The sequence below is a fragment of the Brachyhypopomus gauderio genome, chromosome 13 (assembly GCF_052324685.1).
Source record: "Brachyhypopomus gauderio isolate BG-103 chromosome 13, BGAUD_0.2, whole genome shotgun sequence".
Lineage (NCBI taxonomy): Eukaryota > Metazoa > Chordata > Actinopteri > Gymnotiformes > Hypopomidae > Brachyhypopomus > Brachyhypopomus gauderio.
Window position 1 is genome coordinate 12,769,392 of NC_135223.1, and position 72,089 is coordinate 12,841,480.

Genomic DNA, 72,089 nt, shown 5'->3' on the forward strand with positions numbered 1-72,089 from the left:
TCATCTAGTACAGCCATACGAGCAGGTCATCTAGTACAGCCATAGGAGCAGGTCATCTAGTACTGCCATAGCAGCAAGTCATCTAGTACAGCCATACGAGCAGGTAATCTAGTACAGCCATAGGAGCAGATCATCTAGTACAGTCATAGGATCAGGTAATCTAGTACAGTCATAGGAGCAGGTCATCTAGTACAGCCATAGGAGCAGGTCATCTAGAACAGCCATAGGAGCAGGTCATCTAGTACAGCCATACGAGCAGGTAATCTAGTACAGCCATACGAGCAGGTAATCTAGTACAGCCATAGGAGCAGATCATCTAGTACAGCCATAGGAGCAGGTCATCTAGTACAGTCATAGGAGCAGGTCATCTAGTACAGCCATAGGAGCAGGTCATCTAGTACAGCCATAGGAGCAGGTTATCTAGTACAGCCATAGGAGCAGGTCATCTAGTACAGTCATAGGAGCAGGTCATCTAGTACAGTCATAGCAGCAGGTCATCTAGTACAGCCATAGGAGCAGGTCATCTAGTACAGCCATAGGAGCAGGTTATCTAGTACAGCCATAGGAGCAGGTCATCTAGTACAGTCATAGGAGCAGGTCATCTAGTACAGTCATAGCAGCAGGTCATCTAGTACAGCCATAGGAGCAAGTCATCTAGTACAGCCATAGGAGCAGGTCATCTAGTACAGTCAGTATGTTTAGGTGTTTAAATCCAAACTGAAAACAGTCCTGTGGTTTTTTTTCTGCTTTTAATGCTTTTTAAATCTTTTATCACAATATTTCAGAATATTGTTTGGACTGTGATTTTATGTAGATGTTTTAATTTGACATTTTAAACTTGGACACTGACACTTTAATTTGTTCTTCTTAAATTAATTTAACTGAATTTAATCATCTTGTCCATTTAAATCAAGTTTTTAAAATTTATTTATTTTTATTTATTGCAAAAACCTTCCCAAAGTGATACATCTCAAGAAAGGTTTGTTATTAAATTCTTTCATGTGAAACCCTTTGAATTCCCACAGTGTAAAAGCACTATACAAATAAACTTGCATTGCTTTGCCTTACAAAAAGCTGAACTGGTTATCTCTGCCTAAAGCCCTCAGCTGCAGACAGCCAGCCCAATGGAAGCAGCTTGCATGAGGTCTGGATATGGCAGGGTGGGTGTTATATATAGTGCTGAGGTACTGATGGTGGGTGGTTGGACAGGGTGGAATAAGGTAGTGTTTTTTATTTCTTTCTTTTTTTTATCTTCCAGAAATCAAAGCAGAACAACTCTGACAGCAAAGGGGCTTCACCTGAACGCTCAACAAAATACACAGCAAATCCTCAACCTGCATCTCCTCAGCCACTCAATTCCAGCACAGGCCATAAACGCAGACTGAGCAGCAGAATATTCAAATATATATATTTAGAGAGAGATTGAGAGAGAGAGATGGAGAGAGCGATGGGTGCAAGAAAATATAATGAACAGGGTGTTTAGAGTAGGGACATGAGGTGTTTAGAGTAGGGACATGGGGTGTTTAGAGTAGGGACATGGGGTGTTTAGAGTAGGGACATGAGGTGTTTAGAGTAGGGACATGGGGTGTTTAGAGTAGGGACATGGGGTGTTTAGAGTAGGGACATGAGGTGTTTAGAGTAGGGACATGGGGTGTTTAGAGTAGGGACATGGGGTGTTAAGTGTAGGAACATGGGGTGTTTAGAATAGGCACATGGGCTGTTTAGAGTAAGCACATGGGGTGTAAGGACACAGGTTGTTTAGAGTAGAGATATGGGGGGTTTAGAGTAAGCACATGGGGTGTTTAGAATAGGGACATGGAGTGTTTAGAATAGAGATATGGTGTTCAGAATAAGAATATGGGATGTTTAAAGTAAGCACATGGGGTGTTTACAGTAGGGACACAGGGTTTTTAGAGGAGGGACATGTGGTGCTCAGAGTAAGGACACGGGGTGTTGGGATGAGAAGTATTATTTTGCACTAGTAGAACCATATCCAATTGCCCTGAACTTTTAATATCCTCCATAATCTGTGGGCTTCCAAACTGCCTCATAGCAGCAGGTACAAAAATAACTATAGAGAAGTTGGACTGCGTGTATGTGTGTGTGTGTGTGTGTGTGTGTGTGTGAGAGAGAGAGAGAGAGAGAGAGAGAGAGAGAGACTGAAAACCTGAATTGATGTGTCTAGGTGTCTCATCTTGCCATTGTTGCCCCCCTTCCTCTCACTCCCTCTCTCTCTCTCTCTCTCCCTCTCTTCCTCTCTCTCTTCCTCTCTCTCCCTCTCTCTCCCCCTCCCTCTCTTCCTCTCTCCCTCTCTCTCCCCCTCCCTCTCTTCCTCTCTCTCTCTTCCTCTCTCTCTCTCACTCCTCTCTTGCTGTAGGATGTACTGGGCTCCTATATGTGAGGGATGAAATTTTCAAGCCCTGTAATGAATAATTGAGAAGGAGAATTTTAAACTCGGCTTGTTGGAGGCTGTGGCTGGAGGGTGTGAATCCCTGCTTCTACCCCCTATCTCCACCACCTCCACCCCTACCTCCACCCCCAGGCCCTGCGGGAGTTGCCAGACATCCTCTGTGATCCCTGACAAATGAGAGTTGGAGCTGTGGAGATACTGGACTTGATATCCCCTTTACACACACCCACACCCACACCCACACCCACATGAACCACGGGACACTGTGGTCTAAAATGTTTGATTGAAACTCCTGGGTTGGCTGTGTGCATAACAGAATGTATATCATGCATTTATTATGTTCCAGAAATGTAAGCATCAGTGTCTTACTTTTTTACCTTTTAAAAATCACATGTAGACACACACACACACACACACACACACACACACACACACACACACACACAAACGGACCCATCTGTTCAGTCTGGTTGAGCGGCAAGTGAAGCCTCCACTCTGATGGACATTGAGACACATGGTTGAAGGATGTGCCAGACTGAAGTGTACCTCTCATGCCACCCTCCTCCCACCCCCCCCCCCCCACACACACACACACACACACACACACACACACACACACACACACACACACACACACACACACACACACACACACTCACAGGACTGCCAGAGGAAAGCTAATTCACAAAGACTCGACACACAACAACAGATGTCCTGCTTGGGGCCTGCCAAGACTGGCCATTCAGTCAAACCCCCTGTCCTACCCCCTCAACTGCCCCCCGCCTACTCCCACCATGCACAGGCTTTGAAGGATATATGGAGCAAAGTCAGCACTTTAAGTCTAAGCTCACATAAATACCCAAAGGAACACACACACACGCACGCACACACACACACACACACACACACACACACACACACACACACACACACACACACACACACACACACACACACATATGCACACATACAGTATACCCATGCACACAATATAAATGCATTAAAAATAATGAAACCTATGTCACAATGACAGGATGATTATTTTTATTTTTTACTTTGTACTAGAGTTTACAGGGTTAATGTGGGGTTAATAAAAACAACCATTTGCACAGTATTCAGCAGTATTCAGCTGTACTGAGCAGTACTCAGCAGTATTCAGAGGTATTCAGGGGTATTTAGGGGTATTCTTGGCTACAGGAGAGCAGATATTGCACAGGGAAGAGTATGAGCACAGGACACTACCACCCCAGCCATGTGCACACACAGGATTAGCTACTGGTTCTTCAAGTTCTTCCTTAAGTGTGTTTCTGTTTTTTACGAATGTTTTTGTAATTTGTAATTTGTAATTTTGTAACTTGTAATTTTTATACCAGGAGGCATTTCCCCAAAATTTTCCTTCCTGAACATGGCTTCAGTATTAATTAATTAATTAATTAATTAATTAATTTGTTCAGGGCTTCGGTATTCATTCATCCATCCATTAATTCAGGGCAGCTGTGTAGTGCTAGTGTGTATGTGTGTTCATATATGTGTATGTGTACACGTGGTGCTGTGTGTGCCTCCTCTTCACTCCTCACTAAACTCCTCTCCTCTCCTCATATTAAACTCCTCTTCCTGAGGGCCTGTTCCTCTGCCCTGGGCCTCCACACACCTGGGCAGGGAGAGGAACGCAGGACTGAGGAAACATCAGGATCCCCACCAGACACACAGAGTAAGAGTGCAACTCACACTAGCTCAAGCACAACTGCACCAGAGATGATATACCCCATTGATCAATACACTCACCAGAGATTATATACCCCATTGATCAATACACTCACCAGAGATTATATACCCCATTGATCAATATACTCACCAGAGATTATACTGTATACCCCATTGATCAATACACTCACCAGAGATTATATACCCCATTGATCAATACACTCACCAGAGATTATATACCCCATTGATCAATACACTCACCAGAGATGATATACCCCATTGATGAATATACTCACCAGAGATGATATACCCCATTGATCGATACACTCACCAGAGATGATATACCCCATTGATCAATATACTCACCAGAGATTATATACCCCATTGATCAATATACTCACCAGAGATGATATACCCCATTGATCAATATACTCACCAGAGATGATATACCCCATTGATCCAGACATGGAATGTAAAAACATCTAAATAGCTAATATGTTATATGTTGAACTAAAAAGAGCAAAGAGCAAAATGCATTGTGGCTAATTTTATTGTGGATCTGGAACTGGACCTAAGACTGGACCTAGAATGGGTTCTAAAACTGAAAAAAACATTCAGTAACCATACCAAAACATATAGAAACCATAACACTTGTTCTATTGTATGCAGTGAATGTGCCATTAAAGAAGCACTTACGCAGGATCTGTGTCTCTGTATAAATTCTCCGCATACAGGTACTACAGTGCCAGCGAGATTTCAAGTCATAACACATTACTGCAAAGAAGATTAATGGTGAGAAGAAAGTAGCAAAGACATAGAAGACACTCACAAGTTTTTGTGAGTTTGAACAGTCTCTTAATGATGTACTCAGGGATCAGGTTGTTTGTGGCCCGGATTGTCACAATCAGATATCATCTGAAATAAGATTTAACAGTCCAAAAGGCCTGCGATGTTGAGCTCTTGAGGCGGCATACAGAGATTACAAGAGCTACGAGACACGTGCAGGTAGTCAAAGGGAGAGTGTTCACAAGGTCACAAGCACTTCAAGTGACAAAATGGCCTTACAAGAAGAGCGGTTGTTCAAAACTGCCATGGTGATTCAAGAACTACACAACAATGTTTCTTAAAAGGGTCAAAGTGGAAGTATTTATGTGGCAAAAGCTATCATCATTCACATTAGCTTCACTTCCACACTGAAACACACCACATGCTGAAACTTGGTGAAGGTCTGCATGAAAACCAAGCTCAAAGACCAAGAGCAAATGGCGAAAATCAGAATGCACTGCACCTGTTTGCAGTGTACATGAAACAAGGAAAGACTTTTTTTCATCAACACAGGTCTGCAAGTGTATATAGGTACATCGGTGTCTTTAGATACAGTTTATAGACAGGAGGAGAAAAGCTGCCCCAGTAGCCTGACCTTGTCATCTGTCTACACAGGTGACATTTTACTTGTGCATGGAAAAACCTTAATGCCTCTGAACTATGAAGGACATGAGTGGGGGCAGCTGCTTGTGGTAGTAAAGGGCAGCAAAGCCCCTTTATCAGACTGGACGTGGCTACAGAAGATAAAGCTGAACTGGACAAAGATCTTCAGTCTGCAGGCCTATGCAGAGGTCGTGCAGGCCACACTGGAAGCGTTTCTGGAGAAACACATTGATTTTACCAAGGACGGCAATGGAAAGATCAGAGACTTTAGGGCCAAGATGAGAGTGCAGAGCGGTTCCAAACCAAACATTTCAGAAGGCACTGTACCTTAGGATTTGAGACAAGCCGTTGTAAAAGAGCCAGAATGCCTACAGAAAAACTGAATCATCATCACACATGAACATGGGTGGCAAGGCTGATGCAGTTGTAAAGAAAGACAGTGTGATTGTATGGTGACTACAAAGCAAAAGTAACATTGACGCACAGTATCAGAAGAAGAAACTTTGGAATTGGGGAAGGTCTGTTTGCTGCTCTGGCTGAGGTAGGGGTTGATTGCAACACATCATATGGCATGGAAGGGAGAAATTTCTGTGTTTCATGTATTACATCCTGGTGTAAGCACCCAGAGAAGCAGTACATCTGGCAGTATTAGACTTATCCATGACGAGACTGGAGATGTATGGTGTGAGAATCAAACTTTCCAGGTGTGCATTCCTCCAAGATTCCACGGAGTACCTAGGGTAGAAAATACACACACAGGGCCTCCGTCCAACAGAAAGCAAAGCTGTCACCACCATGAGTGCACCAGTAGAGTTGAGATGCTTTTAGGGACTGTCTTCATTATATCATCCACTTCACCAGATACTATGACTTGATTCACAATGGAAGTGGTCTCCACAACATTGAGGCACATTTAAGAGATGCGAGCAATTTCTTCGTTCCAAAAGTATCGTGTGCCTTGTACACTATGATCGACTGAAGACCCTGAAACGTGCTTGTGACACAAGTCCATATGGGGCCAGAAAATTTATTTAGCGTTACCCTCAGGCACTGAATTGCCTTTGCAACAAGATCTCGCTCACTGAGTGAGCAAACATGTGCTAAAATGATGCTGAAATTATACTCAAATTATGCTCAAATTATACTCAAATTGAGAAGAAAGCCTTGAGCATAATATTTCATGCCATGAAATTTTATAAGTACCTACAGTACATTGTATGAAGTTTGTGTTGTTGACAGAACCCTCAAACCATTCCTGACAATCATAGTCCCCATGTCTGCAGATCCTATTCCTTCTACATATCTGGGACTGGGCCTTGGTGTTGTTAGCATATGGTTATGACATTCTAGTGATCATCTATCCCTGTGTTACTGGATCTCCAACTATGTTCTAGTGATCATCTATTCCTATGTTAATTGGATCTCCAACTACATTTTACCAACTATGTTCTAGTGATTAGTGATTAGTGACCCTTTCAAAGATCCTCAACCTGGCACTGTCAGGATGGCAAAAGCATACGCCAAACCTGAAGCTTTTACCATTCTGTGAAGAATGAGAACGAGAACGAGGAAAATAATTCATATTGATTTCTGCAAACTGAATTCTCAACACCACCTGCTGGTAATAGATGTCTATTCAAAGTGGCTGGACATGCTGTTTACCTAACATACTTTGGTGGAGAAACTGTACACCTCCTCAGAAACCTTTTTGTGTTTATTGGCCTAACAGACATATCTAGTGTCAGACAGTGGCCCTCTATCTACTGTACTTCAGTGGCATTTGATGAGTTTCTCAAGAACAACGGAGTGTCCCTGTCTCTGTGTCTTCCCCCTACACCAAATGTAACAGTGGTGAGAGTTTTGCAGACATTCAAGAAGGCCTGGATTCAGCTGGATGTTCAGTCTGTGACACCCCATCACTCTCTAGTTCAGTTCTTGGCATGTAGCAAAATTCATACTGTAACCCAGGTTAGAGAGAGAGACGTTAGATGTTAAAATTAGATAATCAGAAGTAACTGTAACCATATAGAAATATAGTTAAATTAATATTGTAGACTAAAGTAGACTAAAACGTGACTCATTTTAAATAATGACAAAACCACATTATTTATATATATTTATTTTATTATTTTATTAAGGATAGCGTATACTTTTGGCAGTGATTGGGTTGCAATAACCTGGACAATCAGCCAATGAACTTGCGTGATACACGCAGGTACGTTTAGACGATGTTCGCGGGAATTCTTTCTTTTCCCTCCCGCAGGCGGTGCGTACACACTCAGTTCGGAGTTGACCGAGTAGTGCTTGAAACGAGACAGAAGTAGAGTTGGTGAAAGTGCAGTAGAGCACAGCAAATACTACTTTCATTGTTTTTTCTTTGCCGCCGTGAGCTGGAATTTGAGTTTCTTCACCGCCTATACTTTGAAAATCCACCGTGAATCCCCTGCATCGGTAAGAAACGTGCGCAGGCTATAGCGGGTTGTAGTTAGCAAGAATGCTAACCGTTTAATGGGAAATTCATTCATGTACGCCTATACTGTTAACTATGTTGGCGAACTAAAATGTTTATATGTTGTATGTATTTTGTATTTCATTGTTAGTGAGTCTTTCGTATAGAATGTGAAGCGTACTAGGCGCAGCACATCCAGTTTAGATATAATGGTTAACTCTTTAAAAATCCTCATGGTTTACTTTCACTTTAAACGTTCTTATGTGGATGGAAGCTGTTAATTATTATTTGCAGACGCTAAGATTTTAAGATGTTAACATACGCATATGTTAAGCAAAGTTATGAGTTTGTACATTCTGATCCTATGTGCTGTAGGTCAGGTTTTTTGAGAGAGAGTGAAACGGAGCATTGAACATCGTGTTCAGGTTGGACACGTTGGATGGCGAGCCGAGCCCAGACCCTCGAACCGAGTTTTGTTCTGAATGCATGCACCATTGATATCAAGACCGTTCACCACTGGCACTGAGTCACTTCGCGGTGCGGTAGGCTAAACTTGCACCCCACAGTCGTAAGGCTGTATACTTGCTCAACCCGGTGAATCCATTGGACATTGAACTGAGAACTGTGATCACATTGAATTGTGGATGTATATTTGATTTCATTGTATACATATAATTTGGAATATTTGTTTTATTTTCAATTACCCGGGTAATAATTTTATATGTCTGATGCCAACAGTTTTCTCTTTGTTGTGTTTTATATTAAATGGAAGTGTAATTTTCCTCTTCCAAACACACTTCTCATAATTCAGCGTGGTCTCTTATGTATTTGGTTGCCCTGGCTCTGCAGTCGAGACTAGCATCTCTCTGATCGGCCCAATTGGGAAATTTCTCATTGCACAAATACTTAACCAGTAAGTAAGGTTTCTGGAACTGCACCCTTAATAGGGGTTACAGAAAAATTAGCGAGCCAGCCAGGAGCCAGTTTTGTACCAAAACTTATAGTTGAGACACACGCTGAATCTGGGGAACATTTTTTTTTTAAATAGTGTAGAATAATTTTCCTTTCCAAAATGGAGTTTATTGAGCATTCAGGTGTTAAAGTTCCAAACTCAGTCATAGTCAGTGAAATAACTGGGCCAATTAAAGAGGAAGAAATCCTTACATTTCTAAAGAGATATGGTTCGATAAACAGAATTCTTACGGTAGATGATCCCACCTCAGAGCTCCATTCAAACTTAATTGTAGAGTACAATTACGGTACAGCCTTGCAGACTCTAGGGCCCATGCTGCCACATACCCAGGCCCTGTCGGGTGATTCTGATGCTAGATATTGTGTGAGGGCTTTAGCTGATGTATTTTGCCGACAAGTAGGTAACAGTGCTACGCAGTCATACCTGGGTGAATTAAAAAGAGTAGCCAAGTTAGGTGGCAAGGATTTTGAAGAGATGTTAAAAGAAGCACTAGCTCAAATAGGTGAGTCTATGGAAACATCTGAGCCTGCTGAACAGCAGTCCAGCCTACCATTTACTAGTTCTGAACAGGAAAAAAGGTCCTATCAACCAGAGATTTCACCCCCATTGATTAACAATCCTCTTGAGCATCGGTCTGATAGCTGTGACACAACCCAGTTAAAAATTCCACCATTGCTCCCTGGACAAACAGTGATTCCCACTCTGAATGCTGGTGTAGTTAATCCTCCTGAAGTCCAGAAGCTAGTGGTAGAACATATAGTGAGGAGTGAGGATAAATCTTCACATGCATATTCATCCATAAGGCTGAGAACTTTCTCTGGGAAGGATCCTAGACCCTATAGTGAGGTAGACTATGATACATGGCGCTCCCATGTTGAACTGATGATGAATGACCCTTCAGTCTCAGACATTGAAAAAACACGGAAAATCATTGAAAGCCTTTTGGCTCCCGCTACTGATGTCATCAGACATCTTGGTCCTGAAGCTTCCCCTACATCCTATCTACAGCTTCTAGATTCAGCTTTTGGTTTAGTTGAAGATGGAGAGGAACTCTTTGCACAATTTATGAACACCCTACAGAATATGGGAGAAAAGCCTTCTACTTATTTGCAGCGCCTTCAATTAGCATTGAGCCTTGCTGTGAGAGCAGGTGGAGTTTCAACTCATGATGCTGATAAACACCTCCTTAAGCAGTTTTGTAGAGGCTGTTGGGAAAATAACTTGCTGGTTGATCTTCAGTTAGAGTGCAGAAAGGGTAATCCCCCACCATTTGCTGAACTGCTACTGCTATTGCGTACAGCTGAAGAAAAGCAAGAGGCCAAGACAGTGAGAATGAAACAGCATCTTGGAACTGTTAAGCACAAAGCTGCCCTACACACGCACAGTGTTTGCAATTGTGATGGAGAACATGCTGAATCTGCTGTAGGTGAGATGAGCGAGTTAAAGAAGCAAATTGCAGAATTGAAAAGCCAGTTGACAGTTATGATGACAAAGAAACGTGAGAGAAAAGCAGTATCAAGAACAGAACCTTCAAAAAGGGAACCACCAAAAAAAACTGAAACTCAAAAACCTGATCATGCAAAGAAAGAGTGTAAGCCACCTTCCGTTGGTTGTTCAGTCTCCAAGCCAAAACCATGGTATTGTTTTCACTGTGGGCAAGATGGACACATTGTCGCTGCTTGTGAGTTTGACGCTAATCCAGCCCTCGTAGCTGCTAAGAGGAAGGACTTGAAGGAAAGACAGCGATTATGGGAGATTCAGCATCAGTCCAAGTTTTCTTTAAACTGAGGTCAGTTCCTGTCGAGGGGCGGACGGGGACTGGAGCTGATCAAGTGAGTCCCAGTGAAATTAAACGGAATGGAAGTAATCACATGCATGCCATATTGAAACAAACACGCACGAAGCGGAACTATCGTACGTTACCAAAGGGGCTAGTAGGAGCAAAATGTACGGCACAGATAAACATAGGGGATGTTTGTACTAACTGCTTATTAGATACAGGGTCTCAGGTGACCACTGTGTCCCATTCGTTCTTCCAAAAACACTTGTCTGGCCATCAGGTTAGCTCACTTTCTGACTTACTTGAGGTTGAGGGAGCAAATGGCCAGCCTGTACCTTACTTGGGGTATATTGAGCTTTGTGTCGCTTTCCCAAAGGAATTTGTTGGAATAGAAGTACAAGTCCCAACACTTGCTCTAGTTGTCCCAGACACTAGTACTGGGTCACAACCTCACGTGCTCATTGGCACTAACACGCTTGATGTTCTGTACGAGACTGCTAACGAAGCTGCTGCTGAGAAACCAGAGTCAGCCTCTTATGGCTATAGAGCAGTACTTAACATTCTTGAGGTGAGGCATCAGCAACGCCAAGGCAGTGCATTTGGGTTGGTTAAACTCCAAGACCAAAGTCCACAGTTAATTCCAGCTGGACAGAGTGTAGTCCTGAATGGTTGTGCTGTAGTAAATGAGCACATCAATGAAACTTCAGCAATTTTAGAACATCCCGCTTGGTCCTCTCTGCCAAGGGGTTTGCTTGTAGAACCCAGTCTCATTGACATTCCTAGTCAGCCGCCCTACAAAGTGTCTGTAACGCTAAAAAAATGAATCGGAACGTGATGTAGTTGTTCCTCCCAAATGTATTCTAGCTGAGCTTAGTGCCATCCAGACAGTTCTGCCCCCACGGCAAAGTGTAAATGCAGCAGAGCCAAGTCAGAATGAAAAATCAGAGTTGAGTTTAAATTTCGGCGATTCTCCAATTTCGGCAGAATGGAAAGAGCGCATTACAGAGAGACTAAGTAGTATGCCTGAAGTTTTTGCTCATGGTGATGTGGATTTTGGCAGAACAGACAGAGTAAAACATCACATCAAGCTTTTTGACGAAACACCATTTAAACACAGAGCGCGTCCTATACATCCACAAGACTTGGAGGCAGTCCGTAAGCACCTGCAAGAATTACAGCAAGCTGGAATAATCTGTGAATCTGAATCACCATACTCATCTCCAATAGTAGTGGTGAGGAAAAAGAACGGAGAAGTTCGTCTCTGTGTGGATTATCGGAAGCTAAATCTCCAAACTGTGAAGGATGCGTATGCACTTCCAAACATGGAGGAGACATTTTCAGCTCTTACTGGTTCAAAGTGGTTTACTGTGCTTGATTTGAAATCTGGATATTATCAGATTGAAGTGGAGGAAGCAGACAAACCAAAGACCGCTTTTGTGTGTCCTCTCGGGTTCTGGCAGTTTAACCGCATGCCGCAAGGTGTTACAAATGCTCCCAGCACCTTCCAACGTCTAATGGAAAAGTGTATGGGCGATATGAATTTGCGAGAAGTACTTGTGTTTTTGGATGATTTAATTGTTTTCTCAAAGACGTTGGAAGAACATGAGACCAGGCTGATGAGAGTCCTTAGTCGTCTGAAGGAGTATGGATTAAAGCTTTCTCCAGCAAAGTGCAAGTTTTTCCAGACCTCTGTCAGATATTTGGGTCATATAGTGTCCCAGAACGGAGTGGAGACGGACCCTGACAAGGTGGAAACTTTAAAAACATGGCCCAGGCCACAAAACTTGAAGGAGTTGAGATCTTTCCTTGGGTTCTCGGGGTATTACCGGCGGTTCATTAAGGATTACTCCTGTATTATGAAGCCCCTCACTGATCTAACATCTGGGTACCCACCACTGCGAAAGAGTGCTAAACTCAAAACCAAAGCACAATCCAGTCAATATCATGACCCAAAGGAACCCTTCGGTGGCCGGTGGACATCTGAATGTGAGACTGCATTCAACACAATCATGACGAAACTCACTACGGCGCCTGTTCTTGGATTCGCAGACCCCAAACTTCCCTACGTCCTTCACACTGATGCCAGCACCACAGGGTTAGGGGCGGCTCTGTACCAGGAACAGGAAGGCAGAATGCGAGTAATAGCTTACGCCAGTAGGGGGCTCTCGCGCAGTGAATCAAAGTATCCTGCCCACAAACTAGAATTTCTAGCATTAAAGTGGGCAGTGACTGAAAAGTTTAATGACTACTTGTACGGGAATCAATTTACTGTTGTAACTGACAGTAACCCCCTAACATATATTCTCACCACTGCTAAGATGGACGCTACTGGTTATAGGTGGTTAGCTGCTTTGTCGTCTTTCACATTCAAGCTCAAGTACAGAGCGGGAAAACAGAACTCCGATGCAGATGGTCTATCCCGGAGGCCCCACGGCGGGTTGACTGATGATCTTCAGTCTCAAAAAGAACGAGAGCGAATTCGTCAGTTCACTCACACGCATCTAGGAGATTCTAGTATTAGTATTGGTCAGGATGTTGTGTATGCTCTCTGTGAGAAGCATCTAGTTACCAACACTATTAGTGAAGACATGGAAGGGATTAGCGGAGTTGCCTTAGTGCAGTCTTTAGCAGTTTCCCCCGACGCTCTTCCAGACAGCTTTGTGAGTGAAGACCAGCATGGTGGCCTACCAGTCATTCCTCATTTTTCTGAGGAGGAGATTAGGGACAAACAAAGAGCTGACCCCTGCATTAGGGAAATTATCAATATGATGGAGAGTGGTGAGAAGTTAGTTCCAGCACTTCGAACCGAGCTTCCCCAAATTACTTGCTTGCTACGACAGTTGAGTCGCCTCAGGTTACACAACCAGATTTTGTATCGTAGGCGTTTAGAAGGTAGTACTCCCACATATCAGCTTGTCTTGCCTGAAGAGTTTCGTCCTATAATTCTGCAAAGTCTCCATGATGATATGGGTCACATGGGTGTAGATCGCACCCTGGATCTAATAAGAGCCAGATTCTATTGGCCGAGGTTGGTGGATGATGTAGAAAAGAAGGTCAAGACGTGTGAAAGGTGTGTTCGGAGAAAGAGTTTGCCAGAGAAAGCCGCACCATTGAAAAACATTACCTCGACCAGACCCTTAGAACTCGTGTGCATGGATTTTCTATCCATAGAGCCTGACAATAAAAATACTAAGGATGTCTTGGTTATTACGGACCATTACACAAAATACGCCATTGCTATCCCAACCCCCAATCAGAAGGCGCAGACTGTCGCAAAATGTCTGTGGGATAATCTCATAGTCCACTATGGTATTCCCGAATGTTTGCATAGCGACCAAGGCCCAGACTTCGAGTCGCATGTCATCAAAGAGTTATGCCAGCTTATGGGGATCCGTAAGACTCATACCACACCTTATCATCCCAGAGGGAATCCCGTAGAGCGTTTCAATAGGACCCTGCTGAATATGCTTGGGACATTGAGGGATGAAGATAAATTGCGATGGCGGAGTTTCGTGAAACCACTGGTACACGCCTACAATTGCACACGGAATGAGGTGACCAAATTCAGTCCTTACGAGTTAATGTTTGGACGTCAGCCAAGGCTACCAGTGGATTTGGCATTTGGTCTACCCTTGAAAAATAGTCAGCGCAAGTCCCATTCACAGTATGTACAGGAGCTTAAGTCACGCCTTGAAGAGAGTTTCAAGATAGCCAAGCAGAATTCTGAAAAGAATGCGGAGGCAAATAAAGCAAGGTTTGACAAGCACGTATCCGCCTCTAAACTGGAGGCAGGTGACAGAGTTTTAGTTCGAGCCGTCCGTCTGCGAGGAAAGCATAAACTTGCTGATAGGTGGGAAGCTGATATCCATGTAGTGATAAAGCAGGTAGGAGACCTCCCAGTTTATACGGTCAGGCCTGAACACCAGGATGGTCCACTGCGAACTCTGCATAGAGACCTTCTACTTCCCTGCGGTTTCTTACCAATGAGTGTAGAAAAGCCTGCTATCAAGCCACCTCCACGCCGACCCCAGACGAGGCAGTTTGTTGACCACGACCAAGTAGATTCGATTTCTGACTTTGAAGAAGATTTTGAATGTGACAGAGTTAGAAGACTACCTGATATGACACCCACCAGTTTCACATCCATTTACGAGGTACCTAGGGGACAAAAGAGAGAAAACCTACCTGTTGATGCCCCTGTAGATGGCACTAGTATAACTCCTAGTACCCTTGTGAAGGATAAGACACAAATTGTTGAAGATCCTTGCATGGACGATCTGAGTGATCGGCTTGAAGGCTCATCATTTAATTTGACTGAAACAGAGATTGCTGGACCAGCTGAGACAAACCCTCAGATAGACACCCCAGAACCTGCAGACATCCCAGATCCTGCAGATGTGGCTGGAACTGAAAAGCACACTGAACCAAGTTCTTGTCAAGACAAAAAGCAAGAGGAAGTTGATACATCTCTGGTTGCCGAAAGCAGTGCAGAATCAAGTGAAGCTGTGACCACTGACACACATGATGTTACTAGACGGTCAGTGAGAGACAGGGGAAGACCTGAAAGGTTTCAGTATTCACGCCTAGGACACCCATTGGTATCAGTTGTTCAGTCATTATTCCAAGGGCTAAGCACAGCTTTTACAGATGTCTTACAAGAATCCCAAGAATCAGAATTCTATGTTAACACCTGCCCTAATCCTACAACTAAGCAGCCACTCCCATGCACAGGGACGTGCATAATTTCTGGCAGGGAGGGTGTAACCCAGGTTAGAGAGAGAGACGTTAGATGTTAAAATTAGATAATCAGAAGTAACTGTAACCATATAGAAATATAGTTAAATTAATATTGTAGACTAAAGTAGACTAAAACGTGACTCATTTTAAATAATGACAAAACCACATTATTTATATATATTTATTTTATTATTTTATTAAGGATAGCGTATACTTTTGGCAGTGATTGGGTTGCAATAACCTGGACAATCAGCCAATGAACTTGCGTGATACACGCAGGTACGTTTAGACGATGTTCGCGGGAATTCTTTCTTTTCCCTCCCGCAGGCGGTGCGTACACACTCAGTTCGGAGTTGACCGAGTAGTGCTTGAAACGAGACAGAAGTAGAGTTGGTGAAAGTGCAGTAGAGCACAGCAAATACTACTTTCATTGTTTTTTCTTTGCCGCCGTGAGCTGGAATTTGAGTTTCTTCACCGCCTATACTTTGAAAATCCACCGTGAATCCCCTGCATCGGTAAGAAACGTGCGCAGGCTATAGCGGGTTGTAGTTAGCAAGAATGCTAACCGTTTAATGGGAAATTCATTCATGTACGCCTATACTGTTAACTATGTTGGCGAACTAAAATGTTTATATGTTGTATGTATTTTGTATTTCATTGTTAGTGAGTCTTTCGTATAGAATGTGAAGCGTACTAGGCGCAGCACATCCAGTTTAGATATAATGGTTAACTCTTTAAAAATCCTCATGGTTTACTTTCACTTTAAACGTTCTTATGTGGATGGAAGCTGTTAATTATTATTTGCAGACGCTAAGATTTTAAGATGTTAACATACGCATATGTTAAGCAAAGTTATGAGTTTGTACATTCTGATCCTATGTGCTGTAGGTCAGGTTTTTTGAGAGAGAGTGAAACGGAGCATTGAACATCGTGTTCAGGTTGGACACGTTGGATGGCGAGCCGAGCCCAGACCCTCGAACCGAGTTTTGTTCTGAATGCATGCACCATTGATATCAAGACCGTTCACCACTGGCACTGAGTCACTTCGCGGTGCGGTAGGCTAAACTTGCACCCCACAGTCGTAAGGCTGTATACTTGCTCAACCCGGTGAATCCATTGGACATTGAACTGAGAACTGTGATCACATTGAATTGTGGATGTATATTTGATTTCATTGTATACATATAATTTGGAATATTTGTTTTATTTTCAATTACCCGGGTAATAATTTTATATGTCTGATGCCAACAGTTTTCTCTTTGTTGTGTTTTATATTAAATGGAAGTGTAATTTTCCTCTTCCAAACACACTTCTCATAATTCAGCGTGGTCTCTTATGTATTTGGTTGCCCTGGCTCTGCAGTCGAGACTAGCATCTCTCTGATCGGCCCAATTGGGAAATTTCTCATTGCACAAATACTTAACCAGTAAGTAAGGTTTCTGGAACTGCACCCTTAATAGGGGTTACAATACTGCAAATGCATATTGATGCTGAATCATCTCTAGCTGGACAGGACCTAACAAGACACCTTCACACTTACCTGTCTTAGTTGAAATCGGACATATCTGCAGTGGTTGTCAAAACATCAGCCACTGCAGAAGAAGGCTTGTAACAAATTAGCAAAGCCACTCTGAATGTGCAATCTGGATGAACACGGTTAGTTAGAGATGTCAGACATCCAAAGAAACGATGCAGAGGACCTTTGACCTGTGAGGCACAAGTTGACCACTTACAAGCCAAAGTGCATGTAGGTCATCTTTACCATCCAAAATGTTCAAACTAGGAGGATGGGATTGTAATGATTTCCAAGTCTACTCTTCTAACTGTGATGTACAAACAAGAAGCACAACTTTCATGACTGGCTCATCTCAGGAAATCTTAAGCACACATCGCTATCCTGCAAGGCAGCAAGCCATTCCATAAAGACATAATCTATACGTGTGTAATAGTTCAGTTATTATAATTTATACTGTAATGAGTATGGGTGTAATAGTTCATTTATTATCATAATACTTTAATGAGTTTGGGTGTGATAGTTCAGTTATGATAATACTGTAATAACTATGGGTGTGATAGTTCAGTTATGATTATAATACTGTAATGAGTGTGGGTGTGATAGTTCAGTTATTATGATAATATTGTAATGACTATGGGTGTAATAGTTCAGTTATTATGATAATACTGTAATGAGTATTGGTGTGATAGTTCAGTTATTATGATAATACTGTAATGAGTATGGGTGTGATAGTTCAGTTATTATGATACTACTGTAATGAGTATGGGTGTGATAGTTCAGTTATTATGATACTACTGTAATGAGTATGGGTGTGATAGTTCAGTTATTACGATAATACTGTAATGAGTATGGGTGTGATAGTTCAGTTATTATGATAATACTGTAATGAGTGTGGGTGTGATAGTTCAGTTATTATGATAATACTGTAATGAGTATAGGTGTGATAGTTCAGTTATTATGATAATACTGTAATGACTATAGGTGTGATAGTTCAGTTATTATGATAATACTGTAATGAGTATGGGTGTGAGAGTTCAGTTATTATTATAATACTGTAATGAGTGTGGGTGTGATAGTTCAGTTATTATGATAATACTGTAATGAGTGTGGGTGTGATAGTTCAGTTATTATGATAATACTGTAATGAGTATAGGTGTGATAGTTCAGTTATTATGATAATACTGTAATGACTATATGTGTGATAGTTCAGTTATTATGATAATACTGTAATGAGTATGGGTGTGAGAGTTCAGTTATTATTATAATACTGGAATGAGTATGGGTGTGATAGTTCAGTTATTATGATAATACTGTAATGACTATGGGTGTGATAGTTAGCTATTGTTATAGGTTGCATGTCATAGGAATGACACACAAGCTATGTGCCTCTATGTGAAATACTTCAGGTCACGATCCTACAGATTCTACAGATCCAAGACTTGATCTAAGCCACTGTGTTCAGGACCTTCACAGCACATGAAGAAGACATTCCCAACCAAACAATGTGTTTCTCAATTGTGTGTGTGTATATGCATGCTATATACACTTTCTCAACATGTGTGTGTGAGCATTTAAGTGTATGTATGTGTGAGCGTGTGTTGAGCATGCTCTTAAATATGAATGGTTCTAATATTTGGCTTCCTGTGTTGTGTGGGGTCACATATGTGTTTGCTACTGTGCCTCAGGAAGTGAAACTACGAGTTTTATGTGTGCAGGTTCCATGACTCGCCCACACGTTTTAGCGTTGCCTTGAACCGAGACCTGCCTTATATGGTCATAAATTTGGAAGTAGAGTTTTGTCCACGGTTATGTGTGGTCGGCAAGCTGTTCTAGCCCTGCTGCTGTCACAGTGATTCATACTGTTCTTGCGGATTAATCATGGTAAATACAGCTAATATGCATTTTTTAAATAATAGGAAGCAAGAGAGAGAGAGAGAGAGAAAGGAGAGGAGACAGGGTACTTTTTCTTTATTTCTGTGTATATTTATGTGTATATGTGTATATATAGACATAAAGAGAGAAAGTGAGAGTGAGAAAGAGAGACAGAGGTAGAGAGAGAGAAAGAGAAAGTGAGAGAGAGAACTAGAGAGAGAGTGAGGAAAGAGGTGTGTGTGTGAGAGAGAGAGAGACACAGAGAGAGAGAGAGAGAGATCTAAATCAAATAGAAAAAAGGTGAGACAGGCAGCCGGGGTGAGTGAAGCCACCGTGAGGGTCAGGTAGGGGACAGTGCTGGAGGGGACAGTGCTGGAGGGGACAGTGCTGGAGGGGACAGTGCTGGAGGGGACAGTGTTGGAGGGGACAGTGCTGGAGGGGACAGTGCTGGAGGGGACAGTGTTGGAGGGGACAGTGCTGGAGGGGACAGTGTTGGAGGGGACAGTGTTGGAGGGTACAGTGCTGGAGGGGACAGTGTTGGAGGGGACAGTGCTGGAGGGGACAGTGCTGGAGGGGACAGTGCTGGAGGGGACAGTGTTGGAGGGGACAGTGCTGGAGGGGACAGTGCTGGAGGGGACAGTGTTGGAGGGGACAGTGCTGGAGGGGACAGTGTTGGAGGGGACAGTGCTGGAGGGGACAGTGCTGGAGGGGACAGTGTTGGAGGGTACAGTGCTGGAGGGGACAGTGCTGGAGGGGACAGTGTTGGAGGGGACAGTGAGTGGACAAAGAGGTCTGAGGTCTGCAAAACTGAAGAGTGTTAAACGGACTGGGTAATATGTCACTCTCTCCGTATCTGTATCTGGTAACGGCTCACAGTCACTTTCACTAATTTTCAGCTTTTCTGAAACATTTTATTGCTGTCACACAATCAAAGTATTATTAGTATATGTATATATTATAATGTTATATATTAATGGCTAGGTTGGTTCAATTACCTTTACAGAGTCACAGCCTCAGGGGGCTGGTGGGGTTACAGTAACATAGCAACAGTCTACTCCAAGTGCTCAAGTGCAGTAAACCACGACATGATTGTATACAGTGAGCACAGCAGTGCTATTGGCAGAAAAGACTAAAAGTTCCCGGATAACAAACTGTCTGGGTTATCTTATCTGACAACTGATTGCATCAGACTTAGCATATTAAAGATTTATCTCGAATATCTTTGCAAGTGTCATGCATGAGCTAACTGTACTGCATCACTATCATTTAATTATGAAAGCCAAAAGCCATTAAAGTCATTTGCATAAGATGGTTTCTTTCCAGTTCATCAGTTCAAACACTCTGTCTCTGTCATCTGCCCGATACATGAGCGCTGTGCTACCTCAGGAGGAAGCCGCAGGGTGTCTGAGGAAGAGGATGCACAAGCCCCCTTCATCCATCTGCTGAACCAAACACATGGCTCAGACAACATCATGAACCTGTGAATCGTAGACACACTCAATTTATGTCACATTTAGGAAAGTGTAAAAATTAGTAACATAGAACACCTTTCATTTATGTGCAGACATGGTACAAACACGCAAACATGCAATCATGCAGGCAGGTAAAGTTCTGGAAGGCCTTGAGACTTGCAGTCCTGGTTAAATCTTCAGTGTAGTATAACTGAGTCTTTCTGTGCCTCATGACTAAGGTCTCGGTGAGTGTGTTCTGGCGTCTTTGGGGAAAACCCGTGTTTTTTTCTCTTCTCCTCTACTCCACAAGCTCTGAACTGAAACATTATGCAGTCTTAGAACAAGAGAGAAAAATAAAGCTTTCATGCAAAGCATCTGCTTCCATACTAGTGTATTAGGAGGAAAAATGCTTTGTGTATGTGTGTGTGTTTGTATGTGTGTATATATATTGGTGTAGAAGTGTGTGTGTGTGTATATGTATGTATGTGTGAGTGCGTATGTGTATGTGTATGTGTATGTATATGATTGTGTATATGTGTGTGCATATATATGTGTGTGTATGCTTGTATGTGTGTGTCTCTTCCCCTCCTCTTTGATGCTGCTCCTCTTCTCACACCTGTTTATTTCATGAACCTGATATTTTATGCACATGAGACAAGCAAAATGCCAGTCAATTGTTTAGTAGATGCAACAGAGCCCAGTGGCACACACACACACACCTACACTCACACACACTCTCTCTCTCACACACACACACACACACACACACACACACACACACTCAAGAATAGAAAACAATACAAACATGGCTGCCTCCCCTGCCTTCACCACTCCAGTAACGAACATCCAACACAGGTTTTATTTCTTCCCTCCAGTGTCATAAAAAGTTCAGACTCAACTATACAACCGATATAACAAACGACCCATCATAAACTAGCTGAAAAGAAAACAAAAAATGTTACTACCAAACTAATGAAACAAAATGAACTAATGAAACAAATGTTATTACCCTCCTGCCAGACTACCAAAGTAACAGGAGAAGGTACCCTACAAACCTGCAGCTCCATCCTGCCTGCAGTCTGCCAGGCTGCTCGGGCTGCTGCACTTTTTACACAAGCACTGAGACGAGACTTCAGGCAAAGATCTAAGGAAAGCCTAAAACTTCTCCACCCGAACCCGTAATAGCACTGCATCTTGTGATCTGGCTACAAACCCAACATACAGCAGGATTAGCAATTCCCAGTGCGATGGGGATACAACTGCACATGTTAGATCTGCAGCTGTGTTAGATGTGGAAATGATCCATATAGATAAGAAAGACACCAACAAGGGAAGAACCAGTCAACAGGATCTCAGAATTTACAGCTGTCTGCATCAGAGCTCCACCAATCAGCAGTCAGTCAGGTAGACTCAGCCTCTTCTGTTTACCTAAATGTGAGAGAAAAAAAGGACACACACACACACACACACACACACACACACACACACACACACACACACACACACACACACACACAAGCAGAATTGGAAGGTAGAAACCCAGTCTTCATATGCATTTCACACAGCGTTGAATATGCTTCAGAGGTGACATAGATTTAATGCTACAGCAACTTTCAAATTTACCCACGACATTAAAGTTGGGACAGAGGCTGAGGAAATGTCTTCAGACTGGTGAATTTGAACACTGGAAACAATGTGGTTAATGTATTTATTTTAGTGCTGTCAATTCCAGGTGCCGCGATTAAAAGTCCTCACCAGGATTTTGCTCAAGCTTGCTAGATTTTCTAATTAGCAATCCAGGTAAAATTAGTGGAATCAACACAATCCAGGAAGCCTGAGCAAAATCCTGGTGAGGACTTTTAATCGTGGCACCTGGAATTGACAGCACTAATTTATTTAATCAGTGCTGTGAGTGCCAGATATGCCTTCCAAGGCTGGTGAGAGGTGAGTGTGTGTATGTTTGTGTGTGTGTGTGTGTGTGTGTGTGTGTATGTTTGTGTGTGTGTGTGTGGTGGGATGGAGGACTTTGGAGAACTTTAATCTGGAGTTTGGGCTGGGCTCTATAGTTAGGCCAGCATCATAACCCCTCCCCCAATTCGTGGAGAAAACATGGAAGTTCGGAAGTTTAAATATGGAGTAATGAAGCTTCAGACATGGTCTTTCTCCAAATGTCAATTATTCCATAACTCCATTTCTGCTGGAAAGTAGGTCAGATGTAAAATAGGAATGACACTGGGTCAGTGGTCCCAAAGAGCCTTGCACATTTCTTGCAAATATTCCCTGGGGGCACAACGTTCATTGTTTTATTGTTCAGTGTTTTTTTTTTTTTTTTTGCATATAAACTTGAAGGCATTTTGGTTCTGATGCATGTCTCAACACTCTGGAAGTGCTAGTAGCTCCATCTACCATTTTCTTTACCATGATACTAATATACAGACTCCATCTGTGCTCATATGAATGTTATTCTTCGTAGAATTTTTCTAAGCTGCATACGCGGGGTACCTATAACGTGGTGAGGCGCAACCAGGATGCAGAGACAAAAGCATTTTTAAAGTAGACATTTAATTTAGACAAAATAACAATAGCACTTATTGCTAGCAGACACACAGGACTCGACAGGAACAAAGACAAGTAATAAACGTGACACAGACACACACTTAAATACACAAATGCTAACAAGACACAAGTGCAACACATGACTGCTGTGCAGGAGTTTACCCCATGCCACACAGTGGATCAGGCAGGTGTTTGGTCCACCCTGTGTGGGTCTTCTGAGTGGCTCAGGCAAGACCAGCTTTTGAGGAGCTTGGCTTCCCATACACCACTACGTATGGTGTGGCTGACTATGATGCAGTGGATGCCTTCCATAGTAAATAAATAGGAGATTTTGGAAGGTGTAGCTGTCATATTATAGGGGATGGGAACCAAATAAAATGCTATGATGGATGGAATGTCTATTTACATGTATTATACACCTCAAACCAAATTCCAATTGTTTTTATGTATAGGAGTATGTGAATTATTATTATTATTATTTTTTTTGAATTTGTGAATGTTCAAATGCACAGGATATGTTATAATTGAGATATTACATATTAGGTAGGCTTTACAAATGTAATTAAGATTTATACTTATATTATCTAAAAAGCCTGCATCTAAAAAAACTAAAAGAAACACTAGATACTAGATGCAATGTTAATGTGCCCATGTACATTAACCCTTGGTAGGTTCAGTAGATCAGTAGGATCAACTAGCTGAAAGTGGCATAGGTTGTGACAGCTTCATGTCTTCACAATGAAATGAATGCCAGTACAGAGATGCCACTGGAACACCTTCAGTTGGCAGTGTAAAGACAGCTATGGTCCTACTTATAATCTAACAATAGCATCTAGAAAATTCAACATAATGAAGGTGCAATACATTCTAGAACCACTGTTCTCTAATAAAGAACTTTTATTAGTTCTCTGGAAATTCCAAAAGACCATAAAACCCCCAACCCAAATCTCCTGCAAGCTTGTGTGCATGCCTGAAAAGGGTGAGAATAGCCCCCAGCAAAGACACGCTGGCTATTACTAGAGCTGTGTTAACGATGATAGCAACACGGGCCCTGTTGGGCCAGCACACTCTATTTACTATGCATGTCAGAAATAGGTCTGGGGGTTTGATGAGCTGGCCCAGATCTGCTTGTGTGGCTCTCCGCTGTGAGGAGAGAGAGGATGCTAAAGATAGAGCCCCACTGACATCATTCATCAGGGTGTGGGCCTGCAGGCCACAGCACTGCACCGTTTATTGATGCCTCCTGCTTCAGCACAGCTCGCCCAAGACCAATTATCGGATGCCTCGTCAGGTGCACCAGGTGTGTCTGATAACCCTGGACGGCGCAATGCTCTGGACAGCCAGGTCTGGAGATGGGACATCGGGCTCCGAATGGAAGCATGGCTTCTGGGACTGTGTGTGGCTTGGGTCTGCCTTTAGAGGAATTCACTGCTCTCACCAGCAGGACGCAGGAATGCAGTACTGCCTCAGACCATCAAAGGATAGACGTCTTCCTGTGTGATGGAGGGGAGGAGAAAGATGGATGAATATACTATATATATATGAATGAGGGCTTTTGCCTCTCCTCTGTCGACTGTGGTCTGACTAAGCGGATGCTTCCTTTCTTGCCTTCTTTCTCTTCTTCTTCTTCTCTCTCTCTATGGCTCACACATGCTCCCTTAGATGTATATTTCATGCACCCAACCACCCTTGACGATTGCCTTCTCAGGCAAAAATGAATAAAGTTTGAGGAATGTGTATTAGAAAAGCAATTTACACCGGGGCTGCCTTTGAACTGCAGTGAGGCTGCATGAGAGTTCACAGGCCCGGCCATGATATGAAATTCCTCTTAATGAGATTTCCAGGCCCATTTTGTTCAACAGTATCTCATAACGGCCCTGATTATAATACTTCTGAAATGAACCGTCCCTTGTATTTATATCTACCAGAGAGAAAAGCCTTGACAAAAAAAGCTCTTATCTGTGGAAACAGATTTGGTCCGGTGAGGTATATCAAACAGATTCAACACGGCTCTGTGGGGACAGAGAGGAAGAGAGAGAGCCTCTCACTGATCTCATTTAATGGTCCAGAGGTGCGCTGTTGTTGTAATTTCTATTCTTTAACCTTCTTCTCTCTCTCTTTCTCTCTGTCTCTCTTCTGCAGTAGTCTACTGCAGCACTGCCGCGTGTATGTGTGATAGGAAGGTTTGGCAGGGTCCTGGTAGTGAATGAAGACGGTGCTGTCATGTCTCCATGTCCCTCCCCTCCGCCAGGGTTGCTGATACAATGCTGCTGCTGACCGGTTTCTCTCAGCCTCGCCCTGACTTGCATTGTCTCATCCCGTCTTGCTACGTCTCCCCTTGTCTCAGCCTGCCCTGTTCCTATCTTTAGGTTCAGAGTGCTCAGCAGAGTAAGCAGAATTCCTTGTCACCCTCTTGAGATCCAGAGAGTTCAGAGATGACACACAACATTAGGTTCGGCACACCAGTGCCTTGACTGTGTACTCTACACACACACACACACACACACACACACACACACACACACACACACACACACACACACATGCACACACAGATGCGCGCACACAGGTAAAGCTAAAATTATGGTTTCCATGGTTCTTGTGGTGCCCGTGGGTGAGCTGGAGATTCACACTAGCAAGCTGTGTTTGGCAGCTGTAGCTTCAGGTTAGAGTGCTAATCACACAGGGTTTCAAGGGATTGGTAAGGAGTAAGAAATGTGAGGAGGTACTGCGTTACTGCAAATACACACACACGCGCACGCACACACACACATTTAATTATTTTCTCTTCTCTATATAACTCTCTCCATTCCTGCCACCCATTCTCTTTTCTCTCCATCTTCACTATCCAGTCTGACTCTTAGACTCATTCTGTCACACATGTACACAACTTCTCTCTCTCTCTCTCTTTCTACGTCCTCCCCCTTCCTCTTCATACTTCCCTCCCTCTCTCCCACTCTCCCCCACTCTAACTCACTCTCTCCCTTTTCCTCTTCCTTTCTCTCTCTCCCTCTCTTTCTCTCTCTCTCCCTCTCTCTCTCGTTTTAGTAGCCTCTAGGGTCCCACTGCCCTCCCAGCAGGCTTTTCTCTGTGATGGCCGGTGGCCTCAGAGCTGTGCTTTAAAGCGTGTATAAATGGCAGACTTTAGCACTCATCATCGACTAATGAGCTGGTGAGACTCGCGCCGTTTCTCACACCTGAAATACCACCCCGGGCAAACACACATAACAAATGCGAAGGCAATGCAGAGAGAGAAGGAGAGAGAGGTGGAGGGACAGAGAGAGAGGGAGAGAGGGAAAGAGAGAGAGAGAGGGAGAGAGAGAAAGAGAATTACCACAGCTTTATTAAGCAATTACAGTTTACAACAAGCAGAATGCATTTACTCAAGAGTCATGATATAATTAGAGGAAAAGGAAACCACACCCATACGCAGCCAACAACAAAAAACAAAATCAACCAATAAAAATGCGATGAGAGCAAAAAAAACCTCCTCGTTTTCCACAGAGCACACGACTTAGTCATAGTCTCAGAGGTTTTCAACCCTAACCAGGTCATTCATGGCAGAATGAAACTTAAAATCTAATATGTGACTCTTCACCAGTTTCAGAACACACGGTACTGCAATCGGTCTGGCCCTCAGTCAGACACTTCCTATTAATCTACTCTGACATCTGAGATTGTCCTAGAATTAAATTTAAGAGTTGACACTGCGTTTTCTTCTTCTGAGAGTTTCTGGGAAAACCACAAATAAAAGCTGACGTTTTTTTAAAACAGCAGCAAACTGATGGAAACTAGAAAGGACAAGATCAAAGAAAGACGTTAACCTAGAACATTCCATGAGACAGCGTGGACACTCAGGATTTACAGCTGGGTTTACAGCTGAAGCAGAGGGAATGACCACTACTGGGCCATTAAAACAGATCACTACAGGCCTCGTTAACGGTGGTGTAAAGAGTCCTCTCCAAAGAGAGTGAGAGAAAGAGATTCTCTTCATGTTTCTCTGTGTACATGAAGAGACATGTTTTGATTTGATTTATTGGTTTGATTAATGCTATGGTTACGAGCTATCTACCCAACCACAGCTGTGCCACCCTATGGGCAGAGATTCTGTGTGTGTAGAGGGAACCTATGGGGCATGGTTCTGTATGTCTAGAAGAAACCTAAGAGGCATGGTTCTGTAAGTGTAGAGGGAACATAAGGGGCATGGTTCTGTATGTCTAGAAGGAAGTTAATGGGCATGGTTCTGTATGTCTAGAAGGAACCTAATGGGCATGGTTCTATATGTGCAGAGGGAACCTAAGGGGTATGGTTCTGTATGTGCAGAGGGAACCTAATGAGCATGGTTCTGTATGTGCAGACGGAACCTAAGGGGCATGGTTCTGTATGTGCATGATGTGGTGTCTACAACTCACAGAAGTTGTGGCACATCAAAGCGAGCTGTGGCAAGAGAATTTGCCAGAGAACACCAAGATTGGCAGATTCGCCATTGGAGCCCTGTGCTCTTCATAGATGAGGGCAGGTTCACACTGATCACATGACAGAGTCTGGAGATGTGACAGAGTCTGGAGACGCCGTGGAGAAGGTTCTGCTGCCTGCAACATCCTCCAGCATGACCGGTTTGGCAGTGGGTCTGTAATCGTGTGGCAATGCATTTCTTTAGAGGGTTGCACAGACCTCCATGTGCTATCCAGAGGTACCCTGACTGCCTTTAGGTTCCGGGATGAGATCCTCAGACCCATTGTGAGACCATATGCTGGTGCAGTGGGCCCTGAGTTCCTCCTGATGCATGACAATGCTAGGGCTCATGGGGCTGAAGTGTGTCAGCAGTTCCTGCATGATGAAGACACTGATGCTATGGACTGGCCTGCCTGTTCCCCAGACCTGAATCCAATCGAGGACATCTGGGACATCATCCACCAACACCACGTTGCACCACAGACTGTCCAGGAGTTGATTGATGCTTTAATCCAGGTCTGGTAGGAGACTCCTCAGGAGAACAGCTGCTGCGCTACACACATTACTAAGCCTCATTTTAACTTGTCTTAAGGAATTTCCACTGAAGTTGAATCATTGAGTCATTTGATTTTCCAGTTTGATTTTGTGTATGATTCCAAATCCAGACCTCCATGGGATAATAATTGTCACAGTACAGCCCCTGACCCCTCCCCTTTGGGCGTGTGTTTATGTCGTCTACGTCTAGTCGTCTGTGGATCTTCCTGGGTGTGGTTGTGTCCGAGCGTGTTCATCAGTCTCACCTGTGGCTCATCTCATCATCACTCGGGGATTATGTGGTCTGTCTATTTAATGTGCGTTCGCGCAGTGTCCCGTGCTCGTCTTTGTTTGAGTCCGTTAACACTAAATGTGTGTTATATGTGTGCTGTCTGCGCTCATTTGTCTGTCAATAAAAGTGACGTTTGTGCCGAAGCTAGGACTCCGTTCCTCGTCCTTATCTCGCACCCCAGCGTCACAATAATATTGATTTACATTGATCATTTTATGATTTTTTGTTCTCAAAACACTCCACTATGCAATAAATAAAGATTTTCAGCTAGAATATTTAATTAATTGAGATATAGCATGTGTTATTTTAGTGTTCCCTTTACTTTTCTTGAGCAGTATATTAGAGCTAAGTGTAAGCATGTGAGAACATGTAAATGTGGGTAGTTGAGTATCTGTGTGTGTGTGTGTGTGTGTGTGTTTCACAGCATATAGAGGAGCCTGAAAGAGAAAAGTTAGTCAGTGCTGAGAGCAACTTCTGCACTAGTTGGATAGCTCATACATCAGCAGCAGGAGAGAGAGAGTGTGTGTGTCTGTGTGTGTGGTCCATGAGTGTGTGTGTGTGTGTGCGTGTGTGTGTGAATGCGTGCGTGCGTGTGCTTGCGTTTGTGTGCGTGCGTTTGTGTGTGTGTGTGCGTACCAATTAACTCAGGGTCTCAGAGTGATGGCCTGCTTATTGACTGAGTATGCATTCTGAAGCAGTGTGCACTGCGTTTTCTGTGCAACTGAGGTAAAAAAAAATTGAACTAAGGCCGTGTAGGGTGTGTGTGTGTGTGTGTGTGTGTGTGTGTACGTGGGTGGATGATGACTGAGCGATCCCCTCCCCCACTCTTTCTCTTCAACAACACCCTTTCTCATCTTCCAAACGCTCTTCAGTGTGCAAAACTATTTATAGCCGTATTTACAGTGATGCTATTCTTAGCTGCTGCTAATTCCTGCATTTCTGTTCCTGGATGTTAAAAGCAGACACATCCCAAGATTCACTTCTCCCAAATCTACTCCCTGCCCCATAGGACTGAGATATGATCCACACAGTAAATATCATTACAGTCACCCCCATTACAGCATTGAAACAATCATACACAACATTTATTTAGAAACATGATCAAAACCCCACAGCAAACTGTGCAGCTGAATAATCTGAGCAGGATTTGGATGTACAACTAAGAATATTCCATCAGCGGCTGTAGGCCTGCAGTGCTGCTCCATCTTTATGCTTTATCCCAGACCTGAGCTGCATTTCCCATTACAAAACATCCCCACTAATAGGTAGAATTTAGCAACCTATCAAATATTATATAAGAATACTAGGGGGATGGTAAATAGATACAAAACGAGACAAACAGAGAGTGAGAGAGAGCAGCTGTATAGCTACTTTTAACTCATGGTGCTTCTGTGGCTGTCTGAGGAGGTTCATATCTTGTTTAACAGGAAACACTCTGTTTACCACATATACTGTGTTACCCAAGGGAAAAGGAGACTGCGGAAAACCACCCCACTCGTGATGCACTACTAGATATAACAAAAAGGTTCTTCAACATAATGTAATGCAGTAAGCAACGGGATGATTAGAAGGAATCTCCACCTCATCCAAGGAAGAGATTGGCGGGAAACTTTACTTCACTTAGGGTCAAGATTAGCAGGAATGTCTACCTCAACCAGGGTCACACAAGTGTTATTACAAGTGTTGTTATTACTGAATATTTGGACGTTTTTGTCTAGAAAACTGTATGTTTTGTATTTTTGTATTTTTGGATGAGCTCTGCTGACACGTGTTAGCTAATGATGCTCATTTAACATTTGTCACTGATTTATTGCAGGCGTTATATGGAGCCAAACACCGAATGCCTGACATAAGAGGCGTTGGGCTGAACAGCGTGGAGTGTGCTGACGCATTTAAAGGCCACGAGCACCAGTGCTTGCACCAGTTCAAAGTCTGCACCCCCACAACACTGCTATTAGAAAGATGCCTGGGTCTCTTTCATCTACACTCCCTCAGATTGTATGCATTTCCCACTGTACAACGTCTCTGAATGCATCTGGAGTGGAATATGATCTGTGGTCCAGCTGGTGAGTTAGCATTAGTCCCAGTCGCTCACAGACTAGCCTTTTAATAAGAGCAGAATCTAATTACAATACTGGGCACTATGGTGCCTCCCTGACACAGACAAATTACAATTAGCCACTGCCCTGAAACTGCAGTGGCCAGGCCTCAGTGTGCCCTCTAATGAAAGGAATGTGTGGTTCACTCACAGCAGCCCAGGTGCCCAAAAAAATAGGGCCTTACCTGGGACCCGTTCCTTAGGGCAGGCCAGGAGGACAGCCTGGAGTAAACATCCCAAGAGAACAGCCTGGAGTAAACAGCCCAAGGGAACAGCCTGGAGTAAACAGCCGAACAGCCTGGAGTAAACAGCCCAAGAGAACAATGTGGAGAAACAGCCCAAGATAACAGCCTGGAGTAAACAGGCCAGGAGAACAGCCTGGAATAAACAGCCCAGGAGAACATCCTGGAGTAAACAGGCCAGGAGAGGGAGAGAGACCATTGAGAGAGAGAGACCCCTGAGAGTGCTCTAAAACAAAACAACATAATAAAACTGCTTGGAGGTACAGTCCAGAACTAGAAACTGGCCCAAGAGATCAGATATAAAATCTTTATATATAAAAGCCACACAGGTGTAGTGACCCAGGTCTGGACAGGGACTCGCCCCACATTCCAAAAGAGTGGATGTTAGGTTGATGGCCATGTGTAAGTTACCCCAGTGTGAATGTGTGTGTGTGTGTGTGTGTGTGTGTGTGCACTCTGTGATGGACTAATGTTGTGGGTTGGATCCCACTTTGTGCCATGTTTTGCTGAAATGGATTGCACTCCTGTGACTCTGAATTGGATTAAGCAATTCAGAAGATCAGTGTACACACACACACACACACACACACACACACACACACACACACACACACACAGGCCAAACATTGAAGAGAGAAGCCATGCTAGAGCGGAATGAAGACTTGAAGATCTGCTCCCGGTTTAAGAGCTGAGGCACACAACAAACGTTCTTAAGGCAGAGACTCCACCGCTGAGATGAGAAATTGAAGATGTGAACTGCTACTGTAGCCGGACAAACATTGCAGTGGGCAATGAATGTTATTATTATGATTAATGTTATTAGCATTGCCTTTCCTGACAATATTGCATGAAGGGCAATCAATAATTGTGGTGAAATAGAGGGTGACAGAGGGAGAGAGAGTGTGAGAAAGAGACAGAGAGAGAAAGCAAGAGGGTGAGAGAGACTTAGAGAAAGAGGGGTTTGTGAGTTAGTGTCTGAAGAGAGGAGAGGAGAAAAGAGCTGGGGGAGCATGGGTGTAAACAAGCAGCTGTGAGGCTGTGAGGGCAACACCACCTCTGTTAATGTTAGGAGAACCTTCTCCCTCCTCCACCTCTCCCATGGAGACTGCCCCATCCGGCTCTCTCTCCTACTGCGCTGTCGCCGATGAGTTTCTTCCTGTGTACTGCACCTCTGCATTCTGCTGCCATCATGCTGGAGATGACACAGTGTCATCACTACGCTGTTCAGGACTGCGCGAGCGACCAGGATCCAACACGCATGGGCTTGGAGGATCACTCACCTCACAGAGAGACTGTCTGACTGTCTGCTGCGGTTACCCACACCGGCTGAGTTTCAGAGGTGTGCTGATGGTTTTGGCTTTGTAGAGACTGAGAGAGAGAGAGAGAGAGAGAGGAGGTGTGGGAGGGAGAGAGAGAAAGGGAGAGTGAAAAAGAGAAAGAGAGAAGACCAAGAATGCTTAATACCAGTGTATGGCAGTTTCATAAACTGAATCAAAAAGCAACAAAAGCGTTGAACAGAAGGTGGAGAAAATGCTTCAAGGTCACTGACCCAGGGCAGCATAAGGTAGAACAATGTCAGTGTATCTGGTGATGTGCATCTGCATACAGAAGAGTTATGGCCTGCATTCCAATGACATGAAGGCTACTGAGATTCAAACAGCGAGTGAAGGTCCTTGACCAGCGTTCTTCGGTGTTGCTTTGAAGTTGCTGTTTTTGGAAGTCCACAGGTGGCCTGCGAAAGATCTCCCGCTGCGGTATGACAACTGCCGTTTGCGGGGAACAGTCAAAATCTGTCAAATGAGATCACTGTGAGCACAGGACGTCCTTGTGAGACGTTTCGGATGTATTGTGTTGGTCATCTCCTTTCTAATTCACTGTTGCTTCTGCAAAAAGAAGAATAACACCTCTAAGGATGTAAAGGATGGCATAGGGCCATGCTGATTATGAGAGTGGTCCATTTTCTGTTTTAAGCCACCACTTGAAGTAATGGGCAGCAGTTCCATTTAATTGAATGGTAATCATCGTCACAATGACAAAATATTGAGAGCAGGCACGCAGGAGCTGAGGGCAGCTGTAACAGAGGAAAAGAGAGCAGGGAAGAAGCTTCATCCCCTTTTGGGGGATTTTAGTCAAATTCATTAGAGCCTCGCGCTCTTGGGAGGCGTCCAAAACTCTTCCTGCTTTACAGCCATTAGCTGGAAGCCTCAGGAAAAACTTGTCATTAAGGACACAGGCGTGTGTAGTGGCTGAATGTGGCCATTTGGATGTGAGCATTCAGGCTAATCACCACCATTCTCTGCTGCACCTCAGAGAGGTCAGAGGCTGTCAGCTTCTATTACAGCACACCAACCATATAAAAAATAGAAGAAAATATATTCACAAAATGGGGGAAAAAGTGAAATGTACAGTAGAAAAATGCTGTAATTTTCCATGTTTTACTGCGGTATTCTGGGTGTTCTGGTAGACTCTTTGAATGGATTGTAAGTTTAATATTGCAATGATGCATTTCTTATTAAATTGTGTGATTTTTAACAAATTATTTATGCCAACCCACCACCTGGCGCTCATTACACCGTGGTGCCACACCTGGCCCTGCCCCCAGCTGTCAGTCATGTCACCATGGCATTACATCATGGTGCCACACCTGGCTCCGCCCTCAGCTGTCAGTCATGTCACCATGGCATTACATCATGGTGCCACACCTGGCTCCGCCCCCAGCTGTCAGTCATGTCACCATGGCATTACATCATGGTGCCACACCTGGCTCCGCCCCCAGCTGTCAGTCATGTCACCATGGCATTACACCATGGTGCCATGCCTGGCCCAGCCCCCAGCTGTCAGTCATGTCACCATGGCATTACACCATGGTGCCATGCCTGGCCCGGCCCCCAGCTGTGAGTCGTGTCTTTGTTTTCTTGTTCCAAGTGCTCAGTGCTGTTATTTCAGTTGTCACGCCAGTTAATTTGTAACTCCGCCCCTCGTTATCACCTGTGTCTGGTTTTGTTCCTTCATTATCTTGTGTATATATACCATGTAGTTTCAATTTGTCTTTGCTGATTATTGTCTATGTAGCCCTATATGTACATGTGTTTCTCAGTGTCTGTGTGATGTATTCCTAACCTGTTGTAAGTAGCCCTATGTTGTCTTTAGCCTTGTTTTCTTCATTAGGCTGTTCTAGTTGATAGATACATACCAGTTTAAGAATTTGAATTAATATATTAGCATAACTGCAAAATTGCAAAGTCCTGCATTGATTTCACTCATTAATTCTTCCTGCTGAATTGAATCAATTAGCAAGTCCAGAATATCTAGGAGACGTTTACTTTATGAAACCAAAGTGTCTTCTTCCATCATAAAGGACATTAGCACAGACTGGTGTAAATATTCCTTAAAGAATTTCTGAAGAATTGTATGAACACATCATAAATATAAAAGCATTACATGCACACCCTCTTAGCAACTTAGTGAAGTTATTCGATCTACTCAGTCCTTGAATCTCGTAATGTTGTGTATAACTGTTACTATGCTCACTCATATGCTGAGTCCTTGCTGAACAAACTCTTCCCAATGTAGACGGACAGACCAGCACCAGCGTCTCACTACTCTAGAAGCACAACATGTCTGGGGATTAGTAATTATCACGTCACTCCCTCACACCCATTTACACACAAAAATACATTTAAAGACTAATTATATTCAAAACCCACTTAAAAATAAGATACAAGGACCCATCTGAATGGGAATCTGACCTGCTGGTTTCTTTGCCTGGAGAAGATGGAGAATGACTAGACAAAGTACTGATATTTCTTCATAAAATCTCCCCAAACTAAATGAATGGCATTAACCAAAGTCGTTATGAAACGTTAAGTTTTTTGCTGCTGGGAGAGAACCATCAGCTCGTCAACTAATGGCACACTAATACCTCACAGACAGATAAGTGCCTGGAGCCTAAAACCACAGTGATTTAAGAATTAATGGCACCTTTGCATGGGGCTTTAGAGACTGTTGATCAAATGGATGTTTTGCAGTTTTTTTGTAAAAAAATTAAAAAAGACATAAAAGGCCATGATGGCGCTGTAGCTCGGAACAAACCTGCTCGGGCAAATCAGCCGTCTGCACAGCAGAACGGGAGCTCACGCCTGCATGAAAATGAAGTCAGCGGCTGTGGGTAACCTGCGCTGCCTGGAGAAACGTTTGCCTTGCTCCTGGCCTGTCAAAAAACATACCCCAAGCGTTTCATCAAAAACTCAGAAATTCACACCACACGCTTCCATCTTCCTCCTCCTTCCCCTCCTCTTCCTCCAGACCTCTTGAGGTAAAAGTGAAGAGCATGACTATAATAGCCAATACTGGCAGGCCATCTGGCTTTTGGTATCTAGAAGAAAGCCTTTTTGGCCGGGGGCCACATCTCTCAGAGCACGCTGGGACTTGCCCAGGATGTAACTGTGAAGTGCGAGGCAGCCCCTGCTCTCTGCTCCCCATTAGCCCCGCAGTCACGGCCTTTAGATGGTCAATAAGGGGCATAGTCAGCTGACCCATCTCCACAGTAACCGAGCACCTGATGATGAGGTGGAGTATAAGAATTTAGAGTTCACCTTCACTTTTACTCACGCATCATTCCACTCCCACAAACACACACCTCGCTCAAATCAGTGGAATGAAATGTTGTATGTCATGATTATAAAACCACACTGCGAGAGCTCTAATGGCTTCCCAGGGACTGAAGATGTACGTTAATGTGACTGAGAATCTGGACTCTCCCTACTGGAGGACCATGGTGTGGACTCATACGCAACAAGCTTTGAACACAAATTCACACGCCAGCCGCAGTCATCTCCAGATCCAAACCTCCCACGACTGAAGTTAAAAGATGTGTGAATGAATAGATGTGAAGCTTTCTGAGAAGTAAATAGAAAGAACAGAAGAGAGTGGTGGGTGGAAATGTTCACGTTTAAGAGACATTTCTTTCTTTTCTACTGAAGCAGGTGATGTTCAGGCAGGTCTAAACACGCCTCCTGCCTATGGAACGGTTGGAGACCAAATAAGGTCAGAGGAAAAGTTATTATTTAAAATTGGGACTCATGCATAAATGTTCTTAAAACTGTTCTTAAAACGTTGTTTGAGGGACATTTATGCATGAGGCTGAGATTGTTCTCAGAGTGCTGCATGTTAGGACAGCAGGACAGCACAACATGTGTGGTGCAAGCGTAACATTGTGTGGTGACCTAACATTTCATTCTGCAGACGCAGATGAGCTAAAATTTCATATTACAGATGGTAGGTGTCAAACTCATGATTTTGAGGCAAGCATTTTCATAATATGTAAATGATGATATATCTGGTAAAAAAAATCAGCAGATCTGATATTTCATTGATTATCTCTGTAACAGAAACAGTCAAATCAGTGCAAAATAGTTGCTTTGGATCAGTGGTGTAAACAGCATCTGATAGTCAGGATGGGATAACAGCTTCTGTCAGTCAAATGCTTCAATTCCTGAATTATTCAATTATCCACAACATTTTGTTTCAAGGTGATGTCAGTTAAGCATGGCAAAATAGGAAATAAACAGATGGACATAAAGGTACTGGTAAAAATGTTTGTTAAGTGTTCACTAAAAGCATGTTAAATGTGGTATGAGCCCAACTTTTAGAAGGACTCTCAACTTGTTAGCAATCACCCACACAAACACCTGCTTTTATCATATCCTTCCAAATGCACCGATGCACACAGGTTAAACACACACACACACACACACACACACACACACACACACACACACACACACACACACACACACACACACACACACACACACACATGCACTCACACACGCACACACATTCACTTATGTTCTCTTTCACTCTTTCTTTACTTTCCCTCTTAGCCAAGTGCAGCTGCTGTGTGTGTGCAGAGGCTCTGGTAAAGCAGTGTGTTTCCTCTGAACATATCCCCGGTGAGCACTGCCTTACACAGCACAAAGTAGAATTTGTATAATAACTAAACTCCACTGTTTATCTTTAATATGCAGCCTAATGAACTTACAAATTACAACAGCCTGAAACCATACCAGAAAATGTTTTACTGTATACAAAACAAGCTGTGGAAATATTGTTATTAAACTGCGCCCTCTTAACAGAAGAAAGGCTGTGTCCTCTTTCCTTTCAGGTCTTGTAGGTAGGTCAGCAGCACATCATAAGGTGGAGGCTGTGGGCCCCTCTGTCCTGAAGACAGGCCCAGAGAGAGGAGCCCTGGGTGAGGGGCCCAGAGAGAGGAGCCCTGGGTGAGAGGCCCAGAGAGAGGAGCTCTGGGTGAGGGGCCCAGAGAGAGGAGCGTTTGCCCTGGGTGAGGGGCCCAGAGAGAGGAGCGTTTGCCCTGGGTCAGGGGCTCAGAGAGAGGAGCATCTGCCCTGGGTCAGGGGCCCAGATAGAGGAGCCCTGGGTGAGGGGCCCCAGATAGAGGAGCCCTGGGTGAGGGGCCCAGAGAGAGGAGTGTTTGCCCTGGGTGAGGGGCCCAGAGAGAGGAGCCCTGGGTGAGGGGCGCAGACAGAGGAGCCCTGGGTGAGGGGCCCCAGATAGAGGAGCCCAGGGTGAGGGGCCCAGAGAGAGGAGTGTTTGCCCTGGGTGAGGGGCTCAGAGAGAGGAGCCTCTGTCCTGTGTGAGGGGCCAAGAGAGAGGAGCCCTGGGTGAGGGGCCCAGATAGAGGAGCCCTGGGTGAGGGGCCCAGAGAGAGGAGCGTTTGCCCTGGGTGAGGAGCTCAGAGAGAGAAGCATATGCCCTGGGTGAGGGGCCGAGAGAGAGGAACCCTGAGTGAGGGGCCCAGATAGAGGAGCCCTGGGTGAGGGGCCCAGAGATAGAAGCATTTGCCCTGGGTGAGTAAACCAGAGAGAGGAGCATCCACAATCTAGTTTTCTATAGAAAAAAGAATACAGGTATATACTGACATTCAACCCAAGAAAACAGCCCCGATAAAACACAGTCCAAGTAAACAAACCCCAGACATAGTCATATTTAGCATAGAAACAATTGGACAGTTTGACAAAAAACAACTAAGTAAACCACAAACAATTATTGCAGGACATCACAAGCAACAAACAAACACAAGACATTTTTATAGCCGTAGCCCATTATGGCCAGAGTGCTGAGATGAGACAGGCCTGCTGCGTCGCCACGGGAACCCTAACAACTCAGGTTGCACAAGATTTTTTCTTATAGCTTCTAAACCGTGTTCAGAAAAGATTAGTAATGTCAACTCTATAGGGGGTCTAAAAACCCAATTTAAAACATACATACTTACTAAGGCCCACTGGTACTCCGTCTATTGCATGTCAAATATTTCCTGCGTAAAGCACTTAGAGGTTTAGGAACTCTATGGAAAGTCTTGAAATGAATGCTGTCAGTGCAGTGTTTACGGGGAGACCGCAGCAGGTCCCCGCAGGAGCCCTGGTGTTGAGAACGAGGACAGCTACCGTCCGCCAGACAGACCAATGTCTGCAGGAAGGAGGGGAAGAGAGGAGGGGGGAGATGAAGGGGAGAGGAGGAGAGGGGGGAAGGAGGTGGGGAGGAGGGGACGTTTCTGCTCACCTTCACCAGGACAAGACCTTCCAGAATTAGGAGGTCAGGGCTTCCAACCATTAACGAGACGAACGAGGCAAGGAGACAGAGGGGTTGCTGAGCCAGTCACGCCACCCTTCTACAAGCACGGTGCTTTATACAGGCCATGGCGATAAAACCACCCTGTAGTCAAGAGCAGAAGAAGAGGCTGGCCGCTCAGATACATCATCCTGCCATCCCTGTCAGAGTTCGTATGACTCCAGCCAAGTGTTCCCAACTGGCTAAATTATCCCAATTAGCACAGTGGCGTGGCCCATTAGCAAAGCTCACAGTCTCTTACGCCGCCATGCCAACATTCCACACCCACACACAGCAAGGACGCTCTGATGTTCTGCAGACACGTTGCAGCTCAGTATGAGAAACAATAAATTATGCAGCTTTTATATAAAAGAAACTAAAACAAAATTGACTAATTTCAGTATCAAAATGTGTGTGTGTGAGTGTGGGGGGGGGGATTGGGGTGTAAGTAACAGAGAGCAAGAGAGAGAGAGAGAGAGAGAGAGGGGGAGACAGAGACAGAGAGAGAAAGAGTTGTAGGTCGAAAAAGATACTCTTGAATGAGCACCAGAACTGGGTGGTCTCTCAAGCACCCAGGCAAAGATCAGCGAACTCATCAAGATACTTTCTACTCTTTGTCTGCTTACAAAGAGACTTTGGCCAAGGAGGAATTAATCTGCCACAGTCCACAATATCTAGTCAATGATTTAGGCAGATGCAGGGCGACCATGAAACATAGCCTGCTGTATTTTAAAGGTTACATAGGATATCTGATGTGTCCCAGGTCCACTCCAAAGAGGCGGTCATATCATCTCCAAGATCTGAGAAACCTAAGGGCAGGGAGGGCCCTCGCCCCCCCCCCAGTGCTTGTGCTTGCTGGAACAAGGCAATCAAATACCATTACGCCCCATCAAAGACACGCAGACATTCTCAAACTAGGAGGACAAAGCTAAGAACACTATACAAAACTGCACTTTGCATAATTTATACAGTGCGTAATCTGGGATTTGGTAATTGCTAGACAACATTCACACGTTCAGCAGTCTGGATCGCTGACGCAGCTCGTGCTCATGGAGCCGCAGGGTGGAGGAATACTGCTCGCTGTTTATCATGCAGGTGTCTGCACTAAGGTGGCCTAACCAGGTCTGACGTGCAGGATAGCTGAAGACTCCAGCCGGAGGCAAAGTGCTCAGCCTCCTGCTTCAGCTGGGTGAAGCGTCTCCCGGACGACTGGTGGACGACCAGCCCGCGCATGTCGGCTTGACGCGTGTCCTCTAAACTATGAACATACGCAGAGCTTAAACCCCACCCGACCTCCACCCTCTCCACTTGGACTCCATCCACTCCTGCTCTCTGGTGGAGCATGCTCAGTCTGAGGAGCTCCTTGATGATCCGAGAAGGGACAGAAATGCTATTCAAAATGAAGTTTGCCGGTGCAGACCTTTGCTCGAATCAAACTCTTATTTGTCAGATTTTGCTTATTAAATTCTTTGAGGTCCTTAGTTTTCCACCTCTTCCCTCTTCCACAAAGATGCTGTTGAATGCATCTGGCTGTGTTGTGCACTTGGTGGTGTAATTATTTCTACCATTCGTTACTTTCTGTTGCACAAGGCCGTAAAATCACACAGCAGTGCTGTGGTTGCCTCTGTGGTCAGCTGGGATTGGATTGTTTTGGATCTTTCTCTCCTCCTAAAACACTTCTGTCTTCATAAGAACCTCATACTAACTCCACATACTGAGGTGTGTAAATCCCGGACTTGGTTTGCAAACGTCCATTTTTGTTACCATCTCAAGACTGCTGAGTCTACAGAGACGCCGCAGGACCGCACTTAGTCCAGAACAATAAATCCTCTGCATAAAGCTGCCGTTTCCAGTTGGAGGGGAGCAATGGAGGGCTGGGTACCCAAGGGAGGGCTGGGTACCCAATGGAGGGCTGGGTACCCAAGGGAGGGCTGGGTACCCAATGGAGGGCTGGGTACCCAAGGGAGGGCTGGGTACCCAATGGAGGGCTGGGTACCCAAGGGAGGGCTGGGTACCCAATGGAGGGCGGGGTACCCAAGGGAGGGCTGAGTACCCAATGGAGGGCTGGGTACCCAAGGGAGGGCTGGGTACCCAATGGAGGGCTGGGTACTCAATGCAGTGGCTCCGATGCACTGGGGCTCCAGGTGTCAGCTGTTGAGTTCAACCAGCACAGATTGCCACAGCCTTGACTTCACTGGGCAACTGCCCGGCGACAGCCGTGGGGTTCTATTCCAGCTGGGGTGTGGTGGATATGATGGGGTGGATGGCATACCTCTGGACATGGAATCCTGTTGTCAGAGGGAAGTGATGCCTTGGATGAGAGAGGGAGAGACGAGGGGGGCGTGAAAGAGAGAGAGAGAGAGAGAGAGAGAGAGAGAGAGAGGGAGAGAGAGAGAGAGAGATGGCTAACGCACCTGCAGATAACTGCTCAAGAAACATGAAGGATGAAGGGATGAGAGCAGGATGGGGGAGGGGAGGGCAGGAGGGCCAAGCTCATTTCAGGCTGCAGTGTAATTACACACAAATCACACTGGAATAGAAGAGACAACACAGCTGGTTGGAGGGACCGTGCGGCCCTGCTGATTGATGACCTTTCCATCACGCCAGGAGCCATTAGCGCTCCGGCGGGCCATCCGGGGTGCCGAGGAAGGCGGCTCGTTCGCGCACTAGCAGAGGAAGCAGAAAAAACAATGACGGATGCTCCCGGAGATAATGGGTGGGGCATGGATGGGTTGTGTGTGTGTATGGGGGGGGGCAGATATTAGACACGACTGCCAGCCCAGCAGACCTCAGGCAGACCATCTGGAGACGGGTGGCTAAGACGTGTCTGTAAAGAGAAAAGACAGAAAGGCAGCAGTGGTGTTGCTCACAAGACTGCAGGTGACTGTGTTGCGTCTGATAGGTTAATGGCTTTGTTTGCATTCAAACGTCTCCTAACCCAGGGGCATGCTTTGTGGACATAAAATTGCAGCGCATGACAATAAATCTTCACAAGGGATAAAGGTCCATGGCTACAAAACACATTAGCATCAGAAAAGTCAAGTCGAAACGAGCCCTCTTTTCCCACTCGCTTTGGCATTTGAATATAATGTTGCAAACAGTGATGCATGGAATAGGAGTCCACAAATCACAGTCCTATTTTCTGCAGGCAACTGTGCAGAACGCAATTTCCTTGATCAGATTGATCTGGCCCAGAAAGTCCATCCTTTGTGAGTTCTCCCGTGTTCCTGTGAGAGTGCCTGTTTGTGGGGAGGAGAGCTCTGAGCGTCACTGACACACTGATATGTGCTGCTGTGGGAAGAGTGGTGCTGAGAGGCCAAATGCTGTAGTTTGATGTGTAGGCCTGAAACTCTGTTGCCCCCAAACTCTACTGGCCCCTAAACTCTACTGGCCCCTAAACTCTACTGGCTCCAAACTCTACTGGCCCCTAAACTCTAAACTCTTCTCGATTTTACTGTTTACACCTAAATCATTGGGTTTAGCCGATAAATATAGTTGGGTGTCGTCTGCGTAGGAGTGGAAACTGATGTCGTGCTTATGCATAATCTCGCCTAAGGTTAACATGTAAAGAAGTGGTCCTAGGACTGTCCCTTGTGGGACACCATATTTAACCTGCACAGATTTAGACATTGGAAGCGGTCGGTCAGATATGATCTAAACCAGGAGAGTGCAACTCCTTTAATACCAACTGTGTTTTCTAGTCGATCTAGCAAAATGTTGTGGTCTACAGTATCAAAAGCTGCGCTAAGATCTAACAGTATAAGGAACGAGATGAGCCCATTATCGGACGATATTAGTAAATCATTCACTACCCTGAGTAAAGCTGTTTCAGTGCTGTGGTTCGGTCTAAATCCTGATTGGAACCTTTCATGGATACTATTTGATTGGAGATAATGGTTTAACTGATTGTAAACTGCTTTTTCTAGAATTTTAGAGATAAATGGGAGATTAGAAATTGGTCTATAGTTGGCTAGAATCTGCGGATCTAGATTCTGTTTTTTAATCAAGGGTCTAATTACGGAGCATTTTAATTGTTTGGGCACATATCCTAGGTTAAGGGAACAGTTAATCATATTAAGTAAGGGCCCTGCAATAGCTGGGAGTAGGCTTTGAATAGACGGGTTGGAACTGGGTCGAATATACATGATGTAGGCGAATTGATTAGACGAATTAATTAGTGTTGTGAGCTCTTTTTGCGATATAGGATCGAAGCCATTTAGCTCAGTAATATTTTCGGATGCGTAGTTACTAATACCTATACTACTGGGGTTGGATTGGAGGTTAGGCTGTGATGTATTATGACTCTAGTCAGATAATATCTATTTTATTACTAAAAAAGTTTTAAAATTCATTACTAGTGTGTGTAAGTGCTGTATTAGAACTAGTGTCATTAATATTTCTTGTTAGTTTTGATACAGTCGTGTAGAGAAATCTAGGGTTATTTTTGTTGTTTTCTATTAGTGTCGAATAATATGAGGCTCTAGCTTTTATTAGTGCATGTTTATATTTGACTACGGCGTCTTTCCATGCGATTCTAAACACTTCTAGTGAGGTGGATCTCCATTTGTGCTCTGCTGCTCGAGCTGCCTGTTTTAGAAGACGAGTGTGGTCGTCATTCCATGTTGCAAGCTTTTTCTCCCTAATTAATTTTGTTTTAACTGGAGCTACACTGTCTAAGGTATTGCTGAGTGTGGAATAAAACTGTTGTGTTGCCTGTTCTAATTCATTGGGCTGCAGTGGCATAGTGTTCGGTAGCTCTGGTAGTACGTTTATAAATGTTGCTGCAGTGTCGGATGTGATAGTGCGTGTGGTTTTTATATGGCGCATCTGACGTAAATCGTATAAAGCTATTTCATATATTAGTAGGGAATGATCTGAAATGGTGTCATTTTGGGGGATAATTGCCAAATGTTCTATGTTTAATCCGTAAGTAAGTATTACGTCTAAGGTGTGTTTACAGCGATGAGTAGGTCCTGTCACATTTTGGGCTATACCTACTGAGTCTAGGATGGAATCGAACGCGGTTTTCAGTGGGTCTGATTTATTTTCATAATGAATGTTGAAATCACCCACAATTACAAATCTTTCGATTGTTAGGACTCATTCCCGAAAGAAACTCAGCAAATGTGTGTGTGTGTGTGTGATATATATATATATTATATATATATACACACACACACACACACACACACACACACACACACACTAGTTAGTTAGGTTATGATGGCTGGGTCACTGTGACTGGGTTAGGTTGGCTGGGCGCTATGGCTGGTCATTGTGGTTGGGTGTTGCATCAGCAGGGGGTCAGCGCAGGCCATGTTGGAGTGTACAAGGACATTAGCACCAGTCTGAGCAGTAACACTCATTAACATTCCTGGGCCAGGGCTTGTGACTAAGGCCCAGTGTTTGAGTGTCCTTCTCTTCCACTCTAATTTATCACGTTTGTCTCTGTGCTTGCCGCTCTTTGTGTGTGTGTGTGTGTGTGTGTATGTGTGTTGTGAATGTGTTCTTCATCTCCACTCTTATCAGGCTTGTCCCTTTGCTTGCCTTGATCTTTGTGTGTTTATGTATGTCCTTCACCTCTGCTTTTATTTATCAAGTTTTGCTTTTTTGCTCGCATCTACCTGAGTGTGTGTGTATGTGTTAATGTGTCCTTCGTCTCCACCCTTGGTTATCAGGTTTGCCTGTTTGCTTGCCTCTGTACGCGTGCATGCATGAGTGTGTGTGATTAGGTGTGTGTGTGTGTGTGTGTGTGTGTGTGTGGGTGGTGGTGGGGGGTGCTCTTCTGTCATTTGTCCATCCCTCTGTCCCTGCTCTTTGTAGCTGAGACTTCGGGTCCCTCCCTGCTCTGCTAGGACATCTTCTACAGCTGGAGAGGTGCATGACGTGTTTAGTCTACAAAAGGATCTAAAAAATTCAGCATAATTCAATGGTCAGAGAGAGAGAGAGAGAGAGAGAGAGAGAGAGAGAGAGAGAGAGAGAGAGAGAGAGAGAGAGAGAGAGCTGCAAGAGAAGATTCATATAAGAAAATAAAATAAATGTTTAAAATGACATTGGAACGTCAGTGTGTGGTGCCTGCACACTTGTTTATGTGGCATGTGTGTAACAGTGTGTGGTATTTGTGTGGTATTTGAACGGTGGCGTGTTTCTGACACTGCGGGGCCACTCTGGGTTCACGGTGCTTTACACCGAGGCCATAGGGGAACGTTGAATTTCCTTCGGGATCAATTAAATATATTCAATTCAATTCAGTTTGTGTATGTGTGTATGTTAGTGTGTGCAAGATTGGTGTGTGTGATGTCTTTGTACATATTTATGCATATGCATGTGTTTGTGTGTCTGTGTGATTGTGTGTGTGTGTGTGTTGAGCATTCACTGGGCCAGGGATGCGACTAAGCCCCAATTTCATGAGTAGAGTTGGCTTCTCATTCTGAGGACCTGTGTGTGTGTGTGTGTGTGTGTGTGTGTGTGTGTGTGTGTGTGTGTGTCTGTGATGCTTTTATGAAAGTCTGGCACTGTTGTCTGGTCACCAGCGTTGTGCTACCTGGTGTGCAGCCTGGTGCAGTTCCTCCTGCCAGACGTCCTGAACGGAGCACTCTTCTCAGTCCTGCATTGAACACTCTTCTTGGTCCTGTGCAGGGCACTCTTCTGCTAGAGAACATACTCTGACACACGACCGACGCTGGGTGTGTTCTGGGGAGAAATCACAGAGAGAGAGTGTGTGTGTGTGTGTGTGTGTGTGTGTTATGAGTGTTGTGGTCCCTGCTTTGTGGACCTATCAGAGTCGGAGGGTGGAGGCAGGTTCCAGCAGGGGAGCACAGACCCATCAGAATCTCCAAAAGGAACAAATTATAGTGTGTGCAGGAGAACAGCAGGCCCTGCCCTGCCCTCTGAATAATGTATCAGCCTACTCAATTCACTATGGGTCTCCACCACACTCAGAGACCCCGCCCCCCACCAACACACAAACACACACACATGCACTCATGGACCCCCCCACCCACACACACACAGAGGTCTTGAAAAGATCAGGAAAACGAATGGTCTGTCAAAATCACATCACATTTTGAGTTTTTATGAGTGGAAGACATTGTGGGAACACTGCTATATTTGTTTATGCTGTACATATGTGTTTATGCTGTACATACAGGTGTTTTCGTTGTACATAAGTGTGTTTATGCTATTAAGTTTGTTTATAAGTGTGCCTGTTTGTTGTGTTAACTACAGTATAAATCACTCACAATTCTGAAAGGCATTATTTCCATGGAAACCCAACAAAGAAAAGTGAGGACAGATAGGAACTCATTGTTGGGTAACATTAAAGTCATCATAAGGAAGAGCACTTGTGATGTTAATGCGTAGTCCTGATCTCCCAACAGACGCTTGAGTTGCGTACGGGCCAAGACAGAGGAAGCTTTGGAACATACCCCAAAAGACTCCCAATTAGCACAGTCCCATGTCTCTACGGCATGACTCTGAGAACACACTGTGAGTGGATGAAAGATACATTACAATGGCATGAAGTGAAACACACTCCCTGGACCGCGGAAAGAGTGTGTGTGTGTGTGTGCGTGTTCGTGTGAGAGACGGAGTCAGAGAAACATAGGGGTGGATAAAAGAGAGAGTGAGCATGTGAGTGACAGACACAGATGGATGAGAGGGGAGAGATAGAGGGAGGGGGGGAATGAGAGTGTGTCCCATCACATAATGAGAGTTAAACTCACACTCTTCATAACCATGAGCAGTGCAGGTTGGGTGCTGACCTGAGTGGTTGTTCTCAGGGTTGCAGACTGACTTTTACGTCCCAGGCCAAACTCTCCCCATATCACTCCAACGTGGTCTAGGGAAACCTAAGACATGCTTATTTGTAACAGAAACTCTATCCCTACGTGATGTAAAGAAATGGAGCATTCTACCTTGTGTCTGAACTAGCCTGAGAGGCCACAGAGAGAGGCCGGTTTACCTGTACACACCTGGGCAAGTAGCTTTCCCTAACCATATGACCTAACCTCGTAACCTGACCTTGTGACCTGACCTCGTAATCTAACAACAAAGTAGTTGTACCAAGATCTGGTGCATACAAAGCTTGTCGGCGGTTGCCTGTGACAACATATGGGAATGATGAGGAGTAAAGGGATGTAGGGGACCAACTGGGTTTGAGATTAGTGTCTCCACACATCCTGTGTCCTGTGAGCGACATTCCATTCAAATCTTGCCCGAGATGTTTTTTTTTTCTGAATCGCCAAATTAATTCAATAGCAAACTTGGTGAAATCTGTTCCTTGAAAACGAAGGAACCTCGGGATCTATCCCTACGTACATTAGAGTCGTGACCATAAATTATAGTTTCGTGATATTCCTGCTGATGTTATTTTAAGAAATGAATGTGTGGTCATGCTGACTTTGACACAGGCAGCCTGGGAGCAGATGGAGGATTAGTGTCTAATGTCATTTCTCAGTTTCAGGTGTGTCCTGCTTGAATCTAATTCTGCCTGAATGTCTTCCAGGCCCAGATGCTGTGTGAGATGCCTGTGAGTCACCGCCTGTGGCCGTCTATGATTGCCTCCTTCCTGCAGGGGGCGATCTTGGCAGTAATGGGCCATGGCACTAGGGCTCAGAAAGGAACGAGGAATGGAGGGGGAAGGAATGAGAATGACAGTAAGAAATGGAGTATCAGATCTGGCTGGTGTAAGAAATCATCCAAATGTAACTGACTCTGAATGATGTGGTATAATGTAAGTCTGTTCTCATACGTCTACACAGATTCAGGACTCCATGAATTTCCAAAATGGGCCTCTGTGGTTTATGATTGAGTCCACTACCAATCGAAATCACGAAAACATACATATTTGTACACGCACGCACGCACGCACACACACACACACACACACACACACACACACACACACACACGCACATTATGTATGCATTAGATGCAGGGCTGCAGAAAAACAAAAGCTTTTTTAAGGATCTGTACGTGAAGGAGAGGTACAGTGCAGACTTCTGAAGTGTGACCGCTGTGGTTCTGAATGCAGACGGGCATAAGATACCTGAGATAGGGCCTAGGGAGAGAGAGAGAGAGAGAGAGAGAGAGAGAGCATGAAAGACACAAGTATATGAGAAAGAATGAAAGACAAAGAGGGTTACAGTCACAAACAGAGAGGGAGAGAGAGTCACAGACAGAGTGATATAGACTTACAGACAGACCGACAGAAAATCTCAGTCTCTCCTTGCACTCTCTTACGACTGGGTGTGATGGCAATGTTGCCGGGGCAACGCAGTTATCCCACAGCTGTCAGGAATTCATCAGTTTCCACAGCAACGGCGGTCCACGGAGGCGAGGGCTGATCATTATTTGAGTATTTCAGGAATATTACCTCTGAAGGGCTCTGATGGAAGCGTAATTGTGGCACATTATAAAGGCCAGGAGTGCTTTCACAGGCCCTGCGACAGAACCAGCAGCCCGGCCTACAGGAGGCGAGCGGAGTGGCCGAAGGGTGGAGGATTAAGGATTAAGGATGATTGATTAAGTATGGAGGAAGGGTGAAGGGTGGAGGATGAAGGACTGAGGATGGAGGATTAAGGATGGAGGAAAGGTGAAGAGTGGAGGATGAAGGACTGAGGATGAAAGATGGGGTCCGTCACATGGCCTGTGGAATCCCTGTCAGCTGTTTTCACTGGACGCTGTAATGAAAGATGACAGCAATGAAAACAATGGCATATAGACTGTGGCACCTCTCACAGGAGCACACACAGAGAGCCCTGATCTCCCCGCGTGGTTCTTACACCTCAACACTGACCTCAGTGAAATAAAGTGGCATTTCTCATGGTGAGTGTGTTGTGCAGCATGTTTTACCAAGCGGGTGATCTTGGCCATGTGTCCCACAGACCAGCTGCTGGGGACAGGACACCGGAGGTGAAGATGGCCTCTCCACCTCTCCGCTCAGACCTGCTGAGATGTTTCTAGACATCCAGACAGACAGGGTGATAGACAGGCTTTTGCTGTTAGTGCACAGGGGAGTCCCACCATGTCCTGCCCTGTCCTGTGGAACAGCAGGACCTGGCCTCCTGCAGACGGGTTCAGAGATGGGGGGGGGGGGGTTGTCCTGGTTATAACATTCTTACATTAACACAGCATAACTGGTCGCATGACGTGATGTATCATTTGGAAAGGCAGACTGCTAATGAGGAGAGTTCAGAGCTCCTGACTCCCCAAGCAGGATTTGTGGAGATTTGTGGAGATTTGGGCTTCTACGAATGATGCAGGGAGAACGATTGTCATGTTTTTCACAGCAGCCTGAGTGGATGCAATTTCTCTTGTTTGTGAGGTGTAAAATTGTTCCAGCAGGTTCTTCATTCAGCTGGGGCTCATTTGAGGCTGTTTTATTGTGTGTGTATTTGGCACTGCTTGACAGTTTTCAGTTTAAACCCTAATTTAAGCTTTAACTACATCTCTAAACTTCATCAGAAAGAATGGCTACAATAGGTGAAATGAAGCAAGTTTCTTATCTCCCTCAAGTAAATACACTCGAGTGCTGACGGGAGATTTGTTATGTACAAACATTCTGTACATTCCAGAATATTCTCTAAAATATCCAGACGCAGTCAGGCGTGACACTCAAACAGCCGTGCAGATGGGACCTCCTAATCAACGGCCCACACGGGGCAGCTCAGAAGGAGGGGGGAGGAGGAGGGGCGGGGAGAGGGAAGGGGCTTCCCGCGGCCTGCGTGGTTCCTCGCGATGGCTCTGGTGAAAGTTTCTCCTGTTCAGTATTCAGTTCAGTATTCAGCATTGCACTCTTGGGGTCTTCTCTAAACTTCATTCTCATTCCTGTCAGCGTGGTGGTGGGACCGATGCACGAGATATGCTTGGGTGAAACCCAGACGGCCAGTTCACATTTCAAAGACCTGTAGCTCTCTCTCTCTCTCTCTCTCTCTCTTTCACTTCCCCTCTTTTTTGCCTTATTCTCTTACTCTCTGGTCTTTGTTATTTTGAAAAGAGAGAATCATAAAGACTGAAACAATGAAGCAGGTGGGTTCAAATTTAACAATCTCAAATAAATGAAAACAAGCAAACAAACAAACAACAACAAAACAGAAAAAGCAAGCTCTTATCAGTCCACCAGGTCCTAAAGCCCTCAGCAGAGTGCAGGAGTCAGCAGGGAACTGAGATCAGAGAGAGAGAGATTGTGTGTGTGAGAGAGAGAGAGAGAGAGAGAGAGAGAGAGAGAGTGTGTGTTTGTGTGTGAGACAGTGTGTGTGTGTGTGTGTGTGAGAGAGAGAGCGAGTGTGTGTGTGTGTGTGAGGGAGAGCGCGAGAGAGAGTGTTTATGTGTGAGAGAGTGTGTGTGTGAGAGAGAAAGATAGAGAGTGTATATGTGGGAGAGAAAGAGAGAGAGAGAGAGAGGGACATTATACTAAGCACTTCAACTGAACTGAAGTGTGAGTGATGTAGAACAGAAAACCATATATCCTCCATGTTTACATGTGTGTATTGCAGCTCAACTCTGTAGGACAAGAGTCTTAGAGCGTAGTGTCTAATAGCCTTGGACAGGCTGTCTGATGTTGTCAGGGTAATGTGGGTAATATTAAACCATATCAGGTACAGAATAGAAACAATTGGGTTTTTTATTTGCACTTGACTTCCATTCTGGCACCATTTGTCTGGATTGACTGATTTGGAAACACGTGTGTTTGTTCACTGGGTTGACACGGCGACTTAAGGAGACTGTAGTGTTTCTCGAGACAGTCTGAGACGAGTCCTCAGTTAGAATGGCTCGTGGAAGAAAGCGGAGCAGCAGAAGAGACTCTTCACACGCGCGTCTCGTCAGTCGCCCACGGCTACAGCGGGACTCGTAGGGGAGACGTGTCCTGACCCCACAAATCCACTCCACACTCACCAGCTGGCTGTCCAGCTCTTCTGCTAATCATGGATGGAGTGTTCACATTACAGGCTGTGCATGAGGGCCAGGGGGATGTCAGTAACCCCCACCACCCCTCCTCTTTAGCGCTTTAGAAACACGAGCTCTCCCACAGGCCCTAGTCCAGCTTTCAGAGGCACTGGGAAAAGCCGTCCCCACAGCCGGCTATTTCTCATCTTGCTAAGTGGCCTTGCTCAAGCAGCAGGGCATGCTGGGTAATGGGTGGAGCAACAGGACAGAGAGAGGGGGAGATGGCTTTGAGATCCAGTGATGCTGTAGCAGGCATAGCCAGCCACGCGTCACGCCCAGCTAACGTTTCCCCTCGTTGCCATACGAATGCGTCTAGAACAAAGGTCCTTACCTCCATCGCCAGAGCAGTGCACGGGAGCAGAGCAGTGCACGGGAATTGAGCGAAGCCGGCACATGATGAGACCTCTGCTACACACAGCCGCACAGTGACATCGGTCGCGTGAATTAGAGCGCCAGCTTATAGCGGTTTAGAATTAAGGTGCGTTTTCTATGCAAGCAAGCGAGCATACACACACAAGCACACAAATGCGCACACGCTCTCAACGTCAGCCCACGATGCTCTGCTGGGGTGCGCCATCACACCGTAGAGGTGTCTGCCCGGTATTATTCTCCCGTGATGACGTGGATCCCGTTCTCCAGGATCTGGGTGGACAGGCGGATTCCCTACGCAGCCTCAAGAACTACTCTGCTTGGCACGACCCAGTTGCCATGGAAACAAAGCCCCGCCTCCTACTCTGAGTGGCCATAGTGATGGAGAGGAAGGGCAGACAACAAGGCGACGGGGACGTTTAGTCTGTCTCGCTCTGAGAGTGAGGTTTCTTTGATGATGCAAAGGGCTCTGTCTCTCTTCCCGTACACCTTCACGGTTTTTCTTTCTTTCTCTCTCTCTCTTTCTCTCGCTCACACACACTATACACTTGTGGAGGGTCACGTGGCCAGTAATCTCATAATGTAATGTTCTGTCCCTAGACCAAAGTTTCTCTGGAGGGGGAGAAGAACTAAAAACCCTGCACAAAAGAGTCTGATGCAGAAGAACAGAAGAGCGAAGGACGCAACGTTAATACCAAAATGCTGATGAAATGTTTCCTTCACCGCTGTAACTCACTAGAGAAAACCACTAAAAATAAGTCCAATACAAAATAGTGACAATGGCTCAACGACAGGATGCCTTTTTAACGTTTGAGGAACAGAGGAAAGCTCAAAGTCCTGAAAGTGGATGAGATAACTACATCACCATCTAGTGGACACAAACGGTATAGACAAGGCATCAAAATGAGGAAAAACATGACTATAAATGTTACTCTGTGTAGCTCTAAATACTGTGCAAATATGAATAACCAGAGTTCTTTTTGATTAGCCTGGTAAAAACTCCTGGGTTATGCATTAATTGTATGTTTTGCTCATTACAGTGTGCATAAGGGGTGTTTTATGCTTGCCGAGCACAGTAGAGGGTGTTAATGAGGTCTCAGTGGACGCCGGTGCGACACGTCAGTTCTCTCCAGAGAAGCCTGCGTGACCTTGGCGTGCTCACCTCACGTTGGCCACGGTGTCTGAAGAATGAACCGAGCAGGCAGCAGTGGGGCCTGGTCACAGAGACAGGAGTGATCTGCACTTCAGGAGGAAGACGAGGAATACATGACACAAAGACATTTCTCTCAGTCCAGCGTCTCGCTGCTGCTGTGTAAGTCCAGCACTGCAGGGTCTCTGGGTCTGGGTCATTCTGGAGTGGACACTTCCCTCAGCTTGTGTATCACTCTCTTCCCTTCTGAGAAGTAAGACACAGTGTCTGTTTACATTAAATGAAGGGAGAAAGCGCAAGGCCCCGTCCCAATTCTTGTCCTATGGCCTTATTTGAAGTGCACACTTCTGTGATGTTCTGGAAGAAGTGTGCACTTCTTTAAACTTATGTCAAGTAAAGGCATCTGAGGCGTAAGAGCAGAACTGGGCGCAGCTCCCTCACATCATATCAACTGTGCACTTCGGTTCGAGTGTGAGTTACTGTGGTTTGAGCTAACGGGAACGGCTTTAACGGTGATGAGGCTCTAATGTCAGTCAGACGCAGAGAAAAGTTGAGCGATGAATGACTTGCAGAACACAAGAACGTCTAAACTGTAACAACATAAGATTTCTGTGTATGAACCAGTGAAGTGATGCTGCCTGATTATCTCTGTGTTGCTGTGAACTCTCCTTATCTTATTAAAGCCAGTGTACTGATATATGTTTATTTTATAACACTCAATTGATAAGACTTGCATGTGCTTGTGTTTGTGTTTAAATTAATTATAAATCAATAACATTAAAAATGTCGTTTGGTACTGGTCAACGTGCCAACATTATAACACTGATTTGTAATACAACTCTGGACTAATGTTACTTAAATGCACATTTTCAATTTTTGCAATATGATGTAAGATTATTATGGGTTAGGTGGTTTTGCAGTTTGCTATTAACAGAACGCTTACCATAATTACATACTGCCGGGAAGCCTTAGCAACAAACTTATATAAGTTCACAAGTACTCCAGTACTCCAGACTGAGAGTGGACACACACCACCACTCTCATGAAGACTACTGACAAATACTTCACATGATAATGTTTCTCTGGAAAACATATGGACTTCATTATAGTTTTGAATCTCTCTTTCTCCTTCTCTCTCTGTGTTAAACTGCATTATCCAAATAGGAAATTCGGTTGGTCTATGGTGCAAACTACAAAGTAACATGTAAACAGAGCACAGAGCAGAATTATCACCACACGGTTCCCCCAACACCATCCCCACACCCACCAATCCACAGAATACACAGAACCATTTCAATTATGTAAAGTATAGGTATTAATTATCAGCGGTTGTGAACCCATACAGTGGGATTCATATGTGTTAAAATTGATAATATCCAAAACACCCCAAAAACGTTTTCTAAAAATTCCAGCTAATGTGCATGAAGTCCATGAACACGCCGATGCAGGGCTAAGGCTGAAACGTTTGTGTCTGATCAATGAGTCCAGTAAATACAATGCTGGCCATATGTGTGCAGCCTGATTGTTTTTGTCCCAAGTTGGCAGACTGCAGCAGGATCAGAGGCCTGTCTGGACCTGGTCGTGTTGTCTCTGCCTACAACATTCTGCCCTGTTGGCCGGTCTGAAATTTATGATGTAATGGTTGTGGTAATTTGATTATACACTGGAGCTTAATACAAAGATAATACAATGGAGCTTGTTGAAGAACAGGTCAGATTAGATCTGTGTAAGTGACAATAGACTTCCTATAATCTTAATTATAATCTCAATTAATTATGTCTTAGTTATTCGCCGATGTTTTGGTCCTAACACACGACACCCAAATCTTAAACACTTTGTAATACAGATAGAGAAAAGTTGCAGAACACAACCATTATCATGTCAGCTACTCGACTGACATAAGAACAACCTTCTCTGGTCCTCTGTGGGCGTTTGGATTTAACGGCTGCAAAGTCTGCACGTTTAAGCATGTCATCAGTCTGCACTCCCAAGGCACGTATACACTGAGACTCTACAGACTGACAGTGAATCTCTGTAAGCAGAACTGAAGTCTTTGTTTAAAATCCGCGGCCACATCCTTCATACTAACGTTCATCATTTCACTGCAAATTAATGCTTTACTGCAGTATTTTGTATGAGGAGGGAGTGTGTTTTACACTCTTTTTCCCTGTACACAAAAATGGACATGTCTTAACAGGGGGCCACAGCACAGCAGCGAACCTTAGGTGTATAACAGTTGCACTGCCGTGACCACACACACACACGTCGGGGAGAAGGGGGAAAGGCCACGTGCTGCACGCGCTAATTGCCTTTTCTAATCGAGCAGCGCTAAATTTAATCAGCCCACGAATTTTAGTGCGCCACTCCCTTAACGGCCCGTGTGTAATGGACTTGCTAATGCAATGAAATGCTTATCTGGACCTGCTAGGACCTCTGTTCGCGGGGCGTAATGACTTGAAGACAGTCTTGGACACACAGGCTACGCTAATGGCCTCTGAGCTAACCTCTGCTGGATTGTTAGAAAGACTGACGTTTTTCTCTGCAGGAATAAAACAGCCTATTAACGAGGAGACGCATGCGGCTCCTTACCAGGAGTTACGTCACTGTCCAGCAGTCCGGCCCAGTGCACGTGCGTGGACCAAACCTAGCGCGCTCGTGGACACTGAGGAGCAGGTTAACACCGCCTGGTGCTAAATTTGGAACTGGATTTAATTCAGTGCAACGGCACATTAATCGCTTGTAGAGAACCAGTGAGAAAGGGAAATTTGCCAAAGAGTGCAAGCTGTTATTTTAGAGGTCAGTGAAACATTTTTAAATAAACTGCCAGTATTTGTACATTTATTTTTAAAACGGATAAGTGGGCAAGTATATAAGGTTACAATACACAGCAACACATGAAGAAGCAGCACGCCTCTGATCAAGTTCCAAAACAGTAGGCCCCGCCCACAGTCTCCTGACACGCAACTCCAGCTTAGATTCTGATTAAACATCAGAAGGAAACTAAGCAAACCTCTACTGAACATTTAGTCATCTTCTATGATTTATGTTTCAAATGCCTCCAGACATCCATTCCTGCAAGAAAGTGATGGAGTGAATTATAAAGACAGGGTGAATGTAATGAATGAATGTAATGAGACCCACAGGCCTGTAAGTCAGCCCTGGGGAGGACACACACACATGCCCCGTCCTGCCTCCATCTAGGAGCTGGGTCTGACGACACAGCGGCCAATCCGGTGGACCGATGCTAACTGGACTAACAACAAAAAACCTGCACTACGGTTGCATCCGTGGGCAAGGTTCAAGTAACAGTGCTTGGCAGGTTCATCCAGCACTGGCTAGACCGAGACTTGGGGCACAGGTGCAAGGAGGAGAGTGAAATTGCCCTGAGAATCAGCGGGCAGGAGTGATGTGGCAGGAGCAGTCCTTGCTCTGACCCTGGTCACAATGCTCAGGAGAACAAAGGACTTCAGCAGAGGATGATGAAAATTCACCAAAGAAATGATGCAAAGGTCAGTTACTGGGAGACCGTTTCCCAGGTAACCAAGGACAAAAATGATGTAATGTTAGAGGGCTAAAGATTGTCTAGTGTCTCCTGCATTTTGCTCTGTAAAGTATAGAATATAAAACATGAATGAATGAATAACACCATTCCTCTCTATCCAGTTTTAAAGATTGACACTAATAAACTATCCAACAAAAACACGTTTGAAAGCATAACCAACAAGAGCTTCTACTATTAAACACAAAGAGAAACGGACTTTTGATTTAAGTTTGATCTTTTAAACATTTATTTACAAATTGACTACAGTAGTAGTTATATCAGACACGGTGTCATATTATGCAATATAACCAAGATCCTAGTGAAAGAAAACCGGGGACAACATTTCAAGATGTCTGGTCTGTGCATATTAAACATAACACATTTATGTAATTCTCTATCATTTTAACCAAGTTATATATTTCTATGTGTCATTTGCATTAGTTAAAATAAAGGTATTCAGGAGACGTTCATCTTAATTTCGCCACTAGAGGGAAGCATACGCACACTTTTCAAGGATAGGACGAGCTGTCAAAAACAAAATCCATTTTTAGCAAATCCCAATTTTAGCAAATTTTAAGAGCTTATCCAGTTATGCATTTATAGTTGCAAGACTGAAACACTTTATTTCTATTCGCCGTAATAGAGGGCAGTGTTAAGCTCCAAGATCTCTATTAGGGAATTTAAATACACTTGTGTAACACAAAATATCACACACATTTTCCTCTGCGCTCTAGTAAACTATATTTACGGCAATCAGACTAACGTTTCCTATACGTTAACGTGATAAACCCGGTCTTAACATTCGTGGATTCACAACGTAATTAATCATTCATTACTGTCCCTTGCCCAAGCCGCTGGTTTTTGCAGATGGTTCTATTTTTGGAAGCTAGACTGCCTGTCGTGTGGAAGTGAGTCCAAACCCGCCACTAGTACTCCAGGCGGTGGCCCAGATTCCTATTATCTATATTATCTATAAGATATTCTAGTACTCCACGCGGTGGCCCAGATTCCTATTATCTATAGCATACGTCATTTGAGAAGGAATACATTTCAGATCAGACCGCAACTGGCATTTGCTATTCGACAAAACCCGGAGTCTCATTGACCGTGTCCTGTTTAGAGATTGCCCAACCACACCCGCAAGTGCCTATGTGGTATTGTGCCACAGTGTGGGACTACGGTCAAACATGGCAAACAATTTAAATGTTCAAATTTAAAAAACCATATCATATGTTGCCTAACATTCTCATTTAATTTAAACGATAAACTAGAGCTCACAACACCATCTAGAAATGTAATTAATATTTCTAAACACAGCTAGTCCTCAATGTATCTTCAAATGGTTTACAGCAAATAAAAGGGTGCAGACCGGCCTAGTAGGTTGTTTTCATCTAAATGTAAATACAGTGTTGTTGGGAGCACTATCAGCATAACACATTACAAAACACATAAAAACTCCCCATCAAAAAAACATTTTTAAGATCAAGAGTTAACATTTCTCGATGGGAGAGACAATAAAGCGCGAGCTGTGAGAGGACCAGTGGGCGGAGCAGTTTCGCTCCCGATCGTCTCCAATCGGAGGCAGGAACGGAGCCCTGGCAACGCTGGGACGATTGCATAGGAACCAATAACGTAAAGCGACCTGGAGAGTCGTAAATTCAAATCGTGTAGTGTTGGAAAAGTCGGAGTAGAAGCTGTTGTAGTGCTCCAGACCAGTAAGCGCCGAGGTGACGTGAGGCAAACCCCCTTGTTCGCGCAAGAACGAACCAGTAGGGCACAAAGAGGGAGTACTGGTCTACAGACCGTCCCGCGGCCACACACAAATACGGACTATTACACACAAACGACGGCAGTCATTTTGGAAGAGTTGTAAAAACCGGCCATCACTCCGTTTATTACGCGGGCTAGGTGGCTAGCTATGTCTAGGTTGATCGGATGGAAAGACCGTTGGACTTTTCTGGCTAGCTAAAGATGCGCGCGCCGTGAAGGACTACCTACCGACTTGGTCGTCGCGTCGGTGTCGGCGCTTCAAAGCAGCTGTTCCCTCCTCGCGCGCACGCTTCAGACTCGGGGGGGAAATGACACAAAGTAAAGTAACGGCTTGAAGACGGAGTGAAGGAAGACTTTGAGGTTGGTATTTAGTTTGATTTTAGCCCCTTTTTTCACGGGTCTTCTTACAAAGCGTGTTATTCACGTGATTTATAGAATTGGGACTCCAAGTTTCCAAGACGTTGGTTCAGTTTTTGTTCAAACGTTTTTAATCTAAGGTGGGATTGTTGTATGTGTGTCCTTGACGTTTTTATATTATTTGTGATCATTGAAATAATCCATAGATTATTGCTGCTGAAACTCACTTGTTCGTTTCGGTTTGTTTTCGTTGACTCGGATGTAAAATCCATAAGAGTTTGTGATTTCGGCCGTCTTGGGGCACGTTGTTACATTTCAAGCAAGATTTCCTCTTTTATTCTTGCGAAACCACTATTGCAGGAACTGCTAAACACGGTTTCACATTTGTTGACACGGTTCTGACAGTCGCAAGACCGTAACAGGAATCTGCTTTGCTGACCACGAGCTCGATCGTAAACGATCTCGGTATCGGTTCCGCGCGCGTGCGTGCCCTCGCGCGTGGTGGTGGGGTCCTCTTCTGAAGTAGCACGTCTTGGCCTACGTGTATCTCAACACCAGGATCGGAAATGCTCTAATAGCTCTCGGGAAAGGCATTAAAGATCTTAATATTGCAAGAAGTTCCTGAAGATGTGAACAACGGCTACATTAAGCTCGTGCAAATTCATGCATCTAACAGCTCTGATGAACAGGTGGCTTTATCTCCAGGCGCGTGCAAAGAGTTCAGTTGGAATCAGTTTAGGATCCTGCTGATGGACACAGATTCCCTCTGTGTGTTGTGGCTGCTAATGCCATGTACTTTTACCATTTACTTCAACCCGATGCACTGAATGGGCTTGTGTGTGTCCGCTAGAAAAGCTGTTCCGAACACAAGGAAAACATTGTGTTTGGGTTTCTGAAGTCATTGTTCGGCCCAACTCGCACAAAGTCCCTTTCTGCCAGAAGCACTCGGTCACTTCGGACTGCATTTGCACATTGACTCTCAACTAGAGTAAATCAAAATAGTGGCTGGGTAGAAAACACACACCCAAACAGGCCAATATTGTCATTGCAGTACACTGCAATGGTTGTTAAAATATGAATCATTAAGAAGAATTTAGAGTTTCAGTGCGAGGGTCTAAATGTTATATTTGTCATTTTTTTTTTGTGCATGTGCACGCCCATATGTGCGTGAGGACAAATCAAAAGAGCATGATGGATTTGCTTCCATCAGTCTTTGTCTGTGCGGCTTCTGGACATCAGATCTGGACGACTGTTTTTGCGATCACACGTTATTGACTCCTGCAGTCGATAACTGTGGCAACTGCAGTCCCAGCTGTGGACTGCTGAAAGTGCCCTGTGGATGCAGCATGGGGCGGGAGCCTTTGCGAGAGCTTCACTACTGCAGAAATGTTTAATTGAGCTTCGAAACACTCTTAAACTTCGAGAAGAGACTGAAGTTATGGCTATGCCCTCGAATACATATGACTCACCCGGGTATGCTGTTCAGCTGGTACCCATCTGCAGCTCTGTTGCTGTGCTGCTATATGGGTCGTGTGCAGGATGTTCTGAATTCTTTCATGTGGTTGTTGAGATCTTGCTGATTGAGGGTATCTCACAGTAGTCCCTTGTTACAAACTTCTTTTTTCATGCTATAACCTTACATAAGATAACGAAGATACGTTACATCAGCTGGAGTTTGTTGTTGCTTTATTTTTTATGGTGATTTTTTTTTAATGATTTGTGCTTCATACACGAGCCCCCATATGTGTTGTTTGGTACTGAGAGTGCTTGTCTGGCTCCTCCCCTCATCCTGCTGGGTTTATCTCCTCTTTGTGACTCAGCTCTTTTGATTTAGTCGAGTTTCTGTTACTGCCTGAGATTTGCCAGGGCTTGAGTGTGTTCACAACCTTCTACTGCGTCAGTGCCTGGTGATCTGTGGTAACACCGACCGTTACACTGGCACACTCACCAAAGCTGGTGGTTTCTTCTCGATGAACGTGATTCTGAGATGGCTGGTGGGTTTCTGGTGGTCACGGCCTGGCCAGCACTGGGGGGTGGGGTTGGGTGAAGGTCTCGACATGTAATTCAAAACAGAAGGTGAAAGTTGCAGAATGAAGTGAATACACTTCTCCTTCAGAAAAATCATAAATCATAGCTCTTTTTCTGTACACAAGCCCCCCCCCCCTTACTGAAAATGGTATGGAATATCAATGCATCCTGGAGAATTGTATTGAATTGGAAAAAATGTTTTTACTGTAAACACACTACTGACATAAAGAATTACTAGCAAACCAACTGAAAATATTGATAATAGAAAAACTATAAAAAATGATGTGGCAATACCAGCTGGTGGTAACGCTGGAATGAATAAACACGGGAAGCTTCAGCAGCTGAAAGAGGATGTAGAAAGAAAAAAAAAAAGAGGAAAAAAACAAACTACAAAAAACCTATTGGTGATAGGAGCTCTAGGGTTTTGGTTTCCTGCACTGGAAGTTTCTCTGGAAACTGCAACATTGATCTACTGAAGAGTGTACCTATAGAAGCAACTAAAACGCCACATCTCACCCTAAACCTATGGAACAGTATGAGGCCTGAATGGGACAAAGGATTTCAGCAGAGCATTCCAGCTTTGGGGCCAGTTTGTGTTTGGCTGTTTACTGAGTTTGCCTGTAAGACCTCAGCAGGATTTCTGCTACCTTGACCACATCACCGGAAACGCGAGTAAACCTGACCATTTCTTCTACTTCACACTTTCCTGTCTGCCGTCAGCTTCCATTGGGCGTTTGTGTCTCATTTGTTAACAAATCATTTCTCCGAAATGCAGGTTGTTTAGCTGGCCCATGTTTTACTAAGCTGCGCTTTCACTCATGGAGGTCTGCCAGTGAGACGCTTGTGCTGAGAAGCTCGGAGTGTGCTGTATTCTCCTGTGATATTCTTCCATGGTTTTGATTTGCTTATTTACGGTACTCCATACCAGTCATTTATTCTGAATTTTGCAGCCGTTATGACCTGCGTAACTGGAACTGCCACTGTTTGGCTTCTTGTGTTGACAGACAGTGTGCAAACACCACATCTAGAGCCACTTTCAGCCTTTTGTTAGTGGAGCAGGTCAAGACATAGCTGAGCTGCCAGTTGTCTAATTACCCCTAGATTCCTGAAGAGGGAGGGCTGTGTGTGAACCTGCTGTGTCTCCTGTATGAATGTATGTAGGGGATGATGATGACTTTCATGTTTGATTATTAGCGCAGGATGATCCTGGTCTGCTGGCGTGACTTCTACTGCTCTAGAGGGTTTCATTTTGTAATATAATAATCAGCTGTTTGTGCATTTTCCAATTCATTACATGGCCCATGTCTAAAGGAGTCAATAACCTGACCTGACTAAATAATGATTAAAAAAATGTGTTAGTAAGTTAAAAGCTTCTGTTAAGAAACATTGGAACCACATATCAAAACCACCTGGCGTTCCACACTTTACACGCAAAGGCTTTGTATTATAATCCAGTCCATTTCTCAGACCCAATGTGCTCTAGGGCAGAGTCAAGACAACACAATCTCTTGCTGTTACTTATGAACAGCACCATGTATTTACCAACACTGTGCTTTTAATAGCACGGTGTAGTGACACTCGACTGATAACCATGACACTCCAGAATAACAAACAAGAGAAAGGCGTCTGACCAGAGTGTGTTACTCAAAGGTTATAGTCTACAGCAGATAAATGGTTCATCGGATTCTAATCGAAATCACGATTCGAAAGGACACAATTTTCAAACCATCAGACCTGCCATTTGAATTAGTCAACAGCTTGTGAATTTTACAAGGGAAAATTCCACCATATAAACTTGACGGGTATTAACAAGCACCTTGGCATTGAATGCTCGCAAAAGGTGTGTGTCTGGGAGTACTTTGGTTCCAGAAAAAGTGCTATTCATCAAAAACAGGTGCCGTGCTGGACTTGTGAGGCGTTGGTGCAGCACAGGAAACCTCCATCAGCATTTGAACACAGACACACAATCTCTAATGAGGATCACAGGGCTAACGGGTCAACTGGTGAACCCACATCTCAGTTAGTCTCCTAACGGGACAGGTGGCCAAACCTCCCTTACATAGACGTTTGAAAGCATCACTACGTATGTAAAAAGTTCACTAAGGCAGCGAAAGATAACATAAGCTATTATGAAGCACTTGGCTAAATACATGGTGCCAATTTACATAATGGTAAAAGATGGCTTCAGAAATCTCCAAATACTTGGTAAGAGAGAGCATATTTTCAGTCATTGTCTACAGATGAGGTACTTTCCTCTTGGCCTCACTGGAGTGAATATGGCTAGACCGAGAGATGTGCTGTCCAACTGGCGTCTGAATGAAGAGGGGCTCATCTGCATTACCACAGATGACGCCGCTGACATTTGAAAGTTGTGGAAAAACACGAGTGTTTTGGCTTACTTGTGTATGGAACATTTACATTTTTATTATGGAATTTGTAATGATATTTGATAGATTTGTAAACCAGCAATGCTACAAAATAAATTTAAAATGAGCAATTTGTAATTGAAATATTGCTCAGAATAAATGAGATTTCCCCAAAGTTGTTCAGCACTAAAGCTAATATAGGGTGGTGTTTCAAGAACCTTACTGTCCTCACCAGGGTTGTTCATATCTACTGTTGGCCAACCTTAACCTTCTTAGAATATTGCATAAGTTGGAATTCCTTGAAACAATATAACATTGGCAAACAGGTCCAAAAATGGTTGGGGGGGGGGGGGGGGGGGTGTAATAAGACCTAATACATAATTGAAGTCATGCAGAAAATACTAGAGCCATCACCCAAAACAAGTAAACAAAAAAAGACAAAGGAACAACAAGAGGAAGCTAAGTGCCAGTGACTAGACTAGCTCTGTGTGTAATGGACGTTGGTTTGGACCTGCTGGGCGGGATGGAAATGGTCCCAGGTTAATAGCGGGGGTTCTCCGGGCCGGGCCGGGTCTCACCGAGGCGTGCTCCTTCACCGCGACGCTCTTTTGTCAGAGGTTGGCTGTGCTGAGCAGCTGGTCCATTGTTCCCGTCCGATGTGGACACTTCTGGGAACCTGTGCAGATTATTTAACTGGCTGGACGAATTTACCAATTAGTTTGCTAGTTGAAATCACATTTACTCCGCAGTGCATGTCTGCGTTTCTTTTTGTTTAATGGAGAGACATTTAATGGATAATTGTAGGGGAAAAAAAACTCCTCCACGACCCCACAGAGACACTGTGTGTTTGTGTTAAAGCCTCTGGAACGGGAGTACCTAAAGAGACGCTGACATCAGACTTGTGGGTCTGGCTTTTGTTTGCGTGGATGAAATATGTGACCTAAAACAGGAAAGTTAGTGCCTACCATTAAAAGGAATCCAAGTTGGCGCCAGTTAGTATGATATTCATTTGCATAATGTCTCCGCCCCCACCTTTTGGGAGACGAGGTGCTATAAGTGGTGGCTGGTGGAACATGGGAGAGGAACAGGGGGGTGGACTGGTGGGTAGTGGTGGTGATGGTTAAGGACCCGTGGGGACAGCCGTGAGTGCTCTCTGGTGCCTCGATGGTCCCCCCCGAAGGGCTTCTCTGTTCTTCCCTCTCCACTGCCATCCCTTCGTGGTTTGTGGAGGTCTATTAACATTTTCAGAGAACCTGCACGCACTGATAACACTCGCTGATCACGCTAGCTCGTCCGCTAATGAACATGGAGCCCCAAAGCCGTAATGCGTCCTGACGAGGTTTAATTGAAAACAGACTCCCTGTGTGCGGAGCGACCTCGTTCGTACGAGTGGGCTTGCGGCAGCATTAGTGCAGACACAGAGCAGACGGAGTGAGGACAACTCACCTTTCAGAAAAGATGTCCACAAATGTGAAGTATCTTGCTTTAACGGAGGCCTGTCAGCGTTGGCAATTTGAGGAAAGTGATGTTTGCGTTTTCCGCCAGGGCTGAGACACTGGTTGATCATTTTCTCTCGAGCTGTGACTGACCGACTCCTTGTCAGCGACACCCTACTTTCATTCGGTGTTCTCACTGAACTGTGTGTAAGCAAACATTTCTCCTCTTCAGTGTGTTTTGGTTATGGTTAACCTCTTTTTCAAGGTCCCTGCACAAGTCTTGTTCAAAGAACCCGTCCACTTGAAGGCTGATTAAAATTGAATAGGTTTGGCTCACGATGACGCAGCTTCACGTGAAGTCCCTGAACAGCAGTACCAGTGCAACAGGCCTCACTGCTGAAATGGGCCGTCGGGCTGATTGGCGCCTGCTGGTTTTACTTTGGCCCGAAAGGCCACCACATACACATTCGTATTCCTGGCTTTATTTTTCATTTTTATGTGCTTATTTATTTTGGTCAAAAGCTTCTCTCAGGGGGCGGAAATGAGCTGGGGCCCTGCTGACTCAGGCCGTCAGCGGGGTAGCCCGCGGGTTATCTGCCTTCCAGGGATCCTTCCAGCTGGAGGAGGAATGTTACTGGCCCGATGACCTGCGCTCGTGCGGTCTCAAACGATCAGACCCTCCTTCCACGCTGGCCTCCGCGCAGTCACCTCCACATGACGTTTTTTTCACCTCGTGCTTGTAGAGATGGAAAGTGAATATGACCACATCACACCTTTTTTTCGTTTTGTTCTGTGTTTGTGTAATAGAACACTAGTGTATTCAGTGTCTCATCCCTATAGTCCAGCACGACGTGGTGTTTTCCACCTCTTTGTCCTCCTGTCGGTCTGTGTGTGTGTGTGTGTGTGTGTGTGTGTGTGTGTGTGTGTGTGTGTGTGTGTGTGGTATTCATCCTTGTACTGACTTCCTTGTTCTCTTCCTTGGCAGGCCTGATCTCCAGGGTTGCGTGTGTGCTCCGAGCCTGCTCTGGGAGCATGCCACCCAGGGTCTGGGCAGTGCTGCGTGCGGGGCGTCTCCATCAACACCCCCTCCCTCTCCAGTGACTCTAGACGAAGCAGTCAGTGTGCCATGGCGGTGGTCCACTGAAGCCTGGTCCCTGACCTCAGCCACCTCTTCCCCTCTCCCCCCTCCCCATCCGTCTCACGCCCCGGGCCGGTCTCCGGTTGGCCCGACCGGGCACCAATCCCCACCACCATGCTGCGTTTCCTGCCCCTCAAACCGAGCCGCCTGTACCGTTGCCTGAAGCTGTTGGTGGCGGTGGGCTTGTCCGTGGTTCTGCTGATGAACACGCACACTATCCTCGCCCCCTTCCAGAAGAACGAGCTGACCGACCGGCGATTCCTGGCGCTCAACAAGTGCCCCGCCTGCTTCGGCACCAGCTGGTGCCGTAAGTTCCTGAACGGCCAGGTGTCCTTCGAGGCGTGGGGCCGCCTGCGCCTGCTCGACGTCTTCAACGTGAAGAACGTCTTCTTCGCCCAGTACGGCGAGCCACGCGAGGGCACCCGCCGCGTGGTCCTCAAACGCCTGGGCTCCAACCAGGAGCTGGCCGACATCGACCAGAAGATCTGCAAGAGGGCGACGGGGAGGCCGCGCTGCGACCTGGTCCAGGCCATGTACAAGACGGAGTTCGCCCGGCTCAACGGCGACGTGCGCCTCCTCACCCCGGACGTGGTGGAGGGCTGGTCGGACATGGTCCACTGCCCCTCCCAGAGACTGCTGGACCGAATAGTGAGGAGGTACGCCGAGACCAAGGATTCCGGAAGCTTCCTTCTGAAGAACCTCAAAGACACGGAGCGCATGCAGCTGCTCATGACGCTGGCCTTCAACCCCGAGCCGCTGGTCCTGCAGGTAAGTGACCCTCACCGTCTTCGCCCGACTTCCTGTCACGAGCTTCTGCTCCCGGGCAGGCCAGCACGGCCGATCGTAACATTTATGCTTGACGTGTCCTTAATAACTCTCGCAGCCCCAATGGAACCTGTCGGCGTGACTGGGTGCAAATGGCCGGAGAACACAGGGCTGCAAATTACAGGCCTCTGTTTGTCATCTTTATTCCCTCTCATCTCTCCTTCCTTCCTCTCATCATATTTCTTACATAAGCCGCAGCAGAATTCAGGGCTGTAATTTAGAGTTGCACTGTTTGGCTTAATTGCAGTTGCTAACTCCACGTTGACAGATTTGCTCCTGTTGGTGGAGGGGTGGAGTTTGTTTGTTTCTTTGCTGTAGTTTGTGTATTTAATTAAGTTTTTATATTTAATCATGTGCATCTGTTAATGGTCAGGACCAGTTTCATTATTCAACTGCTTCTATAACCCTGGGATCACATCCTATAAAACTACCCTTTTCAAGTAAAGGCTTTTTCTGTTGAACTAGCAATAAATCTCCATGATGGCTTCCTCATTCCTCTTATCGTGTTCAGTTTATTATAATCTGTCACCATGTGTTACTCCTTGTCAGTAACCAATATTAAAAGTCCACCATTGGCTGCTAGCTCCCATGCTGATGGGGTAGTCAATTCAAATTTTGACTGGCATTCACTATGGCTTCAGAAGGCCCAGGAGTACAGCAGAGGAGCCTTGTGACAGGGTCCGGTGTATGGGACCGACTCCCGATCCATCACGGGACGGCCGACACCGCTCGAGGCATTTGGGCTAGACAAAGGAGAGATCAGCCCTTTATCGATTCCAATCTGTACGTTCTGATTAGCTATGTGCTTTCTCTCTTTCCCTCTCTCTCCCCCTCCCTGTCTCTCTCTCTCCCCCTCCCTGTCTCTCTCTCTCTCCCTCTCCTTCTCTCTCTCCCTCTCCTTCTCTCTCTTCCTCAATGTCTCTCTCTGTCTGTCTGTCTGTCTTTCTGTCTGTCTGTGTGTGTCTCTCTCTCTCTTTCCCCCTCCCTCTCTCTCCCCCTCTGTCCATCTTCTCTCCCTTGTTCTCTCTTTTGTCCCATTTTGTCTTTATCTTCTGTTTTCCTCTATGTACAGATAAGTCTGCCAGCCGCGTAATGTCCTAACGTCTCCATTCAGAAAGCCCTGTATAGTATGCTAGGTTCCCTGCACTAAGCCCGCCAAGATACACACACTTACGGCCCATTACACCTTGCATAAATCCAGGATAAACACAGGGTGAGCCCCGGGGTGAAGGAAGTACCCTCGGTCCTTCCTGGCTTCATCCCAGACTACATGGTGTATTCAAGGTTTACACACACAGGATACTGGGTGGCATGTGATGGACATTTGCTTTCAAACAGCCTGTAAGATAAGGCGGCGGCCCCTCGGCAGGACGGGAATCGGGGACGGTTTGCAGTGAGTCATACCAAGACCTGCTGAAATGTTGCAAAGCCAGCCGTCAGCCGTCAGCTCCTTGTCAAACTAGTAGCAAACAGAGCTTAGGCACTTAATTATATGTACACAGTGGCTGCTGTGTACTGGGTCCCCTTGTGATGACACAAGGACAGTGACTGTCCGGTGCCACTGAACCAGGAGTTACAGGGCTTGACTGACTGGTATGAATAAAAATAAATCAATAAACTGGCAGGATTCAGAGCTGTACTGCAGCATGAGGTTGTATTAGTCAGACGCAGCTGTGTGTGTGTGTGTGTGTTTTGGCCCCATAAATGGGGTGTTTTGCTGTGAGCTTGTGGGCCGAGTGTGAGGTGATCACTGGGGCTCGTTAGGAGCAGTGTGGGGTTGGAGATAAGCCGCTAGCTCTGAGAACGCCCAAAGAACGGCACCTGAGGCCCGGTCGTACGCCAGGGTGAGAGAGGGAGAGGCATGGCTTTGCACCAGGAAATAAAGAATTTCAGGTGAGAGTGTGAACATGTTTTCCTGTGTGTGTGTGTGTGTGTGTGTGTGTGTGTGTGTGTGTGTGTGTGTGTGTGTGTATGGTTTGATAAGTCCTGTGTCCAACATGGTTCCGCCACCACACATGAGAGACTCTACAGAGACTCTGGGCGTCTGAGCCCAGACAAATAAAGCTGTGTGGTTCAGGCTTGACTGCAGTCTCACTCTAGAACGCTGGGAGGGAAATATTGCTCGCTCTCTCTCTCTTCTCTCTGAGGTTTCGTTGACCCTGTGCTCTGTGCTGGGGGTCTGTAAACCTGCCCCTCCCGCTCAATGGGAGGAGAACACACTCTTCCTCTTTGTCTGCTCAGCACAGTCGTGAGTGCCGGTCCTGGCGTGGCCGGCCCCGTGCTGGATCCACCCGCTCCCGCGCGCAAGCTGCTCGGGCCTCGTAGATGTTTTTTGGAAGACAAAGTGACTGCAAAGAACGCGGGAAATCCTTGTGAGACGTTTTGCCCTGGCTGTGTGATGTTGTTTTTACAGAAGCAGCAGTTCTCCACAAAGCGCTAAAGCTTTTACAAGCACTGCGTACCCATTTTTCCCCTCCATCCTGTCCAACTCAAATAAAAGCTTCACCCCCCCCCCCCCCCCCCCCCCCCACTAGTTATTTCAACAGTGTATCTTTAAATGTAGAGGAGGTGAGAAATTTGTGACCCACATTCCTCTCAAAGCCAGTTATTAAAGTGCAACACCCGGGAGGTGCGTGTTGTCCAGTTTTATCTCCCCGTCTGCTAGTGAAACGCTGGAGCACGTCAGGTCAGGTACACCTTTTAAACAGCTGCTCCGAGCTGCCTTGCTCAAACGAGCCCCAGCCCCCTGTTATTTTTTTTCTTCCGACTGTTACATTGTCAGGTACCGTTTGCCGAAAGGTGTGACTAGCCTAGCGGCTCCACACCCAGCCTGGGCCTCGTCTGCATCCGAGATAACGGCCTTTGGGGTTAGCTAGAGCAGGCCTCCGTTCTCCTCCTCTTCCTCCTCCTCCTGCACAAGGCCTTTTGGCTGGAGATGAAGATGAAGGCCCGCCTCACGTTAAGTGCTCTTACAGGAGGCAGAGGTCCGCCTTGGTTGGGGGGGGTAAGACGGTTGGAGGAGAGGAGCGGTCCGTGCTCGAACTGAACCTTCGCCTGCACTGCTGTGTGCCGTCGGGCTCGTTCTACCCGTTTCTCCCGCTGTGTGGGGATTTTAACGCAAGACGGCTCCCTTGTGAGTTCATGTGGTAAATTAATGTAATCACTTCTCGTCCACCAAGCCTGCTGTAAAAGCGTCACCTTGGATTAGCCAGGTAGACCCTCAACACTCGGGTCACACACACACACACACACACACACACACACGCACTCTTGGTGCTCATTTATGAACAGGTACAATACTGTTAATATTTTCTTTCTGAATTAATTCCTGATGTGGGAAAATAAGTTAATTAAAGATGCTTAAATCACTCTTGAGTGCGATTAAAGATCAGATGGCATCAGGGGCAGTCATGGCCTGGCGGTTAGGGAACTGGACTTGTGACCGGAGGGTCGTGGGTTCGATTCCCAGACAGGCCATGACTGAGGTGTCCTTGAGCAAGGCACCTAACCCCAACTGCTCCCCGGGCGCCGGGCTAGGGCTGCCCACCGCTCTGGGCACGTGTGATCCACAGCCCCCTAGTAATCACTAGTGTGTGTGTGTGTTCTGACTGCACAGATGGGTTAAAAGCGGAGGACAAATTTCGATTGGGGTGTAAAAATCACAATTGACAAAATATGGCACATTTCATTTCATTTCATCTAAAGCTAATGAGACACTGACGTATTTGCGTTTAGAGTTATTGAAAACTCCTCCATCAAACAGTAGATGCGTCTCTGCTTCAATTGAGATCGGTTGTGTACGGACGCACACAGTAACAGTACCGGCTTCCCCACATCTCTCAGAGCGCAGCTGTTCGTTACGATAGGGATGAGAATCCAGCGTTTGCTAGAGAGCCTGGCTGGTGTGAGGCCTGCACCCTGACCTACAGCCCTGGGCTCGCTGGGTCCCTCTGGGGCTCTGGGGCTCCCACCATGTCTCTGCAGTTCAGCACGCCTATCTAGAAGACGCGGGCTGCAGCTTGTATAATTACAACAACAAATTCTTCCTAAAATTCCAGTCCAAACCATGAATTTATTCTGTTTTTGAAATCGTTGTGAGTGAAATATTCTCATCTTCTGTCCACTGGAGGTTCGGAGGAGAGTGGCAGAAGACTTGCCGTGTGAGGCTTTTTATGGAATGTGTTCTATGGAAGTTCTATGGAAGCACAAAGGGCAAAACCCAGTTCTGTGAGAGGAGTGTGACGTGAAGAGCCACAACAGGGGAGCCTGTTCCGCTGGTCCAGTGGTGCTGCAACAGGTAGTAACTGTTCAGCTCACGGGTCACGTACAGCAGCTGCGTAATGGGCATCTGGGTCCAAATGAGACCTCCGTTCGTGCCAGCCTGCGACTGGCTTTTTGCATTACAAATGTGCCAGTCCACATCATGGCCGATTTGCATCTTGCCGATTTGCATCATAGCCGATTTGCATAAGCCCGGGCCATTTTTACATCTGATTTGTCACTTCTTGGCGGTGCCCCCTGGAATATCGGGCTCCCGTTAGCAAGGCCTTGATGTCTGGGCGCTTGTTATTCTTGGCGGTCCTGGCTGGACAGTATGAGCAGGTCGCCCGATGGCCTCCGCTCCCCGTAGAGGCCGTTTGGTTGGCATCTCTTTAATTAGGCGTGGTCGTGTTTGTTTGGCCCTGTGGGAGCCGGGCACTGGGCTCTTGAGGAAGGCTGGTGTGAAGGGCTTACCCAGCCCAGGCTCAGCACCACGCTCTTTCATTATGGTGGAGTGGGTATTGTTCCTGCCCTGAATCCTGTTAGCATAGGGCACAGTGGCGTTGGGGGAGGGGGGGGGGGTTCCTTTGGATGAGGGAAGAGAGAAGTGTGTGTGTGTGTGTGTGTTTCTAGGTGGTTGGGTGTATGCGTCTGCACACTCACTCATGTGTGACTGTCTCTCTCAAAGTGTTTCCCATGAATGAGCTTGGCCTTTTGCAAACCCTAATCCTCTGTCTGCGTGCGTGTGAGCACACACGCGCACTCACACACAGCCTCACAAGCACCCCTCACCCCAGCGTGTGTGGCAGCTGTGTTTAGTTAAGTAAATGATCCCGTCTGTTCCAGTGCCGAGGTCTCTCCTCCATGTGGTGATGCTGCTACCCTCTTTTACCCAGCTTTGTACCCAGAATGTTTCTGCATCGCACTCCTGAACCACATCACATCAGCCCACAGTGCTGAGTGCTGCCGTGGATGAAACCCCCACACCCGGCCTGCCGTGGATGAAACCCCCACACCCGGCCTGCCGTGGATGAAACCCCCACACCCGGCCTGCCGTGGATGAAACCCCCATACCCGGCCTGCCGTGGATGAAACCCCCACACCCGGCCTGCCGTGGATGAAACCCCCACACCCGGCCTGCCGTGGATGAAACCCCCACGCCCGGCCTGCCGTGGTTGAGGCCCCCCACGCCCGGTCTGCTTGCCAGCTCTGTTAAGTTTTGTTTTTAAGGAAAGGAGTCTAACATGGGAGAACTCTGGGCCCATTCTGTCAGAATCTTTAACAAGACGTTCAGGATGCAGCCATTGAAGTCTGTACACATCCATGTATGATTTCCTGCAGGGGGCCGATGGTTTTGTACCTCATGACTAGATGTGCAGTGACTCCCACAGTTCTGATCTTCCCTGGTGCTGATTGGCTGCAGCTCTGCACATCTCCTGCCCTTCCTGCACCAGCACCACAAGCTCCTCCTGGATCAACTCCTGGCTGCCTGAACTCCCTGTGTGTGTGTGTGTGTGTGTGTGTGTGTGTGTGTGTGTGTGTGTGTGTGTGTGTGTGTGTGTGTGTGTGTGTGTGTGTGTGTGTGTGTGTGTGTGTGTGTGTGTGTGTGTGTGTGTGTGTGTGTGTGTGTGTGTGCTCGTGCGTGCTTCCTTCACACACTTCACCCACTCCAGCACAGGAAATGGAAACCTACAGTTCAGTTCTCTGGTTGCTGTATGACCGCTTTCACAACATTACTGGGTTTTGCTCTCTGACATGACTCTCTCACTTTTTGTGTTGACATTTGTTGTAAAATCTTTTGCAAAAGCTGTAAAATGTGTTCAAGTATAAAAACATGGAAATGGAAGGTGCATGTGTAGTCATAAACCAGCTGTAAAATGGGCTACTCAATATTTTAACAATGTATAATACACAATGTATAATACACAATGTACAATACACAATGCTGTGTTAGTCTTTGGGCATTAATGAGGAATCTGTCCTGCTAGTTCAGGAATTTCCCTTATAAATGATCCACCTGTATTTTGTACAGTGATTCTAGGGTTGGGCTTCATGGAGATTCTGGCTTCTCCTCTGTTTTTATATACAACGTTTCTCATGGCCAAGCTGTTATCACAGACACGCATTTTAACAAAATACAGTGTCACCTGTAATTGGAGATATTCTGCTCATTTATACTGATAAAGCAGTTCACTCACTCACTCACTCACTCTCACTTTTTCTTTCCTTTGCTCATGCTCTCTCTCTCACTCTGTCTGGTCATGTGCCTCGGGGGGGGGGGGGGTGTGTTTCTGGGAGCGAGTGGGGGATGTGCGGCCTGTGGAATTAGCAGAGCTTCCTTTCGTGTTGTGCTCTCTGTGGACCTGCCTGCTTTTAAACTTTAATGGCCAGCAAAATGCCAGACGGAAGCAGCTCCACTGCCACATTCACAGCCTACAGCGAAGGTGTGTGTGTGTGTGTGTGTGTGTGTGTGTGTGTGTGTGTGTTTAGTGCAAGGTGCCAGACTACGATCCCCCCACCACTTCAGAGTTGGGAGAGGCCTATTTTGGGCAGAACCCTGTCCTCCTGCCTCTGTGGAAGGAGCCCATGGGAGGGAGGCGTCACCCTCTGTCTGGGAGTGCGTGCACTCTTGGAGCCGGGCACCCGCCTAGACCTGCCCAGCAGATCTCCGAGGAGGAGTTATCTGTCCAGTGGCGTGACACGCTCCTGGCCCACGCTCCTGCCCTGAGGGATGTCGCTACCATACAGGCTAGCGGCTGTTTATATGTCATGTG

At 45.5% G+C, this 72,089-nt stretch overlaps 1 protein-coding gene and 1 long non-coding RNA gene across 2 annotated transcripts in view; one reads left to right on the forward strand and one right to left on the reverse strand.

The window, feature by feature from the left end:
* Positions 1-19,817: 19,817 nt before the first annotated feature.
* LOC143473861 (uncharacterized) lies at positions 19,818-48,180 on the reverse strand. Its single transcript, XR_013120641.1, has 9 exons — positions 45,890-48,180; positions 44,671-44,819; positions 34,590-34,707; positions 34,029-34,101; positions 32,047-32,287; positions 31,778-31,865; positions 31,552-31,689; positions 24,315-24,369; positions 19,818-21,748 (listed from the first exon to the last, which is right to left on the reverse strand). It is a non-coding gene; the product is annotated as an uncharacterized LOC143473861 (long non-coding RNA).
* Positions 48,181-56,709: 8,529 nt separating this feature from the next.
* dipk2ab (divergent protein kinase domain 2Ab) overlaps positions 56,710-72,089 on the forward strand; it is a 30,879-nt gene continuing 15,499 nt past the window's right edge. Inside the window, exons 1-2 of the mRNA XM_076971034.1 lie at positions 56,710-57,265; positions 64,078-64,998. Coding sequence (XP_076827149.1) covers positions 64,345-64,998 — 654 coding nt within the window. The 5' untranslated portion in view covers positions 56,710-57,265; positions 64,078-64,344. The remainder of the gene's footprint in view (positions 57,266-64,077; positions 64,999-72,089) is intronic.